We start from the raw sequence: 72,089 nt of genomic DNA on the forward strand, positions 1-72,089 counted from the left end.
CTGAGCATCAGCTAAAGAAAGCAATCTTGGTTGGTTTCATGCAGCCACGATCGCATGTCTTGAGCGAGCGAGGAGAGGAGCCAGGCAAACACTGCGGCAGTAATCCAACCAAAATGTTCAAATAAAGGACTGCCTCATGATGTAGATGGGGTTTCTAGCTAAGAATAGAATCTAGAAAGATTCCCCAAGCTAAAACTACGAGTATTTTTGTCAACAAACTCATTGCAAACCAGGGAAAAGTCAGAATATTTTGATGACAAGTTATCTTGTCATTGTGGCAGTGAAGCGTATATGCTTGCACTGACGAGTTATCTCATCATACAGGCAGCCTAGGAGTTAAACATGTGTATTTTATGCCCTGCATGTGTATACACACAAACAGTTCAGTACCCTAGGACTGGAAGTCCAGTGCTCTCTCAGTTTGGCCATCGCGCCCATTGCTTGCTGCTGTAATCTTTCTTCTTTCTTCTTTGAGTGTTTCAGCTCAGTCTGAATGGTTTGTCTGTTTTGGGGGGAAATCGGGCCAGCAGGTCTGTTGCTTGGTACCACAGAATACAAATCAATTCTAAACGCACTAATATAAACAGGAGTTTTTGTTGACTGCTTTAGTGCTTTTCGGTGTGGTCATGAAACTATTGTCTATCATGCACGTTACACGTCATTTCCCCTTCTCACTGCACACAAGATAAACACCCGTTGAAAAAACGTAGGTTGTTTTGTTAGAGGGAGGCAACTGTTCAACCTTACAGTTCTTGTGTAATGATGATGAGTTATGTCCCTTCGTATGGTAACCTGCATGCACGCTTTTTTTTCCTCCCCCTTACCTGCTTTCGACCTCCTCTCTCCCTCACCCTTCCCGATATGTTCTTATTTTGCACCTCTCTCTCTCTCTCTCTCTCTCTCTCTCTCTCTCTCTCTCATACAGCCATGATTTATTACGAATATGATATTTTGATATAATTGTGTCGTTTCTTTTTCAATTTGTCTTTTCTCCTGGATTTTGTTGTTGTTATAGTTTATTCTTTTCTTCTGTTTTTCTTTCCCCTGATACCATTCTTCCCCCAGCCTTTCCTTTCGCCAATTTCAGCACCACGTAAAGATATGCGTAAAGCACACAGAGTCCCACACTGCCAGACAGACAGACGGACAAACAGGCAGACATACACGGCAGAGAGACTCTGTGTGTGTGTGTGTGTGTGTGTGTGTGTGTGTGTGTGTGTGTGCACATCAGTTTTTCCCCTGAAGACGGAATGAGCACAACAAGGCGTGGACTCCACTCCGCCCGTCACACCGGGTGAGGAGTGGACGGAAATAAGTGTGGATATAGACCCCCGTTTTCCGTGTTGACGTGGCACTGAAAGAGTTCATACTAAACACGCGGACAGATGCAGCGGACACACACGTTTTCCGTCCGTCAGTGGCCCTGACAGCGTTCTTGGAATTAAGAAAATAAAAAGATAAAAATCCACGATTTTCCCCCTCTCTGGGCCATTTATACCCCATCTTTTTCTCTTACATACATTAATTGATATATCAATGAAGGGTTTGAATATTGCCATTGATGGTTTACATGATTCTAATTTATGATTTTGGACAAAACTGATATACCCTCTGGTCTAAGCAGTAACTGAATGTTCAGAAGACTGAATACGCTAACTCTCAACAACAACAAAAAAAAAAAAAAAGCATTATTATCCCAACAGATAAAGGAAAAATAATGGACGAAAGTGACCTATCCAATTTTTAGACCAGTAACCCCGGAAGAAATTCTGATTTCAAACAAAGGAAAGAACGGTAAGCTTCTGCGGAACTCTTACTTTCAGTGTGTGTGTGTGTGCGCGTGCGCTCGTGTGTGCGTGTGTGTGTATGCGCGCGCGCGCCCGCGCCCGCGCGTCATACGTAGTGGCTTCTTATTTGAGATTTTAGTTCATTGCTCTCTGTTTCAGATTGTTGGACGGTTTAAGTTGGGTTGTTTTGTTTGTTTGTTTTTTTACTAGCTTTTGTACATGTTTGTGTTATACACCGTGTCGTATCATTTTTCCTTTATCATGTGTTTTGCAGTCATTGGAAAGGCGTTGGGAGGCGCTATATAAATTTCAACTGCTGATATAATCATTATCGACAAAAATTTCATGCAGACTGGGTGGTTGAACGAAGTGTGCACGAGGGGTATATTCCGGCCAGGAGGGGTATGGCATGACCTAGGTTGGTTAAATCCTGGGGGTTCAACGAGAGCCTTGGCTACTTTATACCCGGGGTATAAACTAGCCAGGGTGGGTTTCGGCCTGTTGCACCGGCTTTGTTAGGCCCCCAGCTTTCAGCTAATTACGGAGAACGGTAGGTCTGTCCCACGACACTCAGTTACTCAAGTCAATACCGGTCACCGGTAGACTTGTGCCGCGAAACAAATCTATACAGTTTTATTTAGACCTAGTGTCGACATTTAGTTATCCCACTGATGTTCGAGTCAGTTTAACGAGAGACTACGAACATATCATGCATGGAGTAGCCCCCCACAGCAAGTTCTCCATGGTGAATGTAAGGAACTGGGCTCCCGCAAAGGCTAAACGCCAATCCTCAACACACTCGGTTTGGGGTGAAATTTGAGCGAAGAGGGGAGGGGCGCTTACTGGCAAGGTAGAATACTGTACAGACACACTTGTGACTGTGGGTGCATGATTCACAACACAGTTCAAGTCGACGTTCAACACGTGCACGTGCAGGGAAGTATCAATTGCCGGATTTCGTTTTCTGTTGCAGTTTTTTTGTTTTTTGTTTTTGTTTGTTTGTTTGTTTTTTTGTTGTTGATTTTTAACCTGAAGAAGACCCTAAAGTTCAAAACGCCTTGCTTCCTGGGTTCGCTTTGTGCTGTAACATATGTTCGTTCTCAGTTCAATATATTCCGCACTCTTCCATTGATATCATCATCCCTGGTGGGCAGGTATGTGAAAGTAAAGGAGTTTGATACCCCCACCCCCCGTCACGCCCCCCAGACACACGCACACACACACACACACACACACACACACACACACACATCCGCCCCCAACCACCATCATGCACCCCACCCCTGTGACTGAGATTTAGATCGCCACAATGAAAAGTAAATTGTCTCTGGATCACATATTAGGAGGGGGGTGCGGGAAGAAGGAGTGGGGGATGGGTTGATTTGCTGCCATTGCCGAGATGATAACTGATGTTCACAAGGGACGAAACTGCAGTCATTTCAGGCATACTTCTGCGTTCGTGGGCTGCAGCTCCCACGATTACTCGTATGAAAACGAGTGGGCTTTTACGTGTATGACCCGGCGTTTTTACCCCGCCATGTAGGCAGCCACACTCCACTTTCGAGGGTATGCATGCTGGGTATGTTCTTGTTTCCATAACCCACCGAACACAGACATGGATTACAGGATCTTAAACGTGCGTATTTGATGTTTTGCATGCGTATACACACGAAGGGGGTTCAGGCACTAGCAGGTCTGCACTTATGTTGACCTGCAAGATCGGAAAAATCTCCACCATTTACCCACCAGGCGCCATCACCGAGATTCCTCGGCCTTGGTGGGAGGGGCAGCTAGCGAGTCATTGACTGGTAGCTGTGGGAGGGCTGCAATTACCTCGTCAGATATAGACGAGTCACTGTTGAGGAGGGTGTTGAAGTGCTCTGTCCAGCAAGGATGTCTTGCTTGTCTGTCAGGAGGGTGGTTTGGTCCAAGGCTCGGACAGGGGTTGATCCTGTGACTCTCGACCCATACACAGCTCGGAGACCATCATGGAAGGTCTTCATGTCGTGAGCATCAGCAGTGGACTGAAGCTCTTCGGACTTTCTCTCCCACCAGGTGTTCTTCATCTCACGTAGCCTCTTCTGTACGAGTTGCCTGGTTTGCAAGAACTGACCCTTCTTCCTCTGGCAGTCTTTATCGGAAATGTGATCCTGATGCTGTATATGCAGTGTGTCCAGGAGCTTGGAGATTCCAGAGTCGTTCTCGTCAAACCAGTCTTTGTGGCAAAGCCGAGTGTGTCAGCTGCTGCTGTGTACACAGCATCTGTAAAGGTGCTCCATACCTCTTCTACATCAGTCGATGCAGGAATTTCTTGGAGAGCTGCTAGGATTTTCTGTTGAAGCACGTCCTTGGTGATAGGGAGGCGGTGGATGTTCAGCTTCCTGGGGGATTTCTGCCTGGCTGGTTGGAGCTTGCGTGCAAGTCTGATGTTCATCTTGCTGCACACCAGGCGATGGTCCGATCAACAGACTGCTCCTCTCATGCAACGTGTAATGGAAACATCACCTCTGTCCCTCTGCCGGACAATCACATAGTCCAGCATGTGCCATTGCTTGGAGCGGGGGTGCATCCATGTGTTCTTGTACTTGTCCACTTGTTGGAAGAGGGTGCTGGTGATGGTCAGCCCATGCTGCGCGCAGAGCGAGAGCAAAAGCAGTCCGTTGGAGTTGCAGTTGCCAGTGCCGTGGTGTCCTAGAACTTTTTGGCCACGAGGAGAAGTCCACGCCGACGCGGGCATTGAAATCCCCAAGGATGATCAGCCTGTCCTTTCTGTCTACCGCTGAAATGGTGCGGCTGAGCTCCTCGTAGAAAGCTTCTTTGATGTCATCAGGGTTGGTCATCGTCGGGGCATAGCAGCTGATGACTGTGGAGAAGCGATCCTCGGACAGCTTCAGACGCAGTGTCATCAGCGTATCGTTTATCCCACGTGGAAGGCTGTCAAGCTGTCGTGCAAGTTTGGTTCGTATGGCAAAGCCCACCCCTGAGGTTCTTGGGGTGCCATCTGGCTTCCCAGTGCAGTAGAAGGTGTAGCCCCCTCCATCTTCCTCCAGCTGGGTTTCACCGGCAAACATGGTTTCGCTCAGGGCTGCTATGTCTACCTGGTAGCGATCAAGCATTCTAGCAATGAGCGCTGTGCGCCTTTCTGATATGTCATCTCTGTCTAAAAGGGTGCGAACATTCCAAGCACCCAGAATCAGGGCAAGACTCCTAGTTCTTTTCTTCTGTTGTTTTCGACCGCTAGTGTTGGATGTCCAAGTAGGTGCGGTTTCCTACTTGGTTCTGGGCGAGGCAGGCTTTGTTTAGGGATCCTTTTATCCCCCCTTCCCCATGTGGGGAGAGCAGTGCTGTCCCTAAAAAGGGCTGCTCTGACACTGCCAGCAGCATCCTCTGCCTGTCCCCGTTACCACTCCTCCATCGCCGCAGGGCTTGGGAAAGCTGGGTGTTGAAGGGCTAGCTCGAGGTTCCGACATTAGCCTGGTTGCCTGACCAGCACAGGTGACTTTTTTTTTTAGTGAAGAGGAGTTGTGCAGTCCCTTTCCCACTATCTCGCCTACCGATGCTCACAGTCCCACAGGTGCAGATACTGCCACGTGCAGGACGGCCTCGGCAGGTGCAGGTTTTTTCTTCGGAGTTCCGTCTCCTAGGAGGACTTCCAGCCAAGGATAAGAGCTCCCCCTGCCCTTTGGTCATCCTCTGCCGCCTTCACAGCCGTTGGGAAAGGTTTCCTCCTCCGCCTGGTCCGTCGTTGGGTGACTTCACATACGGCTGGTAGCACTGGGTTACATGGTACCCGGCAGTAGCAAGGGCTACACCCCTGACCTGACACATAACACAGAAAGGTATATAACAACATTAATACTGCCACTCAAAGACAGGCAAAGTGTCTCTGTCTCTCTGTCATACACACACACGCGCGCGCGCGCGCGAACACACACAGACACACCGTGACACACACACACACAGAGTAACGACTAACACCGCAGTTCTTTTACCTCAGTCACCCACATAATGAAATGCAATGCCGAGATACAAACTTTCAAAAGTAGTATAAAGGATAACAACACTTACGACTCACACACATCCCACCTAACCCCAACCCTCACATAAACACACCGATGCTCACATATAAAGACGGTTTGGTGAGAGAATGATAATCGATAGTTCAAAATATTGTTTGAACAAATAGGTATATGTTTTAAGATTAGACTTGACAGATTTTACAGTCAGGAGCAGTGACTGATGTTCTGTGGTAGAGATTTCCAAAACCAATAGTGATTGTGTGTAAATGTTCGGAAACCATGAGACTTGTGTCTGTAACTGACGTGAGATTTCGAACATGCGTGTGTCAGACTGATGAAGAATGCAACAAGCCATAGCGGGGTGGACTGTAAATTTTGACTGAGAAAGGTACGATGGTGTACTGAGAACCACTCAATGAATTGAAACATATACAAGCTATTTTAAATTTGGTTCTTTCATATACTGGAAGCCAGTGTAACTTACATAGAAGAGGAGTGCATGTTGGATACCTACGAGAGGCTTTCAAGATCAGACGAGCAGCTGAGTTTTGGACTTTCTTCAGAATTTCTGTGACGAAGGAGACAAATCTATTAATAACACACACACACACACACACACACACACACACACACACACACACACACACACACACACAAACTCAGTACCACTCCAGGGCCATAACTTTCACTTGTTGTATATACCTGACGCACTGTTGCAGTTATCAACTCACGTTTACTTTTAGTGTATGTCAGTGTGTGTGTGTGTGTGTGTGTGTGTGTGTGTGTGTGTGTGTGTGTGTGTGTGTGTGTGTGTGATGGTATGTGCATACGTGTTTGCCAGCATACAGTATATACTGTGTATTATTACTTTCACTTTTTTGTCTTTGACCTTTCCTTTCCTGAAGTGCTCGACTCCGAAATGGAACTGATTACTGGTGAGAATTGGTACGAGAGATTTTGCAGGATATAATTAGTGTAGTTTGTTCCTCACTCACACCTAGCTATGAGTACTGATATCAAGTATTACTCACGGGCTCAGGCTGGGTTTGCTTATCATGTACTGATGCACTTTAAAATTAACTACAGTATGTGCAGACTGAATGGAAGCGCTGGGCAGCAACTGCCATACGTGCATCATATGCTTTGTTGTATACGAAGAAAGAATAAGAAGCTGTATAATGACAAAATAAAAACGAAAGTTTCTGGGTGTGTTTGTTGCTATAATTATGATTGGTATTTTCTTCAGTCCCGAGATCTCTTCACCATTTCTGACAGATGATTACAACGAAAAAAATATATGTTTGTTTTGATCAGCATGTAGGACGTGCATTCGCGGCATGAGGGGATATTTAGAAGAATAATTACGGGGTGACACGTTTATCTTTTCTTTTCTTTAAAAAATTTTTTTTTTATTGTTATTATTTTTTTACATTTTTGAAACGACCCCTCGAGAAGAAGAAACGCAGCTTGCTAGTTTTATATAACAGGATGTAAGTGCTCTTCAAACAGTTGATCATTGAACGTATACATAAAAGGGTGATGCAAATAAATGAAATGGTGGCATTATTGTCAACAGTTAAACGCAATTTCTCAGGTTAGTTTGCCCCACAATCGTGCCCACACACACACACACACACACATGTTGACAGTGCAACCACTGAGCATGCGCACTGGCATGAAACACTGACTTAGCCGCACACGCAGCGATCTTGGGCATCCGCCATTCTGTGCAGCAATAAACGAAGAAGAAAATTGTACGAAGATGGCATCTACCAATAGCGATGACATCGCAGAACCTATTCAGGTAAAATAGAATTCGCTTTTGAACATATTTACCGCATAAAATCTTGTAGACAGTGTTTTAGATGTCGACTCTACACGCTTTGTTAGCGTCGATTCGCAGCACCGTTTTTCGGCTAAGTCCAAGATGGCGAGAGAATTTTTCTAAGTCCAAAATCACGGTAGGGTGGTTATGTTTGGACCCATCCCCCTTTCTCATAAAGCCATTTCAGACAGGAGTATGAGAGTAGATGATAGCGTGACAATATAGTTGTTACTTTTACTGTTTCAGGAAAATGGGTCCGAAGCTCCTTTGACGGATTCAGGTAAGAAAAACTTCTTTGTTGGTTGTTTTTCGCGATTGGTCTGTCTCTCGTCAGTGCGCTGAGGCACATACACACTGAGTGAGACTGAGAGAGAGTACGTGGCCGCAACTCGGTATGTCCCGAACATGGGGTCATTGGCCTAGAAGCAGACAGCTCAGAGGGGATGCTATAAGCCAGTTTACACGCGTGACACTGGATTTACAACCAACTGAGTGACCCTTCTTCAATAGATACCTTCTGTTTTTTTCTCTCTCTTTTTTTTTTCTTCTTCTAAAACCCGAATTAATGTGTGTTTTCTGTCTCTTTAATGCAGTTAGTTGATTGTGTCAGGAAGTTGAAGAAGTGAAGAACTGATCACATTAACTTCTTCAAGTTCTTAGAGTAATTAATTAAAATAGTAATTAACTATGGTTTGACTTGGCCAGATTGAATAATCAGTTAATCATAATTTATTCATCTTTGATATTGAAATGAGTTCAGTCAATTTTGATGTTAAAAAAACACAAAAAACAAACAGACAAACAAAACAACAACAACAACAACACAATTTTGTTGTTGATGTTGTCATATCAACGTCAGCATCCGCATCATCATCATCATTTATATTAACTTTGCTGTTTTATTCCTGTTACTGTTATTGTTGTTGTTATGTTTTATTTATTTTATACTGTATTGTATTTAAAGTAATAATAATGATTTAATTAAACAGATACATTATAGTATAATATAGACATGTTAACAGCAACAATAATAAAAATTAAAAGGAATAAAGCTTCATTAAGCAATATTGATAATGATGCAGGTGATACTGATAATGATGTTATTATGATCTGTTGATGTTTATGTATGGTAATACCACCTCCCTAAATAACAATGCAATTTTATTATCTGCAAAAACAGAAGCTTCTTCAATGATTTTTTTAATGAATAAATTTGTTTCAGTATCAGATAATTATTAATTACAATTCACAGATTAATCAACTGTAATGAAACAGTAGTTATGATGATAATCATTGATTCATGATATCATTATCATTGATAAAAAGCTGATATTATGTTGTTTTGATGTTGTTGTTGTTTGTTGTTTTTTTCTTAATTAATCAAGGTTATCAAGCAGCAGTTAACATGATAATCATTGATCTGTTGATGAAAATCATTTATTACCTCTCTCTCTCTAAACACACACACACTCCTTTTTTTCTTCTTTCTTTTTCTTTCGGATGAATTATTCAAGCATAATAAAACAGTAGTTAACACAATATTTATTAATACTTATAGATAAAAAGCATATATTATAATTTATATCATGGTGTTCTTTTGATTAATCAGTCAAGCATAATTAAACAGTAGTTAACATGATAATCATTGATTCATAGATAAAAAGCAGATTGTTTTTTTTTCCATTAATTAATGAAGCATGATCAAACAGTAGTTACAAGATAATCATTGATATATAGGTAAAAAGCAGATACTAGATAGTGGTATCAACACATGGAAAAAACCTGAAAAGCTGTATTTTACTTGTTTATTATTTTAATTTGTTGAATTATTTCTGTTTCCTTTCTTTTCATTTTTTTCTCAAGGATTGTTAGATTTTTGTTTTTGTTTGTGGAAAACTACTGTTACTACATAAATTTTTTTTTTTTTTTTTTTTTTTTTTTTTTTTTACTATTCAAGCTTTCTTAGATTTAAATACCTGGCACATCAGTAATTACAGCAGATAAGCGAGCACAGTGTCTTCTGACTAGTCCAACATATTGGAGAAAGAAATTCATGTCTACTGTGCATTTAAGAAACAAAATCCATGGCAGATTTTGATGCAACCCTTAGCTGACATTACAATCATTACAAAATGTGCAGTGATGGCCTAGAGGTAACGCGTCCGCCTAGGAAGCGAGAGAATCTGAGCGCGCTGGTTCGAATCACGGCTCAGCCGCCGATATTTTCTCCCCCTCCACTAGACCTTGAGTGGTGGTCTGGACGCTAGTCATTCGGATGAGACGATAAACCGAGGTCCCGTGTGCAGCACGCACTTAGCGCACGTAAAAGAACCCACGGCAACAAAAGGGTTGTTCCTGACAAAATTCTGTAGAAAAATCCACGTCAATAGGAAAAATACAAAAAAATGGGTGGCGCTGTAGTATAGCGACGCGCTCTCCCTGGGGAGAGCAGCCCGAATTTCACACAGAGAAATCTGTTGTGATAAAAAGAAATACAAATACAAAATCTCTATAACAAAGGAATAAGAAAATGTTGATACTACGGGTAAATGCTCCGGCATTAGTCAATGCATGAGGCAGTCAAGGAGATCCACAGTCAACTATGCTATCAAGTTTCTGCTCTCACCCCATCATCTGTCCACAAGTGTGAGGTTTCTCTCCACTGTTTGCCACCAGTTCATTTTGGGTCATCCCCTCTTTCTCCAACCTGCAGGTTTTCAATTCACAACTTGGCATGCAATTCTTGGTGCAGTGTCACAAGCAACTTTTCACTCAAAAGTTCTGGCCAGCTCTCTCACACTTCTTTCTCCTTCACGAAAACAAAAGCCTGGAATAAACTTACAATAAAGAATTTACTCCAAATTTTTCAACTTGAATAACACACAGTGACACACATCACAACAAGACCAGAGTATTTCTCAGCAGTCTGACAGACAAATAAAGAAAAGTCTTTCACTTTCCTTTTTACAGAAGATCACACACACACACCCACACACCACACCACAAACTACTTTCCCATCTGTAACCCCTTGTAGAATAATTATAAGGTTTTTGTTTTTTCTGCAATACTCAAAGTAGGGTGGAATGGTGGTGTCATCACCTTACTAATTCCATTGAGTCTCAGGTGGTCTGGGGGGAAAAACTGCTGTGGTTGTAGTCCTTTGGGATTGACACCCATCAGCAATGCTCAGGTACCCCAGGTCGGGACGGTGAAACAGGGTCACTCACAAAGTGGGTGACATCAGGTTGTCTTAAACTTAAAGGGAGAGTGGAGTCCCCTAGCAACAAAGCCTAAAGTCTGCGCATACATTTCTACCACGCAATCCACAAAATCCTGGCCAAATGATTCCATTGCCACCCTCCATCATGGGACAGAAGAGCAATCAAATGGCTGTACACTATATTATCAAGTACAATATCAACTCCTTTACTGCCTTTACAGGTTACAGGTAAAACAATCAGAGCAAATTCATATAACTGAACTATTTTTCATACCTCTTGTTCTGTTTTTCAACAAAGTGGTCAATTCAGCAAAAACTGAAATATTCTGGTTTAACCTTAATTCAAAACATTGAGAATTTCACAAAGTAATTAATAAACCCACTGAAAATGATTTCCAGAGCAAATGTAATTATGTACTTCACATTTATTTCCACAGTACTAAACTGGAAGTAATAAATAAATTAAGTAATTCTCAAAACATTAGGTAATGAATACTAAATGGTAAATTGAGAGTGAAGTATCAGTAATACCAAATTAGCACACAGAGAACAAGAATAAGACATTCTTCCCAAAATCCCTGTAACAGTTCCACAAGAACTAGTAGTGTTTCAAACTAGAAAATAAATGTCTATGATGAAAATCTGAAATAACATACATAACATGACACAATAAAAATTCAGGTCACAAACATTTGGAGAGCCAGTACCTATTCCCTGTTCAGTATTGAAGCAGAAATACAACAAACTGACAGGTAAGTATACCTGTGTTATGACAGTGAATAAATACCTCAACGAGCTATAGATTTGGGTCAAAATACTGGCAGTTTCCAGCAGCAACCTGTATGTTGTCACACTGACAGATTTCAGTCTAAGCACTCATCCTCATGGACCACAAGCTGACTCTTGTTTTTGACCTGGTCAAGTCTCTTGCTCCATTGACCGACTGATCGAGCACTACTCTCATCCTCATGGACTACAAGCTGACTCTTGTTTTTGACCTGGCCAAGTTTCTTGCTCCATTGACCGACTGATCGAGCACTACTGACCAAGAAAACTCCTCAACTGGTCAGAAAACTCATTGAACACTGAACTGAGCCTCATGCTGTACCAGTGCAACATGTGCATTACACAGACTCCACACAACCAGTGCAACATGTGCACTACACAGACTCCACACAACCAGTGCAACATGTGCATTACACAGACTCCACACAACCAGTGCAACATGTGCATTACACAGACTCCACACAAGCAGCATGTAAAGGAAGAGTGCCTGAGCAGGTCTACACTCTAACAAACAGCATTCATATTCAACATGGACACACATGCACACACATATAAGATAGAACCCTTAAATGATAATAATAATAATAATAATGACATTTGATATGCCCAGTCTAATGAAACAAAAGCCCTGGGCGTTAATGAAAAGTACAATGATGTATGCATACTAAAAACACACGAGTACACCCACACGCACAAATCCTCATGCTCCAACTGCAACCCACATACCCACACCCACTCCACACAAGATGTAGACACACGCATGCGTGCGCTCAAGCACAACTTGGCTGTTCAAGGCATAAGAACATGTGTATGTTTGAAATAGTAAAAAATAGTAGAAGTTAAAAAATAAAATAAAAAAGACTAAAACATAAAAGTGAAGACAAGGAGTTATTTACTGATTTGAATGGCTGGAAATAAATGAGTTTTTAAAAAGGCTTTGAAAGAAGGGTAAGAAACAGCATGACGGACAGGAAACAGGAGTGAGTTCCATGTGGAGGAAGCCTGGAAAGAGAAAGTGTGTTTTCCATGTGATCTGATTCTGTAGGATGGAATTTTTAAGAGACGGCCATCACCTGATGACCGGAGCAGGCGAGATGGAGAAAGGTAATACAGAAGCTCAGAAAAGTAAGGAGACATGCCAATCATAAATTTGTAGCACATGAGAGAGAGTTAATACTGTATTCTTTTCTCAGTAGGTAACCAGTGGAGGGAATGAAGGAGAGGAGTGATATGAGCTGATTTGGGAGAACAGAAGATAAGCCATGCAGCATGGTTTTGGACTCTCTGAAGTCTGAATAACAAGTAGTTGGGGCATCCAGCGAGCAAAGAATTACAGCAGTCAAGCCTAGATAGGACCAGGGAACAGACAAGGATTTTTGTCTGAAATAAGTGGGGAGCCTCAGTATATGTCCCAGTGAGGAGACACCATTTGCAGATGATGGTTGACCTGAGAGGCCAGTGGGATCTCTCTCAGACCTTCATTTGAAAAAAATATCATGCCATTTCATGCCTATGATCTTACATAGGCATTTTATGTCAAAGGCATCAGAGTTTTTTCTCCTGTAAGGTCTTAAGTTGCCAAGATTCTCAGGAGCAGAGGAATGTGGATTGAAAATTTGATTTACAGTCTCCTCTCAAATAGTCTGGGGGAAAATTTCTTGCTGCTCCCTATTTCGTTCAATATATTAAATGCTGCTGTCGCCTTTCCAATCCAGCATTTCAGTTCATGGTCAAAGTTGCTGTTGCTGCTGCTGAGAACTGCTGAAGTAAGTGACGTGCTTTGTCAATTTTTTTTTCTGGTCTATAAAGATGTCTGTTGGTGATGTTCACCACTCATAAGGGTCTTAGTCTTCTTGGCACTGTTTCCGGCATAGCTGCTGATCTCACCCATAAGAAGCTGATTCAAAGTCTTTGGTGTTGTTTGTGAGGGAAGTCATGTCATCAGCAAAGTATTGATCCTCAGTCCACTAGCTCCTTTCCCCTGGAGTTTCATGCTTCAGCACCCAGTCAAGTGTGAAGAGGATTGCGGAGAAGATACACCCTTGTCTGACACTAGGAAGCACTTAAAACCAATCACATAGTCATAATATATCCTGACTCAGCACTTGGAGTTGTAAATCTGCTCTGTGGCTGATGTGGCTTTCTCTGTGATGCCATTGTACTTCAAGATCTTCCAAGGTATGGTCTGCTGACTATTGAAGGCTTTGCTGAAGTCTGTGAAGCTGACAAGGGATACCTGGTATTCTTCACACTTCTCTATGATCTGTCTCAGCATGAAGATCTGTTCACTGTGTCATGCATTTGGTTGAGAATGGTCTGGCAGTAGACTTTCCCTGGTATTGACAGTGGAGTTACTCTACTTCAGTTTTGAGACTCAGAGAGGTTACCCTTCTTTGGGATGCAGACCATGTCATCATTCTTCCAGCCCTCTGGGACAATATTGGAATTCCTCACCTAATTGCAGAGACTGCTCATCCAAGACGATTCAGTCCCCGCCACCATTGAGCATCTTTGCTGCTATTGAACCCAGGGAATTTGTTGTTCCTGTGTGTCTTGATTGCTTTTCTGATTTCATCCTATGTCAAATAATGGTGTATTTAAGGAGCAGATGAAGCAGATCTTCAATCTCAGTTTGGATGGGAGATTATGGTCCGTTGAGAACCTCTGACATTTTTAGCTAATCGTTCAAGCTTGTCCTCGCCCTTTGAAAGAATTGTGCCATCTGTTGCCATCACTGATCCTGAGCCTGTTTGCAGGGTATCAGAAATCATTTTCGCAATCAGGCAGGCAGCTCACATGTCATTGGGTGTGTTGCTTCCTGTGCATCTTCAGCTTGTTTGTTCAGCCATTTCCTCTTGTCTCTCTGATGACTTCCTCTCTTTGTTCATTTCAGTGTACTCCTTGTTTTGTGGGAGGCACAGAGGTGTCCTTTCTGCTCTGCTATCAGTTTCCTAGTATGGTCACCGATCTGTCCTGTGTGTGTGTGTGTGTGTGTGTGTGTGTGTGTGTGGACTGATGGCACTGGGGCTGTGATAGTTCAAACCTTGATGTACAGCATTAAAATGTACAATGCTTCATTTCATTCTAGTTTTGATCTGGCTAGAAATACTGGCTAGAACATAGCAGACAGCTGGTTGGAAATGAGAGAACAGATTCATTCATAGAGGTTATGTTCTTTCTCTTGAAAGTTTAGTCCTATAAAACATGTATCAGTTTATTGTTGTTTTTCATTTCACAACCCTTTGCTTGACTCTTGTAACCTTCATCAATGATACTTTTCTAAAGTTCAGGCCATTGTCGCAAATTTTTGAACAACAGATGATTGGGGTGGAAGTCTGACACATTAACTACTTACATTGTGGTCACAACAGATTTTTATGTGTGAAAATCAGGCTGTAGTCATCAGAATCAAGAATTACATGTCTCAGTCAGCTAATGTCAGTCTGTAGTCAGAGCTTAAAATGACATGCATTAATCAATGAACAGGTGTAATCAGCACCTGTAATTACATAAATCAGTCAGCAGAAGTCTGTGTAATCAGAACCTTGCAATATATACATCACTGAGATAAAATGAATGTGTAATCAGAACCTAAATCAACTTAAAAAGATAATTGAACAGAAATCAGTGAAGAGAGTTCAATGTTCACATGTAAATGTCAGTCAGCTGAAGTCAGCTTACAGTCTGAGTGAAATATACATTCATATGCCCTTGTTTTAGGTTTGTAAAATGAAAACCATTTGAAAATATTTATGAATAATGTATCAGAATCAAGATTTTAATCCATTCATGATTTTTTTTCCTTCTGCATTTGTTGACTGCAATTTCCATGTTCAGTTGTGTATAAGTGTTGTTTTTTACTTGAATGGCCTGTTTTATACAGTCGTTTAAGCAGCCATACATGGTTTTTGGAGGGTGGAGTGGTTGGCAGGGTGGATATGCTGTATATGTTCATATTTTCACAATATCGGTGATGATATGGATTACAGGATCTTAAATGTGTGTATTTGATCTTTGGCATGTGTACAAGGTACTTATAGTTATGCATCAGCATAAGACTTCGTTGACATAGGAGATAGGAAAACACACACACACACACACACACACATACACATGCACACACACACACACACACACACACTCCACACAGAGTCACTCACAGCACATGCATGCTTATAATACCCACACATAAATCACCTCTTCATGCAGACTTTTTGCCCTGTTTGCTGACAGGAGAGGAAAGAAACGGTGGGAATGACATGCTGTCCCCACACATCGATCTAAAAGTCAAGATGGCAACATCGAGCCATCAACAGAACGGCCTCCCCAACCATGTCCTTAATGATGGGGGAGATGGCAAGTTCAAGTCTCCTGGTGCCTCTCCAACCAAGAACCACCACTCCTCCTCATCACAACACCACAAGGAACGCTCCAAAGACCACAAAGAACGTCCCAAAGACAGCAAGAACCATGAACACAAAGACCGCTCCAAAGACGGCAAACAACATGGGTCCTCCTCTTCTTCTTCCTCCAAGCATAAGGAAGGCTCTTCTTCCTCTTCGAAGCACCGTGATGGTTCATCATCATCGTCATCCAAATCCAGCTCCAGCAAGGAGAAGGAGGCCTCAAAACATTCCTCCAGCTCGCACCACAGCTCCAGCTCAAAATCTAAAGAATCCTCATCTTCATCTTCCTCTAGCAAGCGCAAGGAGGGGTCATCATCGTCGTCATCCTCAAAACATAAGGAGGGGTCCTCCTCTTCCTCCTCCCACAAGGACAAATCCTCCTCCTCTTCCCCCTCCAAGTCAAAGGAGAGTAGCAGCAGCCATTCCAAGGAGAAATCGTCAGATCACAAGCATTCCTCCTCCTCCTCTTCTGGGGACAAGCACAAGTCCAGCAGCTCTGACAGACATGGGGACAAGTCCAGGGACCACAAGACATCGTCCTCTAGCAAGTCATCCTCATCGTCCTCTTCAGACAAACACAGGTCAGTTGGTTAATAACTAGGTCAGTCATGACCTCATTCTGTTTATTGTTGTTTTTGTTCTTGTATCAGAGTCAGAACTTGGCAATGACATTTTATTCAGTATATAGTTTTCTTCTTTTTCACCTCCTTTTGTGTATTTGTAGGCTGCAACTCACACACTTATTAATTTCAAAAGATCAGACTGTTTGTGCAGATCCAAAGAAAGCAGCTCTCATGTGAAGAAGGAGAAAGAATCAAGCAGCTCATCAGTGGTGAAGAAGGAAAAAGACTCCAGCGGTTCTTCTGCAGAGAAGAAAGAAAAAGACTCAAGCAGCTCTTCCAGTGTAAAGAAGGAGCGCGACTCTGCAGGCGATTCTCCTGTGAAGAAAGAAAAAGAGGCCAACAATTTGACTGCAAGAAAGCAGCACAACTCGAAGAACAGCCATGGGAACAAGGTGGATGATATTAACAGTATGGATTGCCACCCTGTGGTGAAGGAGGAGCCCAGCTCCCCCAGCAAGAGCTCCCAGAGTTCCTCACCCAGGAAGGACATGTCCTTGACCAAGTTGCCTGTCAAAGAGGTCAAGAAGGAGATCAAGAAAGAGCCTGTGGGCAGTGATGAAGATGAAACTCCATTGGTGAGACTTCACTACTCTTATTTATTCTTTTCTTTCTCATGTATAGAGCTTAAGGTAGTTATATAATTCTCCATCTTCTGTTAAAGTGTTTACATATGTGCAAGGCCTGACCAGCATGAGTTTATGCATAGGACAGGCATCTGCATCTCCCCAGCTTTCCTCTCTCTCCTTTTTCCAAAGCAGGTGTGATGTGACACATATGGATTGGTCTCCACGATTAGACACCTTCTTGAAACAAACTGAAACTGTTCAAATGTTGACATTAATTGATTAAATGATTTATCCTATTTGAACAGCTTGAGTGTGCAGTGTTGTGACTGACTGTGCTATAACAGTTTAGGGCATTTACACTGTTGTAGCAGTTTGCAGTATTGTCACTGACAGTGTTATACATGTAACAGGATACAATGTTTTCACTGACAGATATCGCTTTTTTTGTTGATTTTCACCAATTATATTCCAGTCTGTACGAATGAAGACGAAACGTGTAAAGGCAGAATCAGAAGATGATGACGATGAGCCTTTGTCCTCAAGGTATGTTGGATGGTGTTTGTATTCAATCACTTTAACAACAGCCTGAAAAAGAAAAACAAAAAGAACAGTTACAGTTAAACAGTGAGACAGTACTCATCTATAAAATAAAAGTATAGTGTTAACACTGTGCACCATGTAATTATTTTTATAATACACAAAAATGGAAGAAAATTAAAGTCGAAATGGTATTCATGCACACACATTGACACAGAGATACACACAAGCTGCCACTATCATTGCCTTCTCCAAAACACTGGACCCACATATCATGACAGGAAACACAAGCATACATGTATGCACGTGTGCACAAACACACACACACACACACACACTCACACACACACACACACACTCACACACACACACTATAGCACACCCATTCATGAGGAACAAACACCTTTCTAAATCACAGCCATGTATTTGCATCTGCTTATTGTATCACAGATGTGCATCATATTTGTAAGTACAACCCATCATAATACAACTTTGTCCAAACTTCTTGTGCCTTGTTCCAGAATTACTGTCAGACTTCCAACAGTGTTACATTCATGTCTGAGGCATGTTGAAAAGTGCGTATCATTTCAACATCCATGTGATGTGGCTTGTTAGTCCTATGATGTTTCTGGAAGAATGTTGCAGAAACTGAGAGTATTTGAAGACAATGACAATAAACAGTTGATAATGATGGTGTGGTTTGGGGACAGGATGGACAAGGTGAAGAAGAGGAAGGTTGAGGAAAAACCTAAACCCCAAAAGAGGAAGTATGAGGAAGAGGAGGAAGAGGAGGAAGTCAAGCCACCCAAAGTAATTTTCTTACTGCTGTCTGATTCTCGTCTGTACACCTTTCCAGATTAATTCAGCGTGTGTCGTTGTTTGCTGGGTTTATGCTTTTCCTTGTACTGATTGTCTGCTCATTTTTCTCTGCCACTCTTTCTATTGTTGGTAAATCTCATTGACTTTCTGGTACTACCAAACTTATTTCATGTTTTTCTGTTCTTTGTTAAACAGTGAACAAGTACCGTAACTTTTGCTGTTTTAGAATTAAATGAAAGAAATGTATACCACTCTGAGCCAATTATATTAGCACTGCCTGTCAGCTTGCACACCTTTGGGTAAAAATTTTTAAAAAAAAACCATTGAGAAAGAAATAAACCAGAAATGTTACACACACACACACACACACACACACACACACACACACACACACACAATTTTAGATTATCTATATCTGTTTTTGATTAATCTCACATGGGTACACAGCAACAACAAGAGGAACACATATGCAAACATAAATTTGTATTTATTCAATGCTTGACAATATCTATAGGTTCTGAATATGCGGAGGTTTGTTATGTCTTTTTTTTTTCTTTTTCTTTTTCTTTAAGTACACAAGTTTCTGAATGTATGAATTATTCAATAGTTAATGTTCTTTGTCTCATTACTGAATTTTCTTTCATTCCATTTTTTCAATTTCAGTCACCCTTTTTATGCTTCTGTCAGCCTCAAGTGTGAATGTTGTATTTTATATTGGCTGTTTTGTTTGTCATAACAGTCACAGACCATGTGATCATTCAGTTAATTGTAGAGCAACAATCACTGACCATGTGATTATTCAGTCAGTTGTAGAGCAAGAATTTTTTTATTCTTCTCTAATCTGGTGTCCATGGTAACATTTGCAGGCTAAGAAGGGAAAGGAAGAGGGAGGGAAGGCGGGGGCAGGACGTGGGAAAAAGGAGGAGGACAACCAGGTGTGGCGATGGTGGGAGGAAGAGAAACGTGATGATGGGGTGAAGTGGACCTTCCTTGAACACCAGGGCCCTGTGTTCGCTCCCCCCTACGAACCCTTGCCCAAAGACATCAAGTTTTACTATGATGGTGGGTCATGGGCGGGCAACCCTTACAGCTGGACAGTGCAATATGTAGTGATTTGATTGTTTTTTGTCATCTTTTCCATTTCTTGTTGAATTGTTTTATGACTGGATTAGAGTTTCATTAAATGGTACTTTTGTTGTCATTAATTTCATTGGTTCAGTATGAAGATAGAATCAGAATGGCTAAAAGACAGTAATTATCACACAAGTTGGTACTGAATTCCTTCTTTAAAATTTCCAATGTCAAAATGTAAATCATAGTAATTGACATGATGTTTAAGAGCTGTGCCTTTATTTACCAGCAAGCAAACTTCAGGTGAAGATTACGCTAATCTAAAGTACAGTAAAATGGAGAAAGCTTATGCCACCTATCCCCCAACTCTCCCATTAAAAGAAAACAACACACAACTCCCCACCACTGACACCAGAAAGGACCCAGAAGAAAACACAAATCTAGATTAAATTCTTATCAGCTGTATTTACATACAACTGATGAGGACAGAGCCATAACTAAGTCAGTTGAATACATGTTACAAACACACACACACACACACACACACACACACACACACACACACACATTATCAGTGTTGGTCAGACTTCACCAGGATGCCATGCCTGGCTTTCTCTCAGTGTTTTACTGTCTTATTGATTGTTACTGTCCATGTTGGAATTTCACTTGTCCATGGGCAGCATTGTTATCTGACTTATCTGCTCCTGAGGTCACCAGGCGATGTCCACAGTTGTGTCCAGAGGAAAACTTCCATAGATAGCTATTTGCTTAGCATTATTTTTATCAGCCAGAAGATGTGGCGGGTCAAGTATATGAGAAACCCAAAGCTATGTAACAACCCTCTTATCTCTCATTGTGTCTGAAGATAACCTTGGCCCAGTCTTCTCTTGTGAAAAAGATTCTTTGACCTTTTGAAGGCCTACAGTTTGTTGTTATGGATAATAAAGTTGTGACTGTCCATGTTTGCGGTATATTTTGAACACTTAAAAAAAAAAAAATATCACAAAAACCATTTGAAAATGACCTTTTCATTTATGTATGATGTGAGATTTTTATTAAAAGATAATGAGGAAAAAGAAACAGCAGGTGCACACACTAAAGACAGAGTAATGTTTTAAATACATTGAAATGAAAATACCAAATATTGTATAATATAAGAAATAATGAATTCTCTGAAATGGACACATTGCCACATTTATCAGCAGAAAAGTATGTTGTTTTTTCTCACTCATTTGTTTCATCTGTCTTGTCTCACTGTCTGTCCTTTTCTCTCTTTCTCAGCCCCAATGAAACTTTTGCTTTTTATTTTGTTTTTTCATAAGTCGTAGCATCTTTGTATTTACATACATTGTCTGCCTGTTTTAGAATCTCCATATAGTCCCAGTACACAATCAACATCTTTAAATGGTTCTCCCTCCCATTTCTCTCCTGAAGCATTTGGAAGAATCCCAAAAAACATTGAGTTCATGCATAGGTCAGGAATCTGCCTTTTTTCTTTTCTTCTTTTTGGGAGATGTAGCATATATGGATGTTTCCATGAAACTGAAACTTCTACTTCTGTGTGTGCGACTCTCGCACTTACTTGTACGAATGAGTGGGCCTTTTGTATGATGTATGACTGTTTTTACCCCACCATGCATGCAGCTGTACTCATGTTTTAGGGCTGTGCAAACTGATTGTTTCTTGTTTCCATAGCCCACTGACTGATGACATACATTGTAGAATTCATAACTTGCGTATGTGATCCTTTGCATGCATGTGTACACAAAGGAAAGGGTGTTTAGGCACTGGCTGACCTGTGCATCTTTTGAACTGGAGATTGATAAAAAAAAATCCAACCTTTTACTCACCAGGTGTTGTGACTGGGATTTGAACACAGGACCCTTAGATTGAAAGTTGAATGCTTTAAGCACTTAGCTGTTAATTACACCCATTCAGAAAGTGAAAGTGTGGTTGACTGTGGACAGGCAAGCCCATGCCTTTGAAGCAAGACACGGAGGAAGTTACCACCTTCTATGCCAAGATGTTGGATCACGAGTACACCGGCAGGGAAGTCTTCAACCAGAACTTCTTCAAGGACTGGCGCAAGGTAAGGGGCTGAGCCTCTGGCTGCTTTCCAGTCACACTTCAGTGGGGCAGATGGGGAGGAGGTGAACAGTAAGATGCTGATAGGAGGAGAGGGTGCTCTGTGAAAGAGTAAAGACATCACGCTGAGGTTGGGTGAAAGATGTCTTTGACTGGTGTACTTCGAGTGTGCACAGAAAAAAAAATCAAATTTTGCAAAGCCTTTTTTTTTAATTAAAAAAACCCCCCAAAAACACAATAAACAACTTGAATAGCACAGAGTGTACTTTCTGTGTGTCTGACAACCTGATCCACCCCCTCACACTGGTGCCCTGTATTATTCTGTGTCTAAATTTATATAGATAAATAGATAGGTATGTAGATGCATGGATACACATTCAGCATGTTGTTACCTTTCAGCTGCTAGTTAGTGTGTACTTATTTTTGATGTTGGCCAACTTTAGTAAAAGCTATGATTAACACTGAACAAAATCTGTCTTTAAAAAAAAAAGTGCACAGGACAAGATTGTCATGTTCACATTAGTATAACTTAACAGCGTGTAATGTTCATTCTTTGGAATGTGCACCATTACACTTTTTTAGCAAACAAGAATGAAAACAGAATGTCGTTTTGCTTCAGGGTCCAGATAATTTTTAGACTACTTCTTGTTGAAATCAATGATTCACAGAAGTTCCAACAAGATATCTGCATTTTGTAAATATTCAGTATAACTTTGTGCCAATGGTCACAAAAAAGAAGAAATGTATGTGTACATGTACATTGTGTGTGTTTGTGTGTATGTTGTGTATGCTGTGTGTATGTGTACATCGTGTATTGTGCATATGTGTAATTGTGTGTGTGTGTGTGTGTTTGTGCCAGGTGATGACAAAAGAGGAAAAGGAAATCATCACAGACCTAAGGAAGTGCAACTTCACGGAGATCAATGAGTATTTCAAGGTGAAGAATGAGCAGCGCAAGAACATGTCCAAGGAAGAGAAGCAGGTTGGTAGGCTCTGTGTATGTGGTGTGTGTGTGTTTGTCTATGTGTGTGTGCGCACGCGTGTCATCGTGTGTACTTGCATGCAGCAAGTCAGTGGTGGTGGTGAGTCATGTTTTTGTTCTTTCTGCACCTTCATTGATAGTCTCAGCCTTATTTGTTTGTATCTGTTGTAACTGTCCAAACTATGTCGCTTACTGCAATCACCTCACAGGCATATATTTCCTTTCTCCTCTTGCATTGAGCTTTTTAATCATAAGGGAAAAGCGTGGTATGAATCAAATCTGTTACTGTTATGTTGCATTCATGTGCCTGTCCAGGGTGCTTGTGAGTAATACTCATGGATTTTAATGATAATAATAATGATAATAAAAAATGGGCATTTGTATAGTGATTACCCTGTGGCAATAAGCTCGTTTAACAATATATGTGGCATGATTAAGGTACTAGAATATGAAAAATATTAAAGATTCAAACTTGCTTAAAATATTGTATGAAAACAGTGTAACATCACTAACAGCACACACACCTCTTCCACCTCACCCTCCTCCCAGATGTACACACATGTACACACTACACACACACACACACACACACACACACACACACACACACACACACACACAACACAGTTTTGAGCAAACGACATTTGTGTGTATAGATCCAGAAGAAGAAGAACGAGGAGATAACCAACCAGTATGGCTTCTGCACCATTGATGGCCACAAGGAGAAGATTGGAAACTTTAAGATCGAGCCTCCAGGTCTGTTTCGGGGCCGTGGGGACCACCCCAAACAGGGCATGCTGAAACGCCGGGTCATGCCTGAGGATGTCATCATCAACTGCAGCAAGTCAGTGGTGGTGTGGTGTATGCTTTTGTCAGTTTGTGTGTATTGTGGGGTGGGAGGTGTATTTGTGGATGTGTGTGCATGGGGAATGGGGGTGGGTGGGTGTCAGTGTGAATGTGTTGGTTGTAAGTGTATATAGATGTGTGTATGCTTGTGTAGGATTGTGTGTGTTTGGTTTGAATGTATGTATGTGTGTAGTGTTTATTTGTGTGTGTGTGTATGAATGTGGATGTTTGTGTGTGTGTAGAGCCGTGTGTTAAGTGTTTGTGCATGTGTGTGTAGACAATGATATAATAATAATGGATACTTATATAGCACACTATCCAGAAATCTGCTCTAGGTGCTTTACAAAAACGCTTTTGTTAACATAAAACATTACATCTATGTTACATACACACACCAAAATGTGACTACACACACACACACACACACACACACACACACACACACACACTGCATACATACATTTTAACATACATGTGTATCTAACAGCTACCCTAACACATATGCACACATAGGTAGGCACAAACTTACATAAACACACACACACACACAATACACATTCATATACATGCATGTAGTTATGTACACATACATACGTATACACACATAGTCAAGCACAGCTAACGCAAAGGAAGTGGACCTGCCACAATTGAACTTATTGCTGAGGGAAATGGTGAGTTTTGAGAAAAGAAAACGAACTGTGTCCATAGGTCTTACTTCTGACGTGAGGTATCCTGAGAAGTCGAGTATCAGAGGAAGAACGGAGCTGGTGAGACAGGGTATAGATATGGAGGAGTCCAGAAAGATACTTGGGGCTAGATCCATTGACTGCAGAAAAGGTCAGAGTGGATAGCTTATAGTCTGTTCGATCAGAAACAGGCAACCAGTGGAGAGACTGAAGGAGAGGAGAAACACGGTCAAATTTAGAAGCTCTGCAAATGAGTCTGGCAGCGTTATTCTGAATTTGTTGGAAACTGTCTAACAGATATTTGGGAAGGCCGGCCAAAAGAGAGTTGCAGTAATCCAGTCTTGAGAGAACCAGAGAGCATACAAATGTCTTGGTTGCATCGGTTGAGAGGTAGTGGTGGATAGAGCTGATTCTACGCAGTTCCAAATAGGCAACTTTACAGATATTCAAAATGTGCTGTTGGAAGGAAAGAGACTGGTCTAGGATTACACCAAGACTGCGAACAGAAGGAGAAAGTGAAACAGGTGTGCTATTGATCAGAACAGAGTCAGGAAAGGAAGGATGTTGACGAAACTTCTTTGGACAGGTTATCATAAATTCAGTCTTATCATCATTTAGTTGCAGCTTGTTGAGAGTCATCCAGTCCTTTAGGCCAGCAATGCACTCCTGTGTTTGAGTCACCAGTGCATCAAATTCAGCGATGGAAGCCAACTGATAAAGTTGTGTGTCATCAGCAAAGCTCTCATGCGACATCGCATGATGACTGATGACATCCGACACAGGAGCCGCATACAGCACGAAAAGAACAGGACCTAGGACGGACCCCTGTGGGACACCATATTTCAAGGCAGATACTCTAGAGTATCTACCATTTACACACACTTTCTGTGTACAATCTGACAGGTAAGACGTGATCCATGCTAGTGCAGTGTCACGAATACCAAAGGAAGTTTTAAGTCTGTTCAAGAGGATATAGTGGTCGATAGTGTCAAAAGCTGCTGACAAATCTAAGAGAGCGAGAACAGATATCTTATCCTCATCAAATCCCGAAAGCAAATCATTCACTGTTCTAAGAAGGGCTGTTTCGCAACTATGACCACATCTATAAGCTGACTGGTGGGAATTAAGTAAACCATTTTGTTCCAGATGAGCTAAGAGCTGAGACAATATGATCTTTTCTAGCAGTTTTGATAAAAAATGACAGATTAGAGACAGGTTGATAATTTTTCAAACAATTATGATCCAAAGATGGTTTCTTGATGAGTGGACATGCAACAGCAGATTTGAAGCTTTCAGGGAAACAACCAGACAGTAAGGAAAAATTGATGACATGAGTAATATGTGGCAGTAGAATATCAATACTTTCAACCAACAAAGAAGACGGGACAGGGTCAAGCTCACAGGATTTCGGACAAGTGCTTAGACACACTTTCTTCACAAAATCTTCAGTAACCGGTTGGAAACAATGTAAAACAGGACCACTGTACAGGCGTTCTTGAACGGGTGAAGAAGGACACACAACAGAATCAAGCTTCTCACGAATGCATATTTTGCCGATGAAGAAGTCAGAAAACTTTTGAGGGAGTTCCTGCACTGAAAATGTTGTAGGGAGAAGAGTGTTTTTCATTTTATCTAGTAGATTGTTCGTAGCGTTGAAAAGCTGTTTGGCTGTGGTGCATGTAAGGATTTTAGAAGAGTAGAACTTTGACTTTGCCCTGTCAACAATGTTTGTTACACTATTCCTGGCTGTCTGAAAAATGTCCCTACTGACAGTTAAACAAGTGGCGTGCCAGTGCCTCTCAGCTGTCCTTCTCTCCCGCTTGGCCTCCAACAGCTCTGGTCCCACTGTGTTGTACCAAGGCGACGGGGGACGATTGGAGATCAGGCGCCGAGTCGACGGGGCGTGCCTGTCGAGTGCAGCGTGTAGGACAGTGGATAGCTGGTCAGCAGTCAGCTTAAAAGGGATATTAGTCAGCAGGTCAGCTTTAAATAAGTCTAAGTCAGTTGAGGTCAGTGTGCGCACCTCCCTGTACACACGGGGCATGGGAGGTTTGGTGAGGTTCAGATGACACGTCACACTGTCAGAGGACAGGGTGTGATCGACGGTGGTAGACTTCAGGAGGCAGTCCTCATTTCTGTGCAACACCCAATCGACGATGTGACCACGATTGTGTGTAGGCTTGGTTACAGACTGTTTAAGATAGAACAAACTGACAATTTCAAATAATTTAAAGGTATAAAAATGTGTGGGTGAATCAAAATGAAAATTAAAGTCACCAACAATAAGTAGGGAGCCTGGTAAACTGTTAGCGTATTCTAAGAAGTCCGGAAACTGTTCTATGAACATCGTATCAGAAAGTTTATTTTTCTTGTTTGGTGGCGGACAGTAGAGGCAGAACACATTCAGGTGGGAATGTGGTAGCGACAGTGAAAGCTGGGCCAGTTCAAAGGAGGCATGGTTGAAGGGGAAGGCTGTTGTGTGTGGGAGCAGCCTGTCTGACACAACGAAGGCGATTCCTCCCCTGCAAGTTGTTGTAACACGAGGGAAGGAGGTGGTAGTGTAGCCCGGGGGAGCGAGATCTCGACACCCAGCTTCATCTCCAGTACTGCGAAGCCAAGTTTCTGTGATACACAGGACGTTGAGGCTGATCGAAAGCAGATGTTTGTTGATCGCTGAGCGTTTGAGGCAAGGACCAACTGACTGGGTGTTGAACAGACCTAGAGAAATGTTAGTTGAGCGGTGGGAGGGAAAGCAGGACAGAGGTACACGAATAAGGTTATTAAAGTTGATGCATTTAACAGTATGGTCAGTGGAAGTTGCACGTCCAGTACCACACTCAACAGCTATCTTCCTCTGCTTGCGACGTCCTGCACAATGAGTGCGAACATGGGGGAGGTGGCAACCTATACCCACACCTCTGATGGCATCGATGACAGAAGGGTCAAGTGCTGCAGGAGGCATGGACAGGAGCTGGTCCCGTGTGTAAGACACACGGGGAGAATGAACATCAAGCAAGGGCCTGTGGTAGAGGTCAGCTTCAGGAACACGCGGAGCGGGCTGCACGTGTGAAAGGGGATTGAAGAAATGGTGTGCTCTGACAAACAAGAATACTTGTCAGGTTACACAGAAAACATGTCCAAATAACTTGATATCAGTATGATGCAATACAACACAATACAGAATAATGCAGTGCAATAGAACACAGTGCAGTTCAATATGACATGGTGCAATGCAATGTAATACAATGCAGTTCAGTACTGTGCAACACAATGCAACTGTTGTGGTCTTGTTCGTCATTTATCAGATGGATTCCCCTGTCTCTTCAACAAAGGCGGCAGTACGTTGCAGGTCCTCCGTAGAGCTTCCGGGCCGCTGGGATTGGGTCGGGCCAGGTTTTCTCTTGGAGTGTTTGGTGGAGCGGGCAGGACTGGAGCAGATGTTCTGTTGTCTGGCTGCCTGTTCTGCAGGGGCACTGCTCTGTGTCACCGATATGGAGTTTCGTGTATAGGTGGTGTTTCAGGCGGTTGTGGCCTGTCCTGAGCCTGAAAATGGCTACCTGCTCTCGATGAGTCAGCAGGTAGTACAGATCTGCTCTGTTGTGGCATGGATGCTGCTGCTTCCACTTGTTCTGCAGCTTGGCCTTAATGATGGTCCTGGATTCAGAGTGGTTGGTAGACCTGTCCATCTGGTCTTTTGTAGTGCCTTCCTTTGCCAGGGAGTCAGCAATCTCATTGCCAAGCACGTTGCAGTGGGAGGGAATCCACTGCAGGGTGACTGTGTGACTTGTGCAGAGGGAGGTGAGAGAGGAGGACAGATCGTTGAGTTCTGGATCTCTGTTGGACCAAAGGGCCTGCAAGATGGACAGGGCATCGGTCAGGAAGATAATGTTGTGGCTGGTGTAGGGGCTGGCCTCGATGTGGGCTGCCGCTGTTTTCAAGGCTTCTGCTTCAGCTCTGTAATTGGTGGAGTACAGGCCAGTAGCGAGGTGGATCTTTTCTTCTCTGCCTCCTGGATATTGAACATAGACTCCTGCCCCTCTGTTCCAAATGGCATCTGTAGCAGAGCCGTCAGTGCAGACATGAGTCCAGAACTCTTTGGGGAACTGGGTGTGGAGGTGTTCAAGGGTGAGGGACTTTCTTTCAGGGCCGCTTTGGGAATCTTCGGGGCCAACACCAGGGATGCTGCGCAGGATGAGGGGAGGGGTTCCTTCGCTCCAGGCAGGGAATGCAAGACACCGGGGTATCACTTTGGGGGCATGGTCAAGGATATCCTCATGTTGCCGTTCTAGGATCCTGCTCTGGTGTATGAAGCTCCCTCTCTTCAGCCGTCCTTTTGTTGGCTGGGACAGTCTGTCCTTCATGGGGTGGCCTTGCAACCTCTTGAACCTGGCAGCCTGGATCAGGAATTTGGCGTCTCTGCAGTCCTGAAGGGGCTGGAGCTCTGTGATGGTTTCAAGCTCCTGAATTGGTGTAGACTTCATGGCCCCTGTGATGATACGGGTAGCTTGATTCTGAACCTTGCTGATCTGTTCAAAGTTGGACTTGGCCGTAGTGCCCCATGCAGTCATGCCATACTCCAGCACTGGCCTGACTCTGCCAGTGTACAGCCTCCAGATGGTCGTGTTGTCTGCACCCCATGCTGTTCCTGCCAGCTTCTTCATGAGGGCAAATCGTACTTTTGCTCTTGATTCTGCTTTCTCTGCTTGCTTCTTCCACGTCAGGCGTTTGTCAAAAGTGACTCCCAGGTACGTGGGGTTGTTCTTAGCAAGCAGAGTTTGTCCATTGATGCACAGGTTGGCCTTCTGTTCTTTGGGTGAGAGGCTGAAAACAGTGTAAGTGGTCTTTTTGGCATTAATTGTCACCAGCCACTGTTTTGTCCAGCTTCCGAGAACATTCAGCGCCTGCTGTAGTCTGTAGTTGGCAGTTGTGAGGTGTTCTTTTGAGCACCATAGGACAAGATCGTCTGCATAGATGGCTTCCTGGACTTTGATGATGTCGTTGATAAAGATGAGGAATAATGTAGGGCTGATGACACCTCCTTGAAGAACTCCTTCTCTCAGTGTCTTCTTCCGACTGTATGCTCCATTGACATGGACTCGGGCCTTCCTATTGTTCAGGTGCTGCAAGATCCACTGGTACATACAGCCAGTCACACCACTTTTCTGGAGCTTCCTCCAGAGGCCATCCTTCCAGACTTTGTCGTATGCCTTTTCCATGTCTATCCACACCATCAGTGTATGCTGTTTGTCCTGGAAGCCATCCTCGATCTTCTGGGCTATATAGGTCACTTGGTCCTCAGTGGAATGATGTTGGCGGAAGCCTGCTTGCTCTGGAGTGATGATGTTGTTCTTCTCCAGGTGCCAAACTAGGCGTGAGTTGATCATACGCTCAAGGAGCTTGCCCACGCAGTTGGTGTGGCTGATGGGGCGATAGCTATCAGCCCCAGCTCTGTCTTTGCCCTTCTTGTGGATGGGCACCATGTCAGCTTCTCGCCAGCTCTGTGGAACATGCCCCATCTTCCAACTGTTGTTGAAGAGAGCAAGGAGTTTGGTCTTTGCTTTGGTGCCAAGGTGTTTTTGCATTTCGTTGGTGATTTTGTCAGTACCTGGAGGGAGATTTTTTGTCCTGCAGAGACTTTACGGCTTTAGTTTGAAAGGCCTGTCCATATATTCAGGTTGGTCTTGGTCATCATGATGATTCTTTATTTCGTCATGGACTTGTTGTTTTCTGTCCTCTGATACAGTGATGTTGCTGATCTACTCATAGCTGTCTATGAAGCAGTTTGCTGCCTCTCTCCTTGTCACCATCTCCTGGTCTTTTTAAAGCGTGACAGGCGCTGACCTTGTCTCTTTGTTGTTCATGGCTTTGGTGAGTTTCCAGAGTTTGTTGCCATCTCTGTCAAGGTTCAGCTTTTCTGTTTTCTCCATCCAGCTTGTTCTTGCAGCTTGGATGTAGGCCTTTCTGTATTTTGCAGTGCAGGCTTTGAGAGTAATGTTGTTTTCTTGTGTTGGGTTGTTTTCAGTCTCCTCTCTAGTCCTTGTCACTTCATCTTCAAGCTCCTGCAGCTCTTCTGTCCAATATGGCCTGTAGCTCAATACAGTACAGTTTAAGGCAGCACAATGCAACATAATGTAATATAACGGTGTATGTGCGTGTGTTGCAGTGACTTCAATTTTTTTCCCTTTGTTTTATTTGGTTTTAGTTGTTGTTTTATGGGGGGGGGGGGGTGGGGTGCGGGTTTAATGAACCTCTCTGTTCCATTTTTTAAAACATCAAACAGAAATTTTTTTTAAGGTGACAAACCTGAGCAGAACAACATTATTTCACAGTACTAACTTTACATCATTGCAGAGACTCCAAGTTTCCCAAGCCTCCGGAAGGCCACAAGTGGAAGGAGGTTCGTCACGACAACCACGTGACCTGGCTCAGCAGCTGGACAGAGAACATCCAGGGCTCTGTCAAATACGTCATGCTGAATGCTGCCTCCAAGCTGAAGGTAGTGAGCCGTGTGGGGATGTCTTGTCACTGGGGTCATTTTCTGTTTTATGTTGTTTTACTGAGACTGACTGGAGATAGGGGAATGGGCACTGTTGTTGTTGTTTTTGTGTGTGTATGTGTTTGTGTTTGGTTGAAATGCTTTCTGATGTTGATCAAATTAGATGAGGAAAATTGTGTGTGTGTGTGTGTGCAGTGGAAACTTAAAGATTTTGATGATAGTAGATGAGGAAAATGTTTGTGTATGTGTGTGTGTGTGCAGCTGAAAATCCTAATGACAGTAACATTAGATGAGGAAAGTGTGTGTTTGTGTGTGTGCGCACACACTCTTAAGTGTTTATGTTTGAATAATGGCATAATTATTATGTGTGCAAATGGGTATGTGTGAAGACGAAAAGAGATTAAAAGAGCACTGTCACTGTTATTTGGTACAGAAAGGAACAGAAAGTGAAATGATGTAGGTTGTGCAGTACAGAAATAGTAGTGAAGCATACCGTGCAGCACAAAAACAGGAAATGGAACAGAATTTCGTACAGAAAAAGGCTGATGTGTAAAAATGTGGAATAGAAAGAGGACAAATGCGTGTGATGTGGAAAAAAAAGAGGCATGAGGTGTGTTCTGTGGCACAGGAAGCGGTATGTGTATGTTATGCAGGGTAGAATGAGGAATGATGTGTGTTACACGGAGTGGAAAGAGGAATGATACATGTCATGTGGAAGAGAAAGATAACCAATACATGTGACTCATAACCGCAAGAGGAATGATTTGGCTGATGTGGTTGCAGGGGGAGAAGGACTGGCAGAAGTATGAGACGGCGCGACGCCTGCACAAGTCAGTGGACAAGATCCGTGCTCAGTACCGCGAAGACTGGAAGTCCAAGGAGATGAGAGTTCGTCAACGCTCTGTCGCCCTGTACTTCATTGATAAGGTCGATCAACTCTTCTGGGTTACTGGTCATGTGTATTCAGTGTACGACTTTTGCTTTGCTACTAGTAACCACTTTTGCAGGGAATACATTTTTTTTCTTCTAAATCAATGATGTGATACCTTGATTTGTGAGGACAGTCATGGTTGTGGTCAGTGTTAAAGTGATTGTTAACTACCAACATTGACACTGAGTGTTACAGCTATTGCCTAAGTGTCAGAGTGGTTGTTACAAATGTGTAACAGTGGCTGTTACCAACATTGTCACTGGGCTGTTAAAGCTGTTATTAAGGTCTTACAATAGTGGTTGGTAACTTTTTTTTTTTTTTTTTTTTACTGGCATTCAAGTTTTTGTTAATGGGTGTTACAGCTATTGCTGGAGAGTTACAATGTATTGTTATTTGGTGTTCTGGCTGTTGCTGAAGTGTTATGGTGTTTGTTACTGGGTGTTATGGTTGTTGTTAAAGTGTTAAAGTAGTTGTTACCACTGATAGTTTTCACTGGGTTACACAGCTGTTGCTAAATTATTACATTGTTGTTTCTTATATCCCTGGGTGTTGCAGCTGTTGCTGAAGTGTTTCATGGTTAGTTACTTGCATCCCCGGGTGTTGCAGCTGTTGCTAAAGTGTTACATGGTTGTTACTTGTTGCTGAAGTGTTACTTGGTTGTTACTTGTTGCTGAAGTGTTACATGGTTTTTACTTACATCCCTGGGGGTTGCAGCTGTTGATGAAGTGTTGCATGGTTGTTACTTGTTGCTTAAGTGTTACACAGTTAGTTACTTGCATCCCTGGGTGTTGCAGCTGTTGCTGAAGTGTTGCATGGTTGTTACTTGTTGCTGAAGTGTTACATGGTTAGTTATTTACATCCCTGGGTGTTGCAGCTGTTGCTGAAGTGTTAAATGGTTAGTTATTTACATCCCTGGGTGTTGCAGCTGTTGCTGAAGTGTTAAATGGTTGCTACTAATATACCCCTGGGTGTGTTGCTGCTGTTGCTGAAGTGTTACATGGTTAGTTATTTACATCCCTGGGTGTTGCATCTGTTGCTGAAGTGTTACATGGTTAGTTATTTACATCCCTGGGCGTTGCATCTGTTGCTGAAGTATTACATGGTTTTTACTAATATACCCCTGGGTGTGTTGCAGCTGGCGCTGAGAGCAGGCAATGAGAAGGAGGAAGGGGAGACAGCTGACACGGTGGGCTGCTGCTCCCTCAGGGTGGAGCACCTGACATTGCATGAGGAGAAGGACGGCAAGCAGCACGTGGTGGACTTTGACTTCCTGGGCAAGGACTCCATCCGCTACCAGAACACCGTGCCCGTGGAGAAGCGTGTCTTCAAGAACCTGCAGCTCTTCATGGAGAACAAGCAGAAGGAGGACGACATCTTTGACCGCCTCAATGTGAGTGGGTTGGTGATGGTGGTGGTGGGGCGGGGGGGGGGGGGGGGGGGGGTTGTGTGGAGGGAGGGTGTGTTCTGTTGCAGTCCAAAGAGTGTGTGGTTGTTCTCTGTCGGATGAGTTTTTGAATTCTGGTGTCCGCTTTTTTTAAATGACTGTGATAGGTTTGGGTTACTTGGATATTTGATAAACTTGTTCATTTATTTATTCAGTGAAAGTTTAAGAGGGTGAGGGGGATCCTGCATTTTGGGGGATGAAGTTTTCTAAAAATAACCAGTCACAGTGCATCACAAGACTCCACATCGTACCACACCTCATAACATTACATCACATGACACCTTATCACACCACATCACACCATACCACCCCACATGACACCACATCATATATTACATTACACCACATCATATCAAATTACATCACACCACACCACACCACATCTTACCTTATTACTTCACACCTCACCACACCACTTCTTACCACACACCACCACACTTCACCACACCACACCTTACCACACCACACCACACTTTACCACAGCACATCACATCAAACCACACCATAAAGTACTAACTAAACCACACCACACCACATCACACCACACCACATCAAACCACACCTTATACTACACCACACCACATCTCGCCTTACCACACAACACCACACTATCCTCACCGCATCAAACCAGACTGTACCACACCACACCACACCACACCACAACAGATGTTGATGATAAATGACACTGAAGTCATTGTTGGTGTGTTCAGACGTCAGTGCTGAACAAGCACCTGCAGGAGCTGATGGAGGGACTGACAGCCAAGGTATTCCGTACCTACAACGCCTCCCACACCCTGCAGCAGCAGCTGAAGCTTCTCACCAACCGTACGTACCTTCCCATTCCTCTGTCCCTCCCTCCCTCTACCCACACCTACCCCTTGTTCTTGCTGTGTCCTCACACATTGCTGTCTTCTATTGCTTGTCGTGTCACTCTTTTTATATTTTTTTTCCCTTCATGGGCTGCAACTCCCACATTCACTCATATCTTTGAGCAGGCTTTTATGTGTATGGCCATTTTTATTCTGCGATTTAGGCAGCTGTGCTCCCGTTTTGGGGATGTGCATGGTTTGTATGTTCATATTTCCAAAACACACTGAAAATTCACATGGACTTTGGGATCTTTAATGTACATATTTAATTTTTCTACTTGTATATGTATATGCATGAAGGGGTTCAGGCACAAACATGTCTGCACTGATGTTGACCTTGGAGGTGGGAAGAATCTAATTCCTTAACCCACCAGACACAGCTAGGACTAAACTGTTGGATTAAGTCCAGTGCTCTAACCATTTGTCTGTCACTCTTGACATGGTGTCAGTGTTAAACTGTAATGTAACTAACAATATTTTTTTCTTTGTTATTCTGTCTTATCTCTTTTTCTGTTGCTCCATTTTGTTCAACTGCAAATTCTGACCCTTTTCGTTTTTTAATCTGCTGGCTTTTCTTCTTTTTAGCTCAATACTTCCTTTGTTGGGAGGAGTTTTGGGGTGTGTGTTTTTCAAGATAGATATCAACAGTGTTTTCAGCACTGATATAGCCATGTGTGACTGGCTGAGCGATAAGCAACACTGATAGATAAAAGAATAAACAGAGCATGATAGACAAATGAATGAAAAAAGCAGCTAACCCAGAGATGTGTTGGTGTGTCTGATAACAGCGGATGACTCGGTGGCGGCCAAGATTCTGTCATACAACCGTGCCAACCGTGCGGTGGCTGTGCTGTGTAACCATCAGCGTGCAGTGCCCAAAACCTTTGCCAAGTCCATGGAAAACCTCAACAACAAGGTATGCTGCTGCTGTGCAAACACACATGCACATGTGCACAGACTTGCAGGTATGTGAATGTACACACGAGCACATACACCCCCACATTTACAGCATACATGCCCGTGTCTGGTATCACTTATAGCGAAAAGACTTTAAAGAATATTGAATGCAGACTTGGAGACACAGAAACAGGTAGAGGCAGATAGAGACAGACTCACTGATACAGAGATGTTTGCTCATATGCACACACATACATTCATAGGTAACACACACACACACACACACACACACACACACACACACACACACACACACACACAAATTATTGGCACCTATGTCACACACAATGCTTTGCAATTTTTTCTTTCTCCCATATTCTCTGGCTTTTTGTTTTCCCTCTTCCTGTCCCTCCTCTCATTAGGTTTGCTGTGCCATTATTAGACATGAATATGGAAATTTGTTTGTGAATCTGCATTGTGGTTCGATTACAAGACATGTGAAGTCTGTATAATTATAGGTGGTTTGTCCGTCGGGATCGACGAGGACCATCTAGTCATCCTGGGGGTGGGTGGGTTGGGCTCTGTGGGTGCGCAGATGACTGGTCAGGCCAATCCGCGCCCAGAAGGTTCTGATGCAGTGTGGACAGGGGATGGTGGCGGCTGTCGGGGACTTGCTGGCACTGCTTTTCCTGGCCTGTCTGCGTTGCTCTGCTGCAGCGATTCTGTTGGCCTCACAGGATCTGGCGCCTTTGTGGACAGCTGAACGCCACTTTGGTCTGTCCATTGCATTCAGCTCCCATGTGTCATGGCTGAAGGCCTTCAGAGAAGCTTTCAGAGTGTCTTTGAAGGGCTTCTTTTGGCCTCCATGGGAGCGCTTGCCATGTTGGAGTTCGCCGTACAGCAGTTTATTGGGGAGCCAGTGGTCTGGCATGCGAACTACATGGCCGGCCCAGCACAGCTGGGCCTGCATCAAGATGGTGTAGATGCTGGGCAAGTTTACACAAGTGAGCACCTCTGTGTCAGGGATCTTCTCTTGCCACTTTATGCCGAGAAGTTTTCTGAGGCTGGTGGCGTGGAAGTGGTTCAGCTTTTTGGCGTGGCGTTTGTAAACTGTCCATGATTCATATCAATAGAGCAGTGTGGTGAGAACTATGGCCTTGTATGCTTTGAGCTATGTCTCCAGGGTGATGCCTCTCCTGTTCCAAACGTTCTTATGGAGTCTGCCGAAGGCAGCGCTGGCTTTAGCAAGTCTGGCATTCACCTCGTCGTCAATGACAACTGTGCGAGAGAGTGTACTGCCCAGGTATGTGAACTTGTCCACCGCATTCAGTCGTTGCCCGTTGATGAAGATGTTTGGTTCAACGTAAGGCTTTCCTGGAGCTGGCTGGTGCATCACCTCAGTCTTCTTTGTGCTGATTGTGAGGCCAAAGTTGTCACAGGCAGCAGAGAACTTGTCGACGCTGTGTTGCATGTCAGCTTCGGAGGCAGCGTTGAGAGCGCAGTCATCAGCAAACAGGATGTCGTTGACGGTGTCTGTCCTCACCTTAGTTTTTGCTTGAAGCCTCCTGAGGTTGAAGAGTGAGCCATCTGTGCGGCACCTGATGCCAATGCCTATGTCAGCGTCTCTCAGCATGGCTGAAAACCTGAGACTGAACAGGGTGGGGGCAAGAACACACCCTTGCTTGACTCTGTTGGAGACAGGGAATGGTTCTGGTCTCTCCGTTGTCTTGGACTCGGGCCAGCATCCCATCGTGTAGTTGCCGTATGATGGTGAACTTTCTGGGACATCTGTACTTCGCCATGATTCTCCAAAGGCCATCTCTGCTAACAGTATCGAGGCCTTGGTCAGATCGACATAGGTGGAGTAAAGGTCGGCGTTCTGTTCCTGACACCTCTCCTGGAGCTGCCTGGCAGCAAATACCATGTCGATAGTCCCGCGTTCTTTCCGGAAGCCACACTGGCTCTCTGGTAGGAGACCTTGCTCAAGGTGTGCTATGAGACGGTTGAGTAGCACTCTGGCCAGAGTCTTGCCTGTAAAGGACAGCAGGGATATTCCACGATGGTTGTCACAGGCCTGACGATTTCCTTTGCGCTTGTACAGGTGTATGATGGAAGCATCTTTGAAGTTCTGTGGAACTGCCTCATGCTGCCAGATGAGCTGGAACAGCTGATGAAGGTTCTCAGTCAGCGCCATACCACCTTCATTGTAGACCTCAGCTGGAATGGAGTCTGAGCCAGGGGATTTGCCATTGAATAGCAGACGGATAGCTTTCTGGGTCTCCTCCAAAGTTGGAATGGCATCCAACGACTCACTGACTGGCACCTGGGGGAGTCGGTCAATGGCTTCATCATTGATGGTGGAGGGGCGGTTCAGTACGCTGTCAAAGTGTTCAGCCCATCTCTCAAGGATTCCATCCTTGTAAGTGATCAGGGTAGAACCATCAGCACTGAGGAGTAGAGCAGATCCGGAGGTGGTGGGACCGTAGACTTTTTTTAGGCCATTATAGAAGTACTTCATGTCGTTCCTGTCTGCAAAGCCCTGGATCTCATCAGCTTTGTTGCTCAACCAGGAATCCTGCATCTGTCGCAGTTTCAGGTGTAGGCTTGGCGTTTGTCTTCCAGCAGCTGCTTGATCTCAGTGCAGTTCTCATCAAACTAGTCTTTGAGCTTCCTGGCAGAAGGCCCCAGGCACTCCATGGCAGTGTTGTACACTGTGTCATGCAGTGCGCCCCATGCTGCCTCCACATTCTGGTTGTCCAGCACGGTGGACTCAAGGTGTTCCTCCAGGGTGTCAGCAAAGCTCTGCTTGATGTTGCCTAGCTCCAGCTTGCTGACATTCAGGCATTTGGGTGCTTTCATGCCCTGAGGCCGTCTCTTGGGCTGGATGCGGAGGTTGAGTTTGGAGACGATAAGGCGGTAGTCTGTCCAGCACTCGGCGCCACACATGGCCCTCGTAACTCGTATGTCCTGCCTGTCCCTCTTCCTGATGATGACAAAGTCAATGAGATGCCAATGCCCAGAGCGAGGATGCATCCATCACGTCCCGTTATGGGTAGGGAGGCAGAAGACGGTGTTTGTGATAAGAAGGTTGTGCTCGGCACATGTCTGGAGAAGTAGTTGACCATTGCTGTTACAGTTGCCAACCCCATGCTTCCCAATCACGCCTTTCCAGGAGGTGCTGTCACAGCCCAACTCTCACATTAAAGTCACCAAGAATGATGAGCTTGTCTGCGTTGGGAACAGCAGTGATGACAGCGTTCAGGTCCTCGTAGAACTTGTCCTTGATCTCATCCGGGTTGGTCATGGTGGGCGCATAGGCGCTGACAGTGGTGGTAAACTTCTTCCCGTTGCATAAAGGGAGTTTCATCGTCATCAGGCGATCATTCACTCCTTTTGGGGGGCCAGCCAGCTTGTCAATGAGGGTTGTCTTCACTGCAAAGCCAACTCCAGTCTCACGTCTCTCTTACTCCAAAAGAAGGTGTAGCCTGCGCCTCGCTCACAGAGTTCGCCTTCTTCTGCCAGTCTGGTCTCGCTTAAGGCAGGGATGTCGATGTTGTACCTGGCTAGTTCACTCGCAATGAGTGCTGTGCGTCTCTGTGGTCTGTCTGAGTCGCCTCTGTCCAGAAGCGTACGCGCATTCCATGTGGCAATGGTCAATGGGGTGCTCCTTGTTTTCTTCTTTCTTTCCTTTGTGTGTCGACCGCTTGAGTAGGGTCCCTGTCAGCCGCGGTATGCTGACTAGGGTGGTGTGGAGCAGGCAATGTTTAGGGCACTTTTTCTAGCCCCTTCCTCATGCCATGGAGGTGAGCAGTGCTGTCCTGAAGAGGGCTGCTCAGTCGCTCAGGGGGCTGCCGATCTCCACCGCTGCTCCAGTCGGTGAAAAACGACCCTATGGCCTGAGCCGCCTTTGTGCAGGTCCACAGCTACAACTGCCACCACACTTGTCACTTCGTCGCTCACCTGTTGCCACAGGGCTTGGGGAAAATGATGGTATGGGATGAAGGATGACTGATGACTTGCACGATGACTTTGTTTATAGTGAGGAGGAGTTGCGCCCTGTCGACCTCACTAGCTTGTCTGAGACCGTATCCAGTGGCAAGACGAGGTCAAGACGACTGGAGATGGAAACGGATGCAGTGGATGACCAGGATGTCCTGTGTGCCTCATCCTGCCCTCAGCACTCCACAGTGCTCTGCTGCAACCGCCTTCCTCTCCGTTGAACCATGAAGGTTTCTTCCGCAGAGTCCGCCGGATCCAGTCTTCACATGCTTGGGTAGACAGGCCCTAACTCACCGAGGGTTTGAGACCCGTCGGCTACCCTCACCTAGTTTAGCCAGCCTGTCAAAGCTGTTGCCCGGGGGTTGGGCGCTGCCGCATGCTAGCAGCTTCTAGGACCCATAGGTGAGAGCTGGGTGCCGGTGGGGACCAACAGAGGACGAACCACTCCCGGAAGAGCGTGACAAGCCACCCTTCTAGAAGTATTACCCCTCCCGTGCACCCCCTAACCCCCTGTATAATTATAGTATGATTATAATACACCATTTGGGGCCTGTATGATTATGTTATGATTACAATACACCATGTGAAGTCTGTATGATTATGTTATGATTACAATACACCATGTGAAGTCTGTATGATTTTAGTATGATTACAAGACACCATGTGAAGTCTGTATGATTACAAGACACCATGTGAAGTCTGTATGATTATGGTATGATTACATTACACCATGTGAAGTCTGTATGATTTTAGTTTAATTACAAGACACCATGTGAAGTCTATGATAGTGGTATGATTACACCATGTGAAGTCTGTATGATTATGGTATGATTACAATACACCATGTGAAGTCTGTATGATTATGGTATGATTACAAGACACCATGTGAAGTCTGTATGATTATGGTATGATTACAATACACCATGTGAAGTCTGTATGATTATAATTCACCATATAAAGTCTGTATGATTATGGTATGATTACATTACACCATGTGAAGTCTGTATGATTTTGGTATGTTTACAAGACATTATGTGAAGTCAGTATGATTATGGTTTAATTACAATACACCATGTGATGTCTGTATTCAACTCCTTATTAACAGTGATGATGTGTGTCACTTCCGTAAGATGGATGTTACCTGGCGACAAAAAAGTCAAGTTGTGTATTAAGATTGGGAATGCTGGGTTTTTTGTTGTTGTTTGTTTCGTTTTAAGATGTGTCAAGTTGACTGATTTAGATTTGTGTGTATTTATTTATAAAACTTTTTGTCATTGCCTGTCTTATTCTGTTCGTAACAGCCCACTTGAGGATTCATATGAATGTGGGAGTTGCAGCTCATGAATGCAGAGGCAGAAGAAGTAGAAGAAGCATGCTGGCAGATGTGTTAGGTCACTGTGGGTTGATCACTAGAGATACAATGAAAGCTGTTTCAAGATCAGCGGTGTCTGGTGTTAGGTCACTGTGTGTTGATCACTAGAGATAAATAAAAACTGTTAAAGTGTAGTGTTACGCAAATTGATATGTTGGTCACTATGTGTTATCATTAGAGACACAATGAAAGCTGTTCAAGATCAGTGGTTTCTGGTGTTAAGTCACTTTGTGTTGATCACTAGAGATACAGTGAAAGCTGTTCAAGATTAGTCTTATGCAAATTGATATGTTGGTCACTGTGTGTTATCATTAGAGACACAATGAAAGCTGTTGAAGGTCAGTAGTGTCTGGTGTTAAGTCACTGTGTGTTGATCACTAGAGATACAGTGAAAGCTGTTCAAGATTAGTCTTATGCAAATTGATGTGTTGGTCACTGTGTGTTGATTACTAGAGATACAATGAAAGCTGTTCAAGATCAGTGGTGTCCTGTGTTTGGTCACTGAGTGTTGATCATTAGAAATACATTGAAAGCTGTTCAGGGTTGGTGTGCAGATCCAGGCCAAGAGGAAAGAAATCAAGCAGGTGAAGAAAGAAATCAAGGAGGTCAAGGCTGACTACAAGGCCACCAAGACGGCTAAGGCCAGAACGTGAGTCCCCTTTCAGCTTTGCTTGCAGCCTTTCAGCAGGAATCACGGCAGTATCAGTTAGGCATTGGACTTCAGTGTTCACCTTCAGCAGGAATCATGACAGAATCAGTTAGGCATTGGACTTCAGTGTTCACCTTCAGCAGGAATCATGACAGAATCAGTTAGGCATTGGACTTCAGTGTTCACCTTCAGCAGGAATCATGACAGAATCAGTTAGGCATTGGACTTCAGTGTTCACCTTCAGCAGGAATCATGACAGAATCAGTTAGGCATTGGACTTCAGTGTCAACCTTCAGCAGGAATCACGGCAGAATCAGTTAGGCATTGGACTTCAGTGTTCACCTTCAGCAGCGGCAGAATCAGTTAGGCATTGGACTTCAGTGTCAACCTTCAGCAGGAATCATGGCAGAATCAGTTAGGCATTGGACTTCAGTGTTAACCTTCAGCAGGAATCATGGCAGAATCGGGCATTGCACTTCTAGTGTTCACCAGTAATCAGGGTTTGAGGACCTGTTTTGGCATGAAGATGTGTCCTTGAGAAAAGCATTTTACTCTGATTTTCCTCCCCCCACCCAGGTGTGAATGGGTATCTGACTTTGGTTGGGGAAGGTTAAAACAGTGGAAGGTAAGGATTAGGTTCTGCCTTGCAGTGCTGAGCCCTGGACACAGTGGACATGAATTCACTGCCCCAGGGGCTGTGAAAGGCTGTGGGACCTTTAACCTTTTTCAGCACTGTAACAGTGACAACTTGTGCAACCTTCCCCACTTACCTGGAAGGTTTTGACAGTAACTTTAAGATGATTTTAAAAACTAAAAGAACAGCCGTTCACACAGATCATTCACTTACTGCATCTCTTGCCAGTGCTTTCAACAGTTGTTCTATATATTATTGTCAGGATCGAAAGAAGTGTATACATCTCTGAACAGTTTGATGCTGAGTAGTAAAGCTCAACTTTTTTGGCTATACTATAACAGAACTGGCAAAAATGTACTTGAAAATGCTTGAAATGCAGCCAAACTTCATCAATGAATTGTCCACAAGTTTATCATGTCATTTCCCTGATTGTTTACTTTTAGTGGAAAGGTGGAAAAACCAGTTTCATGAATAAGGTATTGAAGCAGAAATGTTCAAACTGGTGCATGTGCAATAGTCTGGCGTATAGCAGAATGAGTCAACCCTTTGGTGGGTTAAGGATGGGAATCAGGTAGGTTTTTTTGTTGTTGTTTTTTTAAATATCCCCCAGGTCATATATACAGACCTGCTTTTGCTGTTATCCCCTTTATGTGCATCCACACATAAGCACACAAGCACACAGTAATCCTATATTTTATGTGAATTTGCTAACTGGGAAATGTAAAAAGAAACAAACCAACAAAGTTCTCTTTCAGTGTTTGTTTGGTTCGTTTTTTTGTTGTTTTTTTTGGGGGGGTGATAGATTGAACCAGCTTTTAATGCATAGTATATTTATGTATTCTGATTCTCACATTTGTGTGTGTGTTTTTGTGTGAGCTTGTGTGTGTGCTCATGTGTTTGTTTATATATTTATATGCTCTTGTGTATGTTTGTGTGTGTGTGTTGTCAGAATGTACGAAAAGAAGAAAAAAGCACTGACACGGCTGGAAGAACAGCTTGTTAAGCTGGAGGTGCAAGCCACAGACAAGGTACACTGTTCTGTCTGCCTGCCTGTCCATCTATCTGTCTGTCTGCCCGCCTGCCTGCTAGTCCGTCTGTCTGTTTGCCTCCTATCTTTATTTGTTTCACCTTGTTTGTTCTGTCTTGCCTGTTTCATATGTCTGTGTTTCCTATCTATTCTTATGTTTGTCTGTTGTCTTTTATTTTTGCTGTGCCTGTTTCACCTGTCTGCCTGCCTCTTTTCAATGGCTGTCTTACCTGGAGTTGTTTGTTCATTTTTTTGTTTTATTTGTCATTTTTTTATGTGTAACTAAGGGTTTGTTTGGTTTTTTTCTTCTTCTGGTTATGCTGCTTCTAATTTTACCATTCTGTAACCTTTCTCCTGTTTTATTTATTCATTTATTTGTTTGTTTATTTATTAATCTGTTCCTTTTTTTGTTGTTGATGATTTCTTAGTCTGTTCTCACTTCTGTGATTTGCTGACCTGTCACTTTGTCATGTCTTTCTTGTTTTCTGTCCTTCTCTCTCTCTCCCTCTCTGTCCTTTGTATTCCATTTTGTTAATAGTAATATGATGCAGAAGGGTTTGGAAGGGTGAGGGATGGGTGGAGGTTGGGGATGGGGGGGGGGGGGGCTCGTGTGTAGGTGATAACAGGCAGGAAGCAGGAAAATTGCATCACTAAAAATTACAGTCACTCTAACCATAATGTCCGGTAGATAATGCACAACTTTTTTTCTTTTATTTTTTTTGCAATGGAGGGACAGTGTTGAATGGATCTGTTTGCTGTATGCAGAAAGTTTCAAACGTACAGTGTGCAGAAAAGTGCAGAAAACTGATCCTCTTAATTAGGAAGTACATGCATTGTGTATGAAAGACATCTTCTTACAACTGCAGCTTACTCTGACAGCAATTTCTCTGTGTGAAATTTGGGCTACTCTAGCCATGTGAGAGTGACTTATCTTGGTGCAGTGTCACCCATATATATATATATATATTTTTTTTTTTTTTTTTTGCAAGTGTTATTTGTTGCACTATCAAAGTGGATTTTTCTAGATAATTTTTCCAGGTACAGAACTTTTGATGCCACAGGTTCTTTTATCTGTGCTAAGTGAACACTACAAATGGGACCTTGGTTAATGGTCTCATCCAAAAGACAAGCACCCAGACCACTACTCAAGGTCAAGTGGAGGTACGTAGTAAAAATCCTGATCCGCATATGGGACTCGAACCTGTAGACACTCACTTCCTAGTTGGGCATGTTACCACTAGGCCGCTGCTTGGTGACTATGTTGGTTTACTCTGACAATGTTAAACGCTGTGTTATGTTGATTTACAATGACAGCAAACTTTGTATCAATTTGTCCAGGATGAAAACAAGGAGATTGCTCTGGGCACATCCAAGCTGAACTATTTGGACCCCCGTATCAGTGTGGCATGGTATGTGCTTTATTTATCTGTGCTGTTCACGTGTGTGTGTGTGTGTGTGTGTGATGTAGGTGTTAGCATATGTATGTGTGTGTTTGTGTGTGAGTGTTCTATATCCATGTGTCATATGTAGACCAGGTCCACTGTGCCATCGCTAAGGACATGGCTTTAATGTTATTTCTCTATATATATGTATATATCTCTCTCCCCCTCTCTCTCTCTCTCCTTAAGGCATATACTTATTTACAAATCACCTGTCTTCATTTCCACATGCATGTGCTTAATATTTCAGATACCTTTGAGCGGTGACATATATCCAAGTGGATTTTTCTACAGCATTTTGCCAGGGACAACCCTTTTGTTGCCATGGGTTCTTTTACGTGCGCTAAGTGCATGCTGCACATGGGACCTCAGTTTATTGTCTTATACGAATGACTAGTGTCCAGACCACCACTCAAGGTCCAGTGGAGGGGGGAGGGATTTGGGCGACTGAGCCGTGATTCGAACCAAGATTCTCTCTCTTCCTAGGCGGACGCGTTACCTCTAGGCCATCACTCTACATTCTTCAGTAAACTGAAATTTGGAGTTTCTTGTGTTTGATATATTCTCCAGTAAACAGAAATTTGGAGTGTTTTTTGTGTGTCAGAGAGGGAGCGATTGTGTGTTTATGTGTGTGTGTTTGCCTGTGAGAGTGTGTGTGTGTGTGTAAGAATGTCTATGTGTGAGAGTGAATGTGTATGCATGCATGTGTGGATATTTGTGTCTGTATGTGTTGGAGTGCTTGTGCATGTAGGTGTGTGTGTGTTGTGCATAATTGTATTCTTTGTGCTTCAGAATCTGCTCTAGTGTTACAGTTGCACTGTGCAAATACCTCATGCTCTATTATTGCATGATCCCAGTAAATATTTGTATTTCACCGTTTTCAGGTGCAAGAAGTTTGAAGTGCCCATCGAGAAAATCTACAACAAGACCCAGCGGGACAAGTTCCGATGGGCAATAGACATGGCCACCGCTGATTTTGAGTTTTGATGACTCTGTGCTGGCAAAGTGCCAACTCGTCCACACAGAGAAGGAAACTGCCAGGCAGCAGTGATAAACAACATGACAACAACAACAGAGCAACATTTTGCAGATGATACAACAGGAGAGAGCTGAATTACTGGATGAATAAATGAGATATCACATAAAGACGCAACAGAGCTTGTGAACAGCATGTGAACAAGAAAGAACCAAACTAGGTATATTTCTGAGTTGGGTGATAGAAAGTTGATGTGATGAAACAGCAAATGAAATGATAAAGGAGCTATCAAACATGAATTGTAAAATAACAGATAATCTAAATGACGTGGTTCTTTTTCTTATTCTTTAATGAGAGGGCAAATAAAAACTAGGTAATCCCACGATCTGTGAATGAGATGACGAAAAGTCATGATCACTGCATGAAAGGAGCAGAAATCCTCTATATAGCAGGTATGAATTGAGACGGGTGTTATTATATTGTTTAGTTTGTATCTTCTGACATGACAGCCAGGCTGGACTGAAGCCTGTGACAGGGAAACAGGACAAGTGATTCACATGACAGGAAGGAGATGAGTAATTGGAGCAGAAAAGGAGAATCGAGGATTGTTGAGGATTAAGGATCCAGGTTAGTGAAGAATGTGAATTGAGGAACTGTGGCTGAACTGAGTAACAGGAATAATGAATGAGAATTATGTAGCAGGATTTGTAAATGAGAATTGATGAACAGGATTTGTGAATGAGAATTGAACAATAGGATTTGTGATTTAAAATTATATTAATAGGATTAGTGATTGAGAATTGAGGAACCAGATTAGTGAGTGAGAATTGACATAGTTGGTGAAAGAGAATCGATGAGCAGGATTAGTGAATGAGATTTGAGTGACCAAATTACTTCATGAGAATTCAGGAACCAGATCAGCGAACAAGGATTAAATGACTGGATTCATAATTGAGAATTAAGCAACACAGATTAACGTATGAAATAACAAAGAGAAAGCTGAGAATGATCTGAGTGAATGAGATAAGAGGAGAAAATTGAATAACAGGGTAAATTAATGGGTAACAGGAGAGAACTGGTTTACACAATCGTGTGTAACAGGAGAGAACTGGTTTACACAATCCATGAATTGTGTAAGGAGAGAACTGAGTGAGCAGAATCAGTGAAAGATATGCTTGGAGGGAAATGAGGAACTGGATTTGTGAACGATGTGTATGGAGAAAATGGATTTGTGAATGATATTACTGGAGAAGGAATGACAGGATGAGAAAAAGACCTGTTAAGATCAGTGAGCGGTGTGATGGACAAAAGAAGCAGCGAGCATGACAGTATCGCATGCAGACCTGTTTCCAAGCTACAGTATTGGGGAATGGTACTGACTGGAATAGAGAGGTGAATGGCTCACTGTGTGGCATAGGAACTGAACTGCTGTATCAGCAACAACAGCTACAATTAGCATGGCAGAGAAGTGTTTGGAACACAATCAACACATTGAACGCAGGTAAGACAGATGTAAATTTTTAGCTGCACTGTCATTCTCTAGCACAGAAAAAAAATGCTCCGAAAACAAATGTACAGCATGAGAGTGTACATCCCAAACGGTGCACGTATTCTTCAGAGTTTTGAGGGGTTTCCACTGACAGTTTTATTGCTCAGATCCTCATAAACAGTGTTGTTTTTCCATGGAAAGCACTGTCAATAGTTTCTTTCAACTTGGTCAAAATGGACGTGGCTGGTGGTGCTGGGATTTAGTCTGCCGTTCTGCAGTGTTTTTTGTGTGGTTCATCTGGTGTGTTCTGATACGTCTTCTACGAGGTGTTCACTGTGTTTTGTAGGGTTTGTCTGTTGTGTTCTGATATGTGTTGTATGGCGTTCATCTGGTGTGATCTAAACTGTTAACTGTTGTGATGAGGTGTTTGATGGAATGCTGCAGATGTTGTGATGGAGATAATCAGATGTGAAGAAAGGAAAGTGGTGGTTAGTGGACCACAAGTGAAGGAGTGGACCAAAACTCTACAAGGAGACATGTGACTGATACGATTGGAATCAAGGAGAAGAAAGCACTGTTATAGACCGTGGTGACTGAAGAGAAGAAAGGGAACAAGAGGATGAACCAGTAGACACCTGTGGAATTGAAATAAAGGGCATGGTAAAAGACAGTTGACAAGGAAGGGTCGGTGGTGAATGTGACAGCAGAAAAGAGAGAAAGAGATAACTATATAATAGAGGAATTTGTGAATGAAATGACGTGGAGAGAAAGACTTACTAGCATGTTGCTGGTGTGGTTTGTGATCTACAATCAAAGAGTTTGATGATGGTGAAAGAGTTGGGAATGATGAATAATGCTGTGCAGCTTGTGTCATGTGGTGGTGATTTTGTTGTTTTTTTTTTCTGAGAATGAACAGAAACACTGAAAAGAGAAGTTACAACAACAACAACAACAAAGATGGGCAGAGATGCAGTGTTCATGCCACTGCAGTATATTTCTTGCATGTTGGAGGGGATTGGGGAGGTCTCTTCTACATTGTGCGCCTTTGTTTTTTGTTTTTTTCTTTAAATTGAAATTATTAGTATTAATGGTTGTGTGTATTCTTCAAAATCATTTTGTGTTTTTGCTCAGACGTGTGACTCTCCATTATGAAATCAGATATAATTTTTAAGGCACTAGAGCCCCCTAAAAGAGAGTGAATGTAGAATTATAGAATTTCAGATTTGGATACATTTTGTGGGACCAGTTTGAATTCCAGTATAAAAGTGCCTTTCAAAGACTTGTAATGAGAACTTCTTTTAAAGAAATTCTGCATTCTTTACCTTAGGTTTTATCAGTTTATTGAAGGGGAGTAACTTCTTCACGAAACTAGATCAGGTGTTGTTTTCATTTAAAAGCAAGTTTTCAGTTTTGCAAAGAGGATTGAAATGTTTTGTAAGGAATCATGCTAAATGGTGACATTAGACTCATTTCATAGTGGAGAGTCACACACTCAGCAGTGGCATCACTGAAATGTAAACATCCAACCAACCAGTCACACCAGCATGCAAACAGATTGTGCAGTATTAAAATCAGTTCTCTTTTTTTTTTTAAAGAGCTGTTTCAGAAAATGATTAAAGATCATAAAGACTGTATTACATTTGTATTAAGTAAACAAAATTGCACTTGGACCCAGTGTTTTTGTAACTCCATTCCTGATACTGTTTTTTTTGTGGGGGGTTTTATGCTGTGTCACATTTCTGCCAATTGTGGACTGTAAACTTTTTTCCAAGGCATCCACAATAAACACCATTGTGACTTACTCTTTTACTGGCTGCACTGTGCTAGCTCTGCTCTTGGTAACTCTTGTCAGTCTTGTGTTTCTTTGAAATGAAACTTTGTTCTGACATTTTCATAAACGTGATGTCGTTGTGATTGTGGTTTTAAAATTTAATTTGCATTGAAACAAAATGTTGTTAATTGATTTTTTCCAGATTGTTCTGCAGAAAATGGATGACAGTGGTTGATTTGAGGTTGGTGCAGAGAGGTGTGCCATGAAATAGCACACATCACTGTGATTGGCAATGCGCCGTGCCCTGTGTCTTTGATTGGATAGTCCACAGCCATCTGTTGATTACGCTTTTGTACATTGGATGTATGTATTATATCTTCTGTCCTCAGTCTGTGGATATTCATTGTTAGCTTTCATGGTTTGAGCTTTCATAGTTTGAATAATGGATTCATTTTTGAGAGGAGAGATCATGGGATATGTACATTAATGTTTATCGATCCTTTGACTGCAGAGTAACGATAGCCAATGGCACAGAGTTGATTTGCAGTGAGTATATGCATTTTTGGAAGGTTTAACCATTTTTCCTATAAAGTGATAGTACAGTCAATGAACAGCTTTCATCATGCTCAAGAACATCTGGGCATCTGGAGCAATCAGTATGAAAACCAAACTCCGCATCTTCAACTCCAATGTGAAGTCAATTCTGCTCTACGGATGTGAGACATGGCGGACAACACAGACGATGCAGCAGAAGATTCAGACATTCTTCAACACCTGTCTGAGGCACATCTACAAGATCCGATGGCAGGAGAAGATCTGAAACGAAGATCTGTGGGAGCGAGCGGGACAGGTACCAGTGGCCAAGCAGATACTCAGGAGGAAGTGGGGCTGGATTGGACACACCCTCAGGAAGCCAGCGTCCAGCATCACACGCCAAGCCCTGACCTGGAACCCGCAGGGAAAGAGGAAAAGAGGCCGCCCTCGCAACAGCTGGAGGCGAGATACCAAGGCAGAGCTGAAGCAGCAAGGGACCAACTGGACTGGAATGGCCAGAACAGAGTGCGATGGCAAGGGGTCGTCGATGGCCTATGCTCCACCAGGAGCAATGGGCAAAATGATTGAATGACAGTCAGTGGAAGAAATCATGACAAAGAACAGTGTGTGCCCGATCACATCACATTGAAATAAGTTCTTCACCAGTGAGCATGCCCATCAGAGCAGTCGAGGTTAACTGGTGTTCATGTTGGCGCAGATTCATCTTAGATACATGACCTTGAGTCAATATTTTATTCCTCTCAAGCTTCCCCCTCCCTGCAATAATCTGTATGTTTCCTCTTCCCTGCAATAATTTGTGTACTGTTCACCCACCATTTCCCTTCCCTCAAAGAGCAGGTATATGTACGTATCTTTACCATGTGTGTTAAAGATTCTGTCAGGACTGTGCACAAGTTGTAGGTCTTTACGCATCCTCTATTATGGACATTAAAGAGTCTGTCATTCTGTTCAGACCGTGGTGTTAATGTCTGCATGTACTTTTTATCATCATGAGCTTTACATATACTGTCACTTTCTTAGTGTCATCCACTGTTTTAGATGTGCATGTCCCTTTCCGTGAATATAGGAGATTCTGTCTAGCATGTGGTTTTGGGGGGGACCTTTTACTGATGCTCACAGGTTTTATGCAAAGCAGAAGGTCAGGTTTGACTCTGTCACCTGGCTGCTTTAAGTATTGTTCATTATTGTTAAATAACACGTGTTTGTGTCAGCGAGTTTGTGTCCTTGTCTGTCTGTGCATGTGTGACAGACTCTGGGAAGATGACTGCGGAATTCCAGGGATGCAGCATGTGTATTGATGTTTAAAGTGTATGTGAGAAGGAGAAAGAGGGGATATGTATGACCATGTGATTACATATTGGGTGGGGGATTGACTTATGTATATATCTATATTTATATACATATTCATTGTGAAGTTTTGCAGCAATGCTCTTGATGTCGTTGGTATGTGTGTTAACTGCAGCAGTCCTCTCAGTGCTATAAGTAGTGTGTGGGTATGGGTGGGTGTAATGTGGTTCCAGAAGTGATTGGGGATGACTTTTAATGTCAGCCACAGTGGAAATACTGCAGCAGTTCTATCATACTTTTTTGTTTCTTCTTCTTTTCTTTCCCAGTCTCTGTATATGGATGCTAGGATGATTTTTCATTGTTGTTGACATTGAAACTGAGGATTGTATGTTCCATATGTGAGCACTCTTGACAGGTATAGCTACTGCTTGTGTTGTGTATGAAAACCACTGCAGGCATCCACTTGAATTCTTGGCACCACACAATTCCATTGTGGGTAAATGAATTAATTGTCTCAAGAGTTAGTTGTTATTTTGTTTGTTTTTATCTCGGGGGGGGGGGGGGGGGGGGGGGGTGCGGCGCGGGGGGGTTGTTAGAGAGGAAGGGAGTTGATAGTTGACAGAAATCCTGATTTTTTTTTCTTAAAGAAATAGTAGTGTAAACAAAATGCATAGACCATTTCAGGGGTTTGCAAAGTCATCGTAAATGTTTTACCATTCAAGCTAAGTCTTGGAATTTTCTTTGATACCTCTCACCACTTACAGTATTGGTTATGGATTTGCTCACACAAAAGAATAAAAGGGAGGGGGTGGGGGGGCAGTGGAAGTGGTGAAATGGTTTGCCTGTTTTTCCAAGACTTAGACTTCCAAGGTTGTGGGAACCTTGTTGATTGGCAACTCAGGTTTGGTGTCGGACATTTTGATGGACGTTGACTCAGTTAATGATAGCCTCTACAAATTGTGGATTACAGATTTTTGTCTTGCTAAAAAAAAGTCTTATTTATCACAAGCTGAACCAGTGTTAGTACATTGGATTTCTACAAGAACTGGACTGAGAATATTAACAAATATTTTAGAATTATGTTTTACCAGACTGTTTGTGTGACTTATCATTGCTGAAAAGCTGGTTTTTATTTTTTTTTTTTTTTTTTTTTTCACCAAATCTGTCCATAAAAAATTCAGGTTCTACCCCCAACCATTCCAGTGTGCGGGTCTTTTCAAGGCTTAGCAAATGTTAATGGGTACAATTGCATGCAGGGGAAGTTTTAATAACGAAACAAAAATGACAATTTTTTAATGATTTTGTTGTGTTTTTTTTCAGTTGGGAAAATTACCAACATAATATTCATAAACTGCTTTCTTTAATTTACTGTAGGAAAACTTATTATGTCTGTTAATTGTTGTTGCTGTTTTGAAAAAAAAAAAGGTTTTTTTTTAGGGTTAGCTCTGAAAGTAATCTCATGTACGTGTGAAATAACATTTCAACAGTGTTAGTCCAAAACATTGTACTCTACATTGCTACAGCTGTCATCTATCTTCTGGTTATGTTTGCTGACCTGATGTAGGCAGTGAGTTGTGAAAATGGTATTTGTGGCAAGAGTGTTGATTCTTGTTGTTCTGACAGTATACTAATATCAGTGGTACCCATATTCCTGATCAAACTATCAGGCAGTAGTTACTTTTTTTTCCTTTTTTTTTACAAAACACAGGGGGAAACACAGTAGCTGGCCAAACATAGTAGTATATGTATTTGCAAGGAGTTGCCTCTCTTTGTGCGATGAAAAGGGTGCTTTGATCTTAATTTTCCTTTACCTCATTTCAACATTCCAAATCCTACACAAGCTTACAATTAGACCTTACATTATATATATATATATATTTTTTTTTAATTTTAAAGAGAGATAAGCCAACAGACTTTACAGTATAGACCATGGTTACAGAATACACTTCATGGATATAGCCATAACTCGCCTGCTTTCTCACAGCATCTGAAAAAGCAGTGTTCATTTAAGACCATGTTCTTTATATTATGTATCCAAGGCACTGCTGAAGAGTTTTTATTAATTTTTCAGTTGAATATAAACTTGGTTGACATTGAATTGCACTGGTAAAACTGGGGCTGAATAAAACTATTTTTTAACACATCTAGAAAAGGTGAATCGAGTACACTATAGCCTGCCTCTCACAGTAGATCATTTCAGACAACTTATGTTGGTGCAGCCAACACATTGAAGAATGTTTGGATTTTTAACACATCTATTTACCATTTTTAGATCATCATTTTTAAAATGTTGCTGATAGAGTACGTGTTTTGAGGGATTCTGTCAGCTTCAAAAACATGTCAAGATTTGTCTTTTAGTGGTTCTAAGTTTCTAGATGAATGACTTGACCTAATCTGGCAATGTTCTCTTGAGCAGTTATTTGTATTTGTTTAGAAGTTGAACATCTTTAGATTGCACATCTATGTGTCATTGTTACAGGTGGTTTCCTCTGTAGTGTTTGTATTTTGTGTTGGTGCTGATGATAACTGTTGGAGCTGGGATATGACTGTGTATGATGTCACAAATGTCAGTGCACTTTTTTCTTTTAATCATCATTCAGTTCAGACATGGATACTGGATGCGGGGGAAAACTTCATATTACCATGTCTTAAATCATGGTCCATGCATGTAGTTTTCGAGTCGTACTTGACAAATCATGTGCATTATATTACCATTATTTATTTGATATATGCATATATTTCTTTTTCACCTTTTATTTTTCACTTTTTAATTCTAAGCATTTTAGTCTCAATTCATTGGGGGGAAAAAGTTTAAACCCATTTTGTGATAAACCAGAAAAATCCATTGGCAGTATTGTACATGTAAAGTGATTGACCGGAGTGAAGAGCAAAGAAGTCATGACCTGAATGAAGAACTAAGAAGTCACAATCATGGCACTGGTCTGTACTTGTCTTGGACATCACTCCGGTTATCTGGGTTTGACTGCAGCAAGGAGGTAATGACCACTTGGCCTGGTCTTTTTTTTTTTCTTCATCATTTCCATGTTCAGTCAATCATTAGGTATAGGTATGGGGTATTTTTCACCAAAGTGGTCAGTTTTGTTTACATAACTCTTATCTGGTGCAGGATATTGTTGGCAGTTGAAGGAGTCAAAGTCGTTTGGCTGCCTGTCACCGTCAAACTTCAGTGTACCAAGCACGTTACCTGGTGATTGTACTGAATGTCCATTGTTTCTTCACAACCTACTACAACAGAGAAACTGAGCAGCCTGTACTCTCTCTCTCTCTTTCCTTCCCCTCTGCCTAGTCCTGTATTCAAGACTCTGTTTTGAAGAAATAAATTCCTATAGAAAACTGATCTGCTTGTATGTTTCTGTAGAAAACCAATATTGTACAAATGCTGTGGATGTTACACTCGTGAGTTTTCTCTCAAGGGACAAAACAATCTACCCAACACAAGTGTTAACAAATGAAATAGCTGTAAAACAGCTAGCTTCTTTTATCTCCCTATATCAAACATGAACTGGAGAACTGCAAGGATTTGTGGTGTGAAGGCAAAAAAAGACAACATTTTTCTGACACTTCAGTACTGGACTCTGCAGTTACACACTGTGAATGTTGAGATCCTAATGTTTCAGTGACAAATGTTTATCAATAGGTAAACAAACACAATACACCAGAAACTTGTCAAACATTTAATTGCCCAAATTTCAGAATATTCCATTCACGGCATTTCCTTTCATTCATTCTGAGTATGCAACATTGTTCCATTGGGAAAATCCATGACACTTTCTGTAATGAAAACAACCAGTAACAGGAGACTCAGTAGTATTAAGTCATATGCACAAATGAAACTGAGGGAAGAGAACAAAACACATGCACATTATGTCCATGGCACATATGACAAACGCGAACACACCGACACATCCACGAGTACATACCTACAAGGACCAGGTGATACATAATCATCTGACAGTAGGTGAAACACCATGATGCACTCATATCAAATTAAATACACAACAGACACATCCACTAACATAACACCTGCTGATGAGTGACTCATGTACCATGGCAGAAAACAACCGATCATCTATTACAGCTGAGATCATTCATCCATGTGCTGCTGGGAGAAAGGTCATGCAGAAGGGAAGCAAACATGAGACAGAGAAACAAGTACTCCACATTCACTGCTGCTGTTGAGCCTGCAACAGCTTCTCTCTCTGCTTCATGCTTCAGTTCGTCCTTCACTTCTTCCACATATTCTGCTCTCTTTCACTGTATCAACAAACTTTCTTTCCCTCTTTTTTACAAACAACCACAGAAGCACACACTAATGACTTTAAAGTGTAATACACACTGCCTACCCATCTACACATATAATTATGCACTGCCTACACATGTCCGTACATATCCCCACACATGTACAAACACAATTATCATTATTGTTAATTTTAGTACTGCTGACCACACAGGGCCATATCAGGACTGCCCAACTACACAAATGTCCAGCCGCATTATACACAAAACTGTCTTCTTTTCTTTTTTTTAAAAATCATTAAGATAAACTCTACAAATAATTATTAAGACAAACCCTACAAAACACAGTTCATGACACATTATCTTAACCATTTATCTCCTTGGGGCAAATAAGATTAGGAGGTGCTGAGGATATCAGCCCTTCCACTCAGTTTATTATCCCCAAACATGCACAAAACATCCATGGCACATATGACACAAACATGAACACACAAACACATCCATGAGCACATACCTACAAGGACTAGGTGATACATAAACATCTGACAGTAGGTGAAACACCATGATGCACTCATATCAAATTAAATACACAACAGACACATCCACTAACATAACACCTGCTGATGAGTGACTCATGTACCATGGCAGAAGACAACCGATCATCTATTACAGCTGAGAAGATCATTCATCCATGTGCTGCTGGGAGAAAGGTCATGCAGAAGGGAAGCAAACATGAGACAGAGAAACAAGTACTCCACATTCACTGCTGCTGTTGAGCCTGCAACAGCTTCTCTCTCTGCTTCATGCTTCAGTTCGTCCTTCACTTCTTCCACATATTCTGCTCTCTTTCACTGTATCAACAAACTTTCTTTCCCTCTTTTTACAAACAACCACAGAAGCACACACTAATGACTTTAAAGTGTAATACACACTGCCTACCCATCTACACATATAATTATGCACTGCCTACACATGTCCGTACATACCCCCACACATGTACAAACACAATTATTATTGTTAATTTTAGTACTGCTGACCACACAGGGCCATATCAGGACTGCCCAACTACACAAATGTCCAGCCGCATTATACACAAAACTGTCTTCTTTTCTTTTTTTTAAAAATCATTAAGATAAACTCTACAAATAATTATTAAGACAAACCCTACAAAACACAGTTCATGACACATTATCTTAACCATTTATCTCCTTGGGGCAAATAAGATTAGGAGGTGCTAAGGATATCAGCCCTTCCACTCAGTTTATTATCCCCAAACATGCACAAAACATCCATGGCACATATGACACAAACATGAACACACAAACACATCCATGAGCACATACCTACAAGGACTAGGTGATACATAAACATCTGACAGTAGGTGAAACACCATGATGCACTCATATCAAATTAAATACACAACAGACACATCCACTAACATAACACCTGCTGATGAGTGACTCGTGTACCATGGCAGAAAACAACCGATCATCTATTACAGCTGAGAAGATCATTCATCCATGTGCTGCTGGGAGAAAGGTCATGCAGAAGGGAAGCAAACATGAGACAGAGAAACAAGTACTCCACATTCACTGCTGCTGTTGAGCCTGCAACAGCTTCTCTCTCTGCTTCATGCTTCAGTTCGTCCTTCACTTCTTCCACATATTCTGCTCTCTTTCACTGTATCAACAAACTTTCTCTCTTTTTACAAACAACCACAGAAGCACACACTAATGACATAAAAGTGTAATACACACTGCCTACCCACGTACACATATGATTATTCACTGCCTACACATACCACCCACACATGTACAAACACAATTATTATTGTCATTGTTAATTCTTGTCCAGCTGACCACACAGGGCCGTACCAGGACTGTCCAACTATACAAATGTCCAGCCGCATTAAACACAAAACTGTCACATATTATATAAAATAAAAAAAGAAGATAAACCCTACAACACAGTTCATGACACATTAACCTAACCCATTTAGCTCCTTAGGGTAAATAAGATCAGGTGGTGCTGAGGATGTCAGCCCTTCCATTCACTTCATTATCCCCAGAAAACTCGTAAAAAAACAAAAAGAGAACAACAATACTTCAAAGCCAAACAAAAAATATTTAAAAAATGAAATATAGGAAAATAACACTGCAAAACAGCACAGACAGTACATCATAGACTGCGGAAAAAAGAGAAAAAAATTGCCTTGGCTTGCTAAAAACAAAAGAAAGGGGAATGGACTGGGAAAGCAGAAAAGGAGACAACAGTGAAGGAAGAAAAAAGGCAGATAAAATGAGAGCAATAGAAAAGAGATTTCTAGCACAGAATTTCCAGAAGGTGGGGATGTTATTTTTTACTGAAAGGCTCCTGGCATCCCATGGAGGGGGTGAGGGGGTGGGAGGTTGCCGTTGGGGAAGGAGTACGCACACAGGCACATGATGATAAATAGTGCAGTTTCTAGCTGATGACAGTATGAGGCATGACAGCACAAACAAAATCCCTGATTTAAAAATGTTTTGGAACTATCTGGTTCTGCTGCAAAGGGCAATGACTTTCATGGATGATTTTCAATCCACACCGTGCATGATCCTTATTTTCAACATGATCAAAAATAGACAAAAAAAAGAACACTGAATGCTGAGTATCTCCAGAAATTCAAGCAATGGAAATCCACAATGTTTTTAAATAACAGCGACAAAAAAAACTAGCCGTTCTGAAGTCTCAGGTGTATGGGTGAAAGCAGTTTTGGAGATCATAAGCTATTAGGAAACAGGTAAGTGGTCACAAGGGATTATAACTGTTGTTAAAATTTCACAGGCGTGTGAGCTAAAAGTACTGAGCAGTGATCAACAGTCTGATATGAGATGCAGGATGCTGACATCTTAGCAGGTGCAAGGATCACACCCCCACACCCCATCCCCCAAAAAAGTTACTCCATAAAGCCAGAAATTATTGTAGATCAATGCAAAACATTTGGGCAAAAACACCACAGCATGCAAGTCAGGAATTATGGTAGATCAATAATAATTACACGCACACATTGTTTCTCGATCATGACGATTGTGTCACTGCAGTCAACAAAGCATACACTTCACACCTGAGCAGTATGGATGGTTCTGATATGAAAATTCTAGGCACCAACAGGAGGCAGGGCCACCAGGGGAGAAGAAACCACTGCACCATTCAAGTCAGTCTTCCCTCCTCCCTTCATCCTCCATTCACTCATGTGGAATTCTCCATGTGGACTCACACTATCCACACTCTACGGCCTGTCTCTCTCCCACACAACTACACACTAATAACACAGTTCAAACACAATCAGCACACAGCAGACAACAGATCACCTCTAACACAGCTATCACACACACAAGACTGTGTTATCAAGTTTCACAAGCCAGGAGGAGCTCACCAATCACTTTAAAGTCCAGCTGGGAAATGGAACCAGGGGTGGGGGATACACCTGATTCTTTGCACAAGAAAAGGGGTGAGGGGCAAGTGGGAGGGACAGAACAGACACTGGCCATGAGAGGAGAGAGCAGCCCACTTTACAGGGGAGGGGGAGGAGGGGGTGGGGGGCTGGTCCACGTCAGGAAGGGAAGTGGGAGAGGGGAGGGCAGGACGTAGCTCATGACAGGGGAGAAGCCACAGGAACATGTCAGGAGAAGTGGGGTATGGCAACAATGGGAGGGGGCCAGAGGGGGCAGAAAAAGTGTGGGGGGAGGATACGGTGACAAGTGAGTCACTTTCAGTGGGAGGGGTCAGCATCACCAGCAGCAGAGGGGTCATAGTTCTCCAGGATCCAGGGGTGGGTCATCACCTGACTCAGTGGCAATCTCTTCCTGGGGTCGTGACGCAGCAGCTGCGACACACACACAATCAGGCATTCTTCATGTGTGTGACTGGAATCAACTCAGTGATCAACATGCTTGCTATTCATCACAGGTGTGACTAGAATCAACTAGTGGTTAACATGTTTACTATTCATCACAGGTTTCCATTATGGTAGCACCAGTACAGAGATAAACAATGGAATGCAGGGGGCAGGGGAAAGCATGATATTTTTTTCTTTTCTTTTCTTTTTCCCTAAAAGAATGAACTATGATGACCAAATAATTGATTCATGACATCATGATCCCTCTTCCCTATTCATGGGTCACAGGTATAGAACCCCTTATTCAACTTTTCTTCTCTATGCATCAGAATTATCCATGTCAAAGTTCACTAAAAACACCACAGGTACCAATCTCAGGACAATCATTTTCACTTTAAAGATGACTGTTAAGCTTTGCTCCTGATAAAAATGCCAAACAGCCAGTCAATTCTCCCTTCCCTTTCTGTGTATGTATTTAACCATGACATCTATCACATTTTGACAGGCATGGCTTGTTAATTCAACACATGTTAACCCTGTAAAAAAAAACTGGCAAATTTCATAAATGTTTCTTCCCTTAGATCTCTGTAAACTGAAAGTTTTCCTGCAAACAATGCTCTCAGGACTGCTGTGTGCTAGCTGCAACAAATGAGGAGCATGGAAAAAGTGCAAGCAATGCTTGACCAAGAAACACTTCTACAGTCCTTTGTTTTTTGCCGGTTTTACTTAAACAAGATCTGAAGGTAAAGTGCCAAGTATACTCCTAAACACACAAAATCCCTTGAGCACAGGAATCACAAAGATCCAGCAACTCCTTTAAGATATCAGATCCAGAACTGATCTTCTTTGTCAAAACAGATACTTAACAAAGCCTGGTTCATAACTATTCTGTGCTTAAGAAAAACAATTTAAATACAAAAAACAAACACAGAAATGACGAAAGAATATTAAAGCACACACACATAGAAATGCTGACTCAGTTCTGTTCATGAGAGGACTCAGCACATACCACTGCAGTGTGGAGATAGGAAATTTTCTATCTAAAATTATGTTTAACCCTTTCCTTCTGATTACGGTAGCAGCCGGCACTGCTCGCGCGCGCGCAGCGCCTCGATGCGTCCGGCGCCAGCAGCATGTGTGTGGTACTTTTCCATCATGTGCTGACGCCGTGACTATGCTCAACAGGCACTAAAAGTTGGTGGAAAGTTTCCTACTATAGTCCAATAATCTGGCATCGCTATTTCTGGATGCTAGCACCACTTCCATTCACAAAGAAAGGAGGGAAACTGCGTGTGGAGAGTTGTGAATGAAACTGACTGATTTTCACAATGGCGTCGTCTGCATGCACCAGTTAGTTCGAGGACTATTCAGCGGAGGAATTAGGTCTTATTTTAGAAGAAGTGTCGAAATATGATGCGAATGAAGAGTGAAGAATTTGAAGAAGATTCTGATGTGCATTTAGGTTCTGATCAAGGAGAAGAAAGTGGTGAAAGTGATCCCGAGGACAATGTGCCACTCGCTGCTCTGCAAACCACGTGGCGACCGGCTACTCAGCCTACCAACGTGGCCACATTCCAGCAGCCGACAGGCCCTGCGCATTCACTGCCAAGCACTGCAACCCTCTGGATTATTATTTTTTGTTTATACCCATCACATTTTTTCAAGCTGCAGCAGAGACCAACAGATATGCCTGACAAAAACAAGCAGCCCGGGGCACACCTGACCCCCTATGGTTCGAAACAACACCTGACGAAATGCGGGCCTATCTCTCTGTGCTGATCATGATGGGGATCAATTGTCTGCCACGTTTGTGGTGCTACTGGTCAACCGACCCTCGCTTCCAGAATAATTGGATCAGCAGTGTGAATGACTGTTTCCGTGATTACCATGGACAGAATGTGCCTCAGCATTAGGACAAGCTAGCTTGTTTTTGTTTATGTGTGTGTGTGTGCTTACCTGTAGTTTTGGTGACTGTGACAATTAGCAGTGACACTCTACTAACTACCCTTACTGTACAGTAACACATTGTGTGCATATATAAACAGATCTGTACAAAGTGCTTAGAACAGTGACATAAGAGCAACATGGAACTGTGCTTGAAATTATCTCCAGTAACTCTTCAGTTGTGACAACTGACACTAGTTGTGTGACATTCTTTGGATTACCTGTGGGGACTGTACTGGCAGACAGGAGACAGATCATCTCAAGGAGGGCGCGGCTTCATTTCACAACACTAACGTGCATGTGCATGGAATAACTGCATGTTGGTGTGCTGTATTATAATTGTCATCATCGCATGTAACATATTTGGTGACATTTTGGTGACAGAGACACAACTTTTCACATCTAGACACACAGAATCTCGCTCACATGACAGAACAAAGCCTCATGACCATACCTGCCGAATTTCATGACTCTAGAGGTTTATTCTTGGTTGTGGTGAAGCGTGAACTATACATACCCATTTTGAGGCTAAAGTGCCAGTATGTAGACACAGAGAGATCTGGGCATTGTGAACAGAATGATGCAAATGCAAGTGTGCCTATATTGCTATGTAGGGAATCTCAATGAATAGATGTCAATGAATAGAGATAGAAATAAAATTGTATATGTTAATATGGAAGTCGTATGAACCTATCCCATAAGCGCACACACCTGTGTATACTGAGGGATAAGTATACATCTATAAGTGTAAATAGAAATGTGTATAAATGTAGCAAGATATTGTATATAAATATCTATATCTCTATCTATATATATATATATACCTTTTTTTAAAATAATATTTTTTATTATTTTATATATATATGAACCCAAAAGTTCAGTGGCCAATAGCCTGAGAAACAGCAAGAAATGTGCAGTTGCTATGCAAAGTTGTGTAAAGTCCATGAATGGGCATCAGGACCCAATGAGAAACCGAAAAAACATCATTGGTGGACAGCACGGGGGGCAGGAGTGACGTGCTGTGTTGGCGAAAGTAACTACAGCGTCAACTGCCTAGGTTATGAATGCGGAGTTGCCTCCCTTGGCGCCGACAATCGGTGAAAAGGATGTGTCTTTAGAGCACATATGCCCTGGTGCGACGTGTCCTCGCTGTAGAGGGAGGAGTGTCATGCTGCATGTGATAGTCCGTGGTTCGATGCCACTGTAACCGACACAGGTGAAAACGGCCGCAAGGGGAATAATTATAAAGTCCCTTAGTGCCGTGGGCATCCCAACCCGAATCGGTCGCCATCAGACGCAAGACGGTCGAGGCATGTGGCATGACAGCACCATAATCCAGTGTTATGGGCGTCGTGGACGAGGGGGTGGCAAGTCCGTCGGCTTGCCGTGGGACGTGCATCCCCCTGTTGCTGAACGGCGGTCCAACTTCATGAATAGCTCCTGCAAGAAGACCGATGTTCAGCTGTTATGTTTTAATGGATAAAGGGATAGACAAGATTGGCCCGAGCACTGCCAAGGGGCAGGATCGAGTTATCAAGAGGCACTCCGACGTGCAAGTGCTGATATTAGTCTGGGTAACAGCAGAGTTAGGCAATGGGGCAGAAGAATCCAGCACGGCCGAAGTTCAAATGGGCCGTGCACGCACCTGCTCTGTGGGCGAGGGGCGGTGCAGGCGCAAGGTGTGGCAAGGGGAAGCAGAGTGGTGCATAATTGCTGCAGCAAGTTAGCAATGAGTTGCTGATTGTTTGGTTGAGCAGCTTGCTGAGACGCCATTAGTGGATGGGAAACAGCAGCAATCAGCGGTGTGGCAGATGGGGTTATCACCGCATAGCTTGGTGGGACCGTGCACGCACCCGCACTGTTGGCCAGGAGCAGTGCCGGTGCAAGGGAAATAACTGCGGCGGTCACCGGCAAGGGTGCCGAAGCAGGGGTTGCCTCCCCTGGATCGGGCGCTCCAGACAAAGAGGGGGTACACGGGTATGGGCGAGCGAGTCCCCTAGTGGTCCACCTTCCTCCCTACACCAGGGGAGGGCATCCCTACGCGCCTCGGTCGCCATTGGATCCGAGACGGTTGAGACATGCCGCGTGCGGGGTCGCGTGATCCAATGTCACGGCCGCCACCATGGACGCATCGCACATAGGGCCCAGTCTAGCGTGCGGATCCAAAGCCTTTTTTTTTTCTTTTTTTTTTTGTGTGTGTTGTTTCCCCAAAGGGATTGTGGCATATTCCATGGTGCAACTGTGGGTATGGGTAAAGAGATGGAGGAGGTCGACTCGTGCACTGTTGACTGGCAGGGCCGAGAAAACGCGGATCGCGACAAGTGTTCGCGGATCGATAAGAATGACATTAAAGGCAACACTGACCTGAGTGTGGGGCAACAAACCTCAAGAAGTCATAAGAGGAGGTGTAGGAGGTGATCAAGGTCTGGATTCGACCGGAGGGAGCGAAGGAAGTGGAGGATGCGGCGGGTTGGCGTTGTTGAGAGGGCCAGGAGTAGAGGACCCAGAGTGGCAGCGAATCGATTGCAATCGCGCCTTAATTTTAGCGCGATCGCCCAATCGAGCTACATAATTATGTGACCTGGTTGAAGACAATTCGACAAAAAACAAGAACGCCAGAGAATCGACAGACAGACAGAAAATACGAAAAAACTTAGCCGTATGAAGAGCACAGGAACAGGAGTCATGATGGCTGCCAGAAAAAGAGGGCGCTAGCTAGCGGGACAAACGGGAGGTTACCTACTTCCGGGAGGTTATCGGCCGTAGTACTTTTTATTCTGTTTGCATGAAACTACAGAAACCATGAAGTGGCCTCCATCATAAGTAACAAGGGCCTACATGCCCTGACCAAAACCTTCAAGATGATAAAACACTCACACAGGCACAAACTAAATCTTGCCATAAATACTACACACTTTTAAAGGTACCCAATATAATCACAACACACTTCAAAGAGGACAATTCACTACCTTACAAATGAGGTCCCGAGCTTTGGCAGACACAAAGTCAGGGAACCTCAAGTCCACCTTGGTGATACGGGCGTATGTTTCGGAGTGACCCTCTGCCTCAAAGGGAGGGTTGCCGACCAGGAACTCGTAGCACAGCACCCCCAGACTCCACAAGTCCACGTTCTCGTCATGCGTCTTGCCCTCCACCATCTCAGGGGGCAGGTAGTCCAGCGTACCACACATGGTGGTTCTCCTGCATCGCACCACAGCAAATTTATTGATCAGTGTTGTTTATAGCCCATCCAACTGTACAGGGCCAGATCAGGGCAGAACACTTGTAAATACTGATCTGGTAGAACCTAAAAAAACACACACACCTGGAAAAGAAGAATGGGCACAAGTGCTGTCATATTCATGCATATAATATAAACCTGGGGCATGCCTCTGATGTTGACCATCCCCCCAATTTTTGTTTGTTTGTTTGTTTTTTGGCAGAACAATCAGGAAATTTGGTAGGAATTTTTTTTAATTTGGTTGGAACACTCAGACTCTGAGCCACATCATCAAATGTACATTTTATCTACAAGGCATACGAACACTTGGGCCTACCAGAAACATGGAGTTACTGCTCTGATTAAAGCTGATTGGTCCACTCAATGTAGAGGATTAGCTGAGCATCATCACATGAGACCATGGTTAGTAGTGACTGCCCTGGCCTCGTGATCTATAGGTGTAGACCATCTGGGTAATGTTACAACAGGAAAGCATGTGACCATGCGATGCAGTCGAAAATGAACTCGTCAGAACCATTTTGATGTTGGCGTAACGTCTAAACAAACTGCGATCGAGCGCAACAAAATACGGTGACATCGTAATAGTTGGCATCTCTGCAGATTGCAGACAAGACAACCAAGTCCCAGTCAGTGGTGCTATTTTCTGCCAGCCTCCATCTCCAGCTGGCAACTTAGCGAGTACACCCACTGTTGTAGCCTATCATAGGGAAAGCAGTGGTACAGGCCAACCTCAAAATCTTACCAGTAGTAACAGATGATGTAAAAATTAGGAACAAACAGAAATGAATTTTCATAAAAACACTATGTTCTTACAGCACGCTGTGCAGGCAGGTATATGTGTGCATGTTTGCGCACACACAATACCACTGAAATATATTAAAAAAAACAAAACAAAAAAAACATCACAGCTGTAGCACAATTTCATCATGGCCACCATGACTCATGGAAGATTTACACTTGCAAAGAGTGCACAGACTAAACGTTTTCCCCTTTCTGTCCTTATTGTAAACATGGCCACAGCTTATTGTTGTTGTTTTTTTGTTTTTTTTGTTTTTGTTTTTTGTTGTTTTTTTTGCTGCCCCATCATCTGCACCATTTCAGTGGCATTACTCCCACGCCGCTCATTTACATTCCCCCATACATGGCCACACCTGGGTTCGTCCGTCGCAGTTCCAGCGTCGGCAGTCCACAGGGAACTATCGATGTTAGGTCGCCAGGAGGCCACACACCAGAGGAGACCCTGCACTGCTGCTGAGTCACTTCGGTGGTGTTCAGTGGTGCCTGTTTTGTTTTAACGTACTTAGGACACCACCTACTAAGCCCCCTACTAACGACAATAATGGCTTAGTCGCGGAGCCAGACTGAGTGAGCGTCCCTCCCAGAGTGGAGACCGCCACCACGTCCCTCAAACAACAGCCACCCATGAATCTGCCGACACTGACGACATTGACAGGACTCACCCCAAGCACGGAAGTGGAGGGGTATCGAAACTGAGGTCACCATGAGAGCAGGGCATGAAAGGCCACAGACTTTGAGACTATATTTTTTTTATATTGATGACGATGAAGGAGGAGGAGGATGACGATGATGATGGCGATGTTGCTATGGAGGTCCATTTTGGTTTAGGACTGCATGACAAGGCTGTACTCTACGCTTCCTGTCATAATGATATCCCGGCGTTAACCAGGCCCGAGAGATGCAGACACTTGCAGTGTTGGTCAGGTAATTAGAGCAACACACCCAAAGACGCATCCTTGAAGTGGATGACACTCGACTGTGTGGTCCCAGTCTCCCCATTTAAGCCCACAGCACACTCAACTCTGGGTAGGAGCAGGCCAAGGGCCGAAAAACCCACCTCCGCTGGGATTCGAACCCACGTCCTCCCAGCCGTCAGTCCGCGACGCTAACCACTTCGCCACGGCGGCTGGTGCTTATTGTATTCTTTCCTGAAGGCCTGGCGGTGTCAGTTTTGGTTGACTTTTTTTTTTTATCACAACAAGGTTCACTCTTCATTTCCTTTATCAATGTCACACAAATATGGCGATTCCTGAAATGTAGGCAATAGCAGACCCCATAGAACGGTCACTACAAAGAAAAGCTACACACTAACCACAGCCTTAAAAAAGAAGCTGAAGGCATAGATACTGAAAGCCTGAGGAAAAGGACAGTTTCAGTTTCAGTTCTCAAAGAGGCATCATTGCGTTCGGACAAATCCAAATATGCTACACCACATCTGCCAGGCAGATGCCTGACCAGCAGTATAACCCAACGCACTTAGTCAGGCCTTGAGTGCCAGCATATATATTTGTGTACCAATCAGAGTGGATTTCTTCTGCAGAAATTTTCAAGAGGACAACACTCTCATTGCCATGGGTTCTTTCACAGTGCGTCAAGTGCGTGCTGCACACGGGACCTCCATTTATTTGTATTTGTATTTCTTTTTATCACAACAGATTTCTCTGTGTGAAATTCAGGCTGCTCTCCCCAGGGAGAGCGCGTCACTATACAAGAGCGCCACCCATTTTTTTGTATTTTTTCCTGTGTGCAGTTTTATTTGTTTTTCCTATCGGAGTGGATTTTTCTACAGAATTTTGCCAGGAACAACCCTTTTGTTGCCATGGGTTCTTTTACGTGCGCTAAGTGCATGCTGCACAAGGGACCTTGGTTTATCGTCTCATCCAAATGACTATTGTCCAGACCACCACTCAAGGTCTAGTGCAGGGGGAGAAGATATCGGCGGCTGAGCCGTGATTCGAACCAGCGCGCTCAGATTCTCTCGCTTCCTAGGCGAACGCGTTACCTCTAGGCCATCACTCCACTTTATCGTCTCATCTGAATGACTACACGGTCAATTTGATTTTCCAGTCAAACTTGGGAGAAAGGGTGAGAGCAGGACTTGAACCTAGACCCTCGCAGACAATGTATTGGTAGATGAGTGTTCTAACCATCCTGCCACCTTCCTCCTTAAGGACAGCATGAGGAGAGTGTGACCCACCTGGAGGAGGGGGCGTGCACAGACCACCCAAAGTCAGCAATCTTCAGGCCCCCCTTCATCCCCAGTAGCAGGTTCTCTGGCTTGATGTCACGGTGTATCACCTTCTTGCTGTGGCAGTACTGCAGGGCGCTCGACAGCTGGTAGATATACTGCAACACACAAACATACGTCCCCATCAATAAACGACAACACACACACTTCCCCATCAACATAAACAACACACACACACACACACACAAATAATATCACATGTGCAAGTCCATATGACAAACACATGGGTGAGAGTGACTGATTTTCATAATACAGAAAAGCTTGTGACTAGTGTTCAGGGGCTACTAAAGTGAAGTGCCTGTCTCAATACTGAAAAAAATTGTTTTTTTAAATTGCAAAAGTGCCCAAATGAAAATCTATCTTATATAGAAAAACTTCCACACAAGTATATGTGTAGATACATAATCTTACAAAAGCATCAAAATTATGCAAGAATACCAAGTTGGAAGCTGAGATCCATGCATTCCAGATAATGACAAACATCACAAAAAATGTGAATGAGCTCAGACAACGATGCAGTTTAGTTCAAATGAATGCTGGACAAATACATCCCCAGTGGCTTTTGACTATGATGTAAATCCTGCATTTCCTGAAATATTGATCTGAACGAGAACAAGCCAAATAAAGATTATATCAAGATATATATGTCACTCCCTTCATGAAAGCTTCAGACCTGTAACAGAACACCAAAAAAATTGACAAAGCCACTGATAGATTGTAGATGTGAGCCACTCACCCCCGCTGATCTCTTCTCATCAAACCGTCCACACCTCTGTAGCTCTTTGTACAACTCTCCCCTAGGGGCAAACTCAAGTATCAAGTAGACCCGTGTCTTGTCGTGGAAGTAGCCAAACATTCGCAAAATGTTTTCGTGTCTGCAACAGATACACGTGTTGAGTGACAAAGTGTCCCCAAATGGACCAAAGCGAAAAATGATGAAAAGAGTAGCCACTGTTCGTCTGACATTCCCGTTTGGGAAAGGGGACAGAAGGATGGGAATGGGAGAGTGGAACACCAGTCAGGTGCATGGGATGGGGAGAAGGGGAGGTGGAGGTGGGTGGGGGAAGGGACAGGGGTGCTATTGCTAGACAGAACGAAAGTCAAGCTCATGAAATAATGCCAAGGAGGTCAAAAAGTGAATGGTGGAATGAGAATCTAGTGTATGAAAAGGGTGGGGCGGGGTGAGGGACTGGGATGGAATAAGTCAAAGCCCTCAAGATCCATCAATAACCTACCTTTTATAATGTATCTCTTCAACAAGAGAGATCAAATAATATTACTTGTGAATAAATACTAATCCAAAATGGAATTTGACACTGTTGTGACCCTGAAACTAACAATGCCAATCATGATGAACAATACAAAACAAAGTCACCTATTTCCACAGAACAAATACAACACTCCCCAGTGACATATTAATCATGTCCACTTAGTTTTATACACATGATAACGTGCACAAGGAAAGAAGCAATGCATAAGGCTTATGCATTCTTTCAAAGACGAACAGGTAAATTTTCATACTGAAAACCAGTTGTGAAGAGCAACTGATGCATCATGATTTCAAAGTAATATTTACTGAGGTCCGAAAGTTGAGTCAAAGCACCAAGTTGTAGTGTTCTACAATTACATAAAACAGTGTAGCTGATCACTGATGGCAGTGTTAGCAAGACATTAATGTCAACATCAAAGACAATACAGATCTCATGGTCACCCCATACACCACAGTAAATTACAAACTACACACACTGATCACAGTTAAATGTGTTTACCCCATGTCTTTGTCACTGCAGTAGGTATGCACTCACAGATAGATTCATGAGCATCCTTCCCCCCACCCCACCACCACCCTCCCCCCATCCCCCATCTGGATGACAACGATGGTCATCATCGATCTCGAGGGACACACCACCACCAGGTATACTGTAACAGCAAACATATCACAGACAAATAAATGGGACTCGCCAAAGCTGGAAATCAAAGCATCTGTGGCATTTCTAGACTATGTGCCAGGCACAGTGCACTCACCTAAGATGGGACTGAATCTCAATTTCTCGCCGCAGCTGGTGCTCCACACCTGCTTTCTGGAGCTGGGATTTGAACATGAGCTGAAAACGTATGAAAAAAAAAATGTTCAGCACAATGAAAGACTTGTCTCCTTTGTGCCTAAAATATGAAGTCACACTATTTTTCTGTCCACATGTTGGGAGGAGGGTGGGAGTAGAGGTCATCTGGCCAATGAAGTGTTTGAAAGTTTGAATATAGCTTCTATTCCCAAGTTTTTCTGTTTCAATTTACAAATCTATTCATAAGACATTGTCTACGCATTAGCTGCTTTTGACATGTATGTGTGCAACTTGCAACTAAAGATCTGAAGAGAAAGACCACATGCATCTTACTTATGTTATTGCTGCCCAACCAGAATGATAAAACGATTTATTTTTTCCTGGTTGCTTCTTGTACATGACATACAGACACACTTCGGACTGCGTTTGGGATCTAGACCTACCAGGTCTTATAAACTAAGATTGTTGGAAATATTGTTTCTTCCCATCATTCATTCAAGGTGTAAGTGTGAAAGGCCCATAGCATGTGTTAAGTTTACTCTGTATTTCTGACTACAAGCTTACTAGTAAACTAGACCGCTTATTTTGCATCATGAGACCAAAGGGCACAACCATTCACTGAACCAAGTGTGACAAAAATAATGGTATAAAAAACCTCAGTACAAAGCCATTGGCAGACAGAGTGGATAAGATGATACCTTGAGGGCAACGATGTATTTGCTGTGTTTCTCACGAGCCAGGTAGACATTGCCAAACTTGCCCTTGCCCAGAGGTTTGCCGATGTCAAAGTCTTCAAGGGACCACTTCTTCCTGCACACACAACACATTGGCCATCCACAATCAACACATTCACAACAAAATGTTTCAGATGAACTGAATCAACATATAAATGTTCACTTACCGAGTCAGAGTTCAAGAGACAGCATCATACTAAGTTGCATAAAGCTAAAAAAAAAAAGAAAAAAAAAAAAAAAAAAAAGTTGCATAAAGCTGCTGGTTAAGAGGACGGTATCAATAAAATAAGTAGGCACTGTAAAATGAGATAACATTCTCCTTCACACCTGAAAATCTCTTTTTTTGGACTGGACATGATGCAGCAAAATCTTCTGAAATTCAAATATTTTGCAGATACACTGAAAACAAAAATCAGAGTTTCTTTGTTAAAATGAGTTCTGGCCGTTCTAATAAAAGCTAACACAAAAACATTTTGTATCACCATCACAAGTGGTCATCTATCTTTGTTGGCTGCCACATTCTCATATCTTGTGACTTAAAAATATCAGCGTTAAAATCCTTTAGTTTGACTCCTCTGGCAGTCTGACTTGAAGGTTCAGACTTTATACGTCAAAGAGCAGGGTACTTCCTCAAAGTTTTTATTCTTACTCTTGTGCAGAAACATAGTTCAGATCATAATTTACCTTTACTAAGGTTATTGTTCTTGAAAACAGGGACCTTAAAATGACCTCTTTCATAATTGGTGGACTACATTCCTGGTTAGGTACTCTCTCATTGTGTATATTTCAACAGCTAGTGCAGTTTTCAATTCCACTGTGTATGCTTCATCAAGGAGAAAAAATGATGTAATCAGAAAAGAAACTATACCAAATTCATTTATATGTAATATGCAGAGGAAATCATTTTCTGAATGATCACCCCAACCAGTTTATAATTCTAAACTGGTGATTTTGTAATGATTCTGACTATCTTAGATGTATAAATACTTATGCACTCCATCATTCAACACACAAGACAGCCAAACAACAATGCATTCCATGCGTTCTATTTTCTGCCAGTCTCATAACAAATTGAAACAAATTCTGTTAAATCAGGGTAAAAGGAGGAGTTTGTATTATACTCCATGTTTGGTGTTTACATATACTTACCATGTCAAACTGATGCAAACTAGGCCTATGGTTTGCTCTGTTTGGCCAAATTTCGCGCGGCTAACAGTGAAAAGACGCCCCTCTTAGTCTGGCCCGCTCTTAGCCAATCAAACGCCTCTAACAGCTATAAGCGCTGAATCATTCCTTTGGCCAAGGCTCTCCACGCCATCTTGTCAGTGAGAGATTTTGATAAAGAATAATCAAACATGCTTTTCCCCACTGATCAAAAGGAGAATACACACACACACACACACACACATATAAATCATTAAACATAAATGCACTGAAATAAAAGTCAAACAATTCATTTTTCAAAACAACAAAAAACAGAGTGATGAACGTAAGAAATTCATTAACTCAACACTCTATAACCTCTTTCAGACAAAAATGATAATATATATACTATTAATATCAAAAGACCACTAGTATCAGGGCCACACACACACACACACACATGCACACACACACACACTAACACACAGAATGCAATGGTAACTTACTGACTGGTTTTAAAGAAAAAAAAAAGAAAGTAAATTATTCAAATTAGGCAAGAATTTTATAATGAATATGATAATAAACACACACACACACACACGAACTTTACTTTCTTTTTTTCAAATTTAGACCAAGCAAAGTTAAATGACCACTCTAGAAGGACACATAATAAAGTTACGTACATTTTGGATGCAGCACCTGCATCAGACTGCACTGGCTCCACGGCTGCTGGTGCAGGACTGACCTTTCCTTGACCAGCAGGCTGCTCTGTCAGCTGACTGCTTCTGTTTGTTTTCAGCACACGCTGCGGTCCAACAGAGGCCATACTGCACCCTCTTTCTGGAAGACACAGTTTGAACGTCTGCATGTTATTCACATGTTCCCTTCCACTCAAAACAATACTTGAACTGGAATCAGATGCGTGAGCAGTAATCACAGCTGCCAACCAAGTTCAGCTGCATTCTTTTGTGTCTGTTTGCAACAACACCCACATTCACTATGAATTATTCTGTGCATAATTCATAGTGTTTTACCCTGTTGTTAGTAATTGTTTCAGTGATGCTTCATTTTCTTGGCATTGCATCCTGGATATATGTTCATGTTTCCATATCAATTATCATAACCCATCCAAAAACTCTGGTTGAATCCACCAAACGTTTCATATGTATATACATATATATGAAGCCATGAAACTTTTGCCAAGTATTCTGTACTTTTATGAGTAAAACCTAGCAACATGAAGGAACTTTGACCACAAAACCTTTTTTTTCTTTCTTTTACTGTAAAGAACTTCAGAATCATTGAATACATCTATCCATATAAAAAAAAAGCTTCAACTATTGCTAATACAGTTATTAAGGGTTGGATTTGTTGTCTTTTCAGGGGTGGTGGGGGTTAAAAGCAACCGAACAAAACTTGGGATATCAGACATATTAGAAATCCCAGTTTATGAATCACTCAGATACTGCATACAACTTGAACACTCACAATAAAGCAGAAGGCATACAACCTAAACACCTGACAAAAACAACGAAACACAATCTGGGGTTTTACGCCCAGCCCAGACAATCCTTTTAATTTTATCCTGAAGCAGACCCATGCAGTGACTAACTGAAGTGACCAACCATATCATATCAATATCAAGGCGTGCAGGCCTGACAAGGCCTTTTGCCCGCTTGAAGTGTGGAAG

The 72,089-nt window shown here is 42.8% G+C and overlaps 2 protein-coding genes across 4 annotated transcripts in view; one reads left to right on the plus strand and one right to left on the minus strand.

Moving 5' to 3' along the window:
* The first annotated feature begins 7,505 nt into the window (after window positions 1-7,505).
* On the plus strand, window positions 7,506-53,452 carry LOC143286073 (DNA topoisomerase I, mitochondrial-like). Its single transcript, XM_076593639.1, has 19 exons — window positions 7,506-7,610; window positions 7,878-7,911; window positions 15,872-16,625; window positions 16,819-17,242; window positions 17,706-17,776; window positions 18,481-18,580; window positions 19,456-19,651; window positions 21,628-21,749; window positions 22,605-22,727; window positions 23,384-23,571; window positions 30,611-30,755; window positions 31,539-31,682; window positions 32,822-33,076; window positions 33,841-33,955; window positions 34,788-34,915; window positions 40,822-40,916; window positions 42,500-42,578; window positions 43,916-43,986; window positions 44,901-53,452. The coding sequence occupies exons 1-19, from the start codon at window positions 7,569-7,571 to the stop codon at window positions 45,001-45,003; spliced, it is 3,189 nt and encodes a 1,062-aa protein (XP_076449754.1). The 5' UTR covers window positions 7,506-7,568; the 3' UTR covers window positions 45,004-53,452.
* Window positions 53,453-56,152: 2,700 nt separating this feature from the next.
* Window positions 56,153-72,089, minus strand: part of LOC143286075 (uncharacterized) — a 19,047-nt gene continuing 3,110 nt past the window's right edge. For all 3 annotated transcript variants that reach the window (XM_076593643.1, XM_076593641.1, XM_076593642.1), the window contains exons 2-8: window positions 71,083-71,239; window positions 69,221-69,332; window positions 68,485-68,564; window positions 67,196-67,334; window positions 66,409-66,557; window positions 63,142-63,373; window positions 56,153-58,216 (exon numbers count right to left, since the gene is read on the minus strand). In XM_076593643.1, coding sequence (XP_076449758.1) covers window positions 58,103-58,216; window positions 63,142-63,373; window positions 66,409-66,557; window positions 67,196-67,334; window positions 68,485-68,564; window positions 69,221-69,332; window positions 71,083-71,225 — 969 coding nt within the window. In that variant the 5' untranslated portion in view covers window positions 71,226-71,239 and the 3' untranslated portion in view covers window positions 56,153-58,102. The remainder of the gene's footprint in view (window positions 58,217-63,141; window positions 63,374-66,408; window positions 66,558-67,195; window positions 67,335-68,484; window positions 68,565-69,220; window positions 69,333-71,082; window positions 71,240-72,089) is intronic.

This window comes from Babylonia areolata, chromosome 9 (genome assembly GCF_041734735.1).
Source record: "Babylonia areolata isolate BAREFJ2019XMU chromosome 9, ASM4173473v1, whole genome shotgun sequence".
In the NCBI taxonomy this organism is placed as follows: Eukaryota; Metazoa; Mollusca; class Gastropoda; order Neogastropoda; family Buccinidae; genus Babylonia; species Babylonia areolata.

Bases quoted from the DNA above. Each gene is read 5' to 3' on its own strand.
- LOC143286073 (XM_076593639.1), top strand. From the start codon at position 7,569: ATGGCATCTACCAATAGCGATGACATCGCAGAACCTATTCAG. The intron at 17,243-17,705 runs GTGAGACTTCAC...ATTATATTCCAG, and splicing joins ATGAAGATGAAACTCCATTG to TCTGTACGAATGAAGACGAA. The intron at 17,777-18,480 runs GTATGTTGGATG...GTTTGGGGACAG, and splicing joins GATGAGCCTTTGTCCTCAAG to GATGGACAAGGTGAAGAAGA.